This window comes from Corvus cornix, chromosome Z (genome assembly GCF_000738735.6).
Source record: "Corvus cornix cornix isolate S_Up_H32 chromosome Z, ASM73873v5, whole genome shotgun sequence".
NCBI lineage: Eukaryota > Metazoa > Chordata > Aves > Passeriformes > Corvidae > Corvus > Corvus cornix.
Genome location: NC_046357.1, coordinates 54,748,536 through 54,816,807, shown reverse-complemented (window position 1 = coordinate 54,816,807; position 68,272 = coordinate 54,748,536). Strand labels below are relative to the sequence as shown.

The following is a 68,272-nucleotide window of genomic DNA, read 5'->3' as shown; positions in this document are numbered from 1 at the left end:
TCCTACTTCTTCACTGACCTTGGTTTCTGCAGAGCTGTTCCTGTCACAGATTCTCATTCCTCTCCCTGGCTGCAGATGCTATTGCACTTTTTTCCTCCTTCTTAAATCCATTATCTCAGAGGCAGCAACATCGCCACTGACAGGCTTAGGCTTGACCTTGGCCAGTGGCAGGCCCATCTTGGAGCCAGGTGGCATTTAGGACCATGCCATAAGAAATGGCATGACCTCCATTCCTGACTCAGGCACATGGTCATGTGTAAAAATGTGGGGTGCTCACTGCCTTTTTAAAGGTTATAAGAAAATGCAGGATTATGAAATCAAAATGACCTAGGAGTCATTAAACTACAAAATAAAGTAGGCCACAAACTGTACTGGGAGCCTAGGAGCAAAATATGTTGCGCAGCTTTTCTGGTAAGATTTGACCATATAATGCCAGAGAAAGAAGGACTTGGCTTTTTGCTTGGGTCACAGTGGTACTAAGGACCATGCTCTCATTAATTTTGCTTTTGCATCCCCTCTTTTCCTGTTTATCTCCTCTTCTTACTACAGTTTGCAGAGAAATCTTGTGTTAGATGTGGCTGTACAAGCCCCCTTTTTTATGCAAAGTTTGTATTTTTGTCACAGGATCTTTCCAACATACCATGACGTTAGCTCAGTTGGTCAGAGCACGGTGCTAATAATGCCAAGGTAGTGAGTTTGATTTGTGTGGGCCATTAGCTTAAGAGTTGGAGTCAATTATCCTCCTGGGTCCCTTCCAACTCACACTATTCTGTGATTCTGTGATCCAGCAAAAACACTAGAAAGATGTTTAAAATATTTCAAATGGAGTTTTCTAAGAAAATGAAGAATTTTTTTCATGATACTTTCTTTTGGTTTATCAAAGGACACCTGTCAGCTCTATGTTTCAAAATGGTAAGATAGGTACTGTGATTTTATGTCCAGAAATAAGGTGTTATTCTTTTTGGTAAGCAAGGATTGTTGGAGAGCTGAGATCTTGCATTAGACTAATTTGTAGTCTGGACAAAGAACAGACTAGCATTCAGTACACCAGCTCTTCCTTAGCTTAGTTTCCAACCTTTATTACAGCAGTATTTTCAGAAATAAAGTGACTGTGAAGCAAGATCAGTTCTGTTTCAGGCCAGCTCTTTTACTTCATATTTCTGAGATAAACTAATAAGCACATCTAACCTGCCTTTATTAGTGAGATAAGCATTTCAGCAACAAGAGTGATGGTTATACTGATGGCATAGCCATGCTTCTTGCTTTGTTCCTGTCCCCTTAAACAAAGTGGAAGCAATTCCTATCTCCTTTTTGCTGGAGTGTGCTGTTAAAAAGTGAGGACCTGGGCTCTTTCTTTGCTCAGCAGCTGTGCGGGGGGTGGTTTACATGGTATGCAGAGATATGCAGGGTACTCACTACTTCAAGTCAGCCTTCATGCCCTGACCAAAACCAAAATGTCAGCAGGTGTGACAGCAGGTGTGAAGGTGCTCAAACACAAAAGGACAATGCAAGGTTGTCTACTTGTTTTAAGAAGTTTTGGTGTTAGATCCTCATCACACTCACAGGGAAGAACTCCTTCTTAATATCCAATCCAATCTGTCAATTTGAAGCCTATTGTCAAAACTCCCTCTTTTTCCTTATTCCACCTAATTAGAATTCAAATGTTGGGCATTTGTTGGCTACCAACCAACCCTATGGGGCACAACCTGAAAACATATCACAATTGTGACGTGATGACATTCTGTTCATATGACATGTATGTCCATGGGCACATGTGTCAGATTTGTTAGGGACAGTTTGCAAGGCAAGGCTACTCCTCTGCTGCATTCATAGCAAATGTCTGGCAGATGACAGCACTTCATCAGTGCTTTCCACACAGGAGGAAGCTCCTGGCAGTGCTGGGTACTCATGGGGTTCAGGCATCACTGTGCAGTGATGCACAGTATGGTCCCCAGAAGGGACTTTTGTATGCTGTTTCTGAAAGATCGTATGTCTGTAAGCTATTGTAATTGACATAATTGACATGTAATTGACATGTTTCCTCTCAGGTGTTCTGTTTTTAAAAAACGAGAGACCAATCTTTATAGTGCTTTCAGGGGTTTTAAAGGGTTGTTTGTTTTGGTTTTTGGGTATTTTTTGCATATGTATGGGATTCTTTTCATTTAAGGATCATATAACGACAAGAGGGAGTCTAGGCAGATAAGTAAAATTGTAACAAGTGTAATTTATGCAGCAGTATTTGTACTATTCCATTTGTGTGGTAAAATGTGTGTGCAATTCATCTTTTCTTGAAACCTGACATGCCAGAAAATCCCTTTTTTTTTTTAACCCATCTAAAATTTTCCCCTTTCCAAGCTGTGGATCCAAAGCAATCAGATTCATTTCCCTGCCACATCAACTCAGCAATTATGCAGCAGTGAGAAAAGGCTGCTCGCTCTCTTCAGGACTGTTTGTGGGCTACCACAGGTAGCTGGGGATGCGGAGTAACATTGCTTAGGAGTCTCATTCACAGATGCTTACTTCTCCATACATGCTGTGTTTGGACCTAGCAGAGGTGCCTGGATTCAATTATGGATCTAGGCATTTAAGAGAAACATGTAGTTAGAGTTTCTCTCTGCTTTTCCAGGAGGCACACCTCCAAATTGGTCAAATGGTATTTTTCTATACAGAAAGTACAGTAACAGAGATCTAATCACAGCATAAATGTATAAAAATGAATATTCCTTGGTATACTCTAATGCAGTTGGAATCTCAAAGCTCATCTAAAGGCATCCTTTCTGGACAGAAGATACACAGTCCTTTGACCCCATCACGAGCAGACAGAAGGGTTTTCCCCTGACTCTCTTGCCCCAAAGTCAGAATAATCACATATTTTAGGTGGGGTTTGGTGAATTTATAATTGATAAAGGAGTTAGAATAAACACATTTGTCCTCCTCTTCTGACCTTCACCAGAGAATCTTTGTGCACATCTGTATCTCCTTGGCTGACCAGATTTGTAACAAGGCATGTTATGCATGGTGAAGGGGAAGGGGGTGAGGCTAATGACTGGTACAGAGGCATTGTTAGGAAGACACAGGATGATCTGTGCAACACTGATGTGGATGAACTCATACACTGAAATTAGCAGCATTCTCTTTCACTTCCATTTTTGACTGTGATGGTGACATGTTTGCTAAGGAATAGAAGGTTCAGGCTTTTCTCTTATTCCAAGAGATTAAACTTTCTGGATACAGTAGTGAATGACTCACCGAAACCACCAACAGAATAGAATACAGAACATGGAGATTACAAAGAAGTGAAATAGTAGGTGATAAAACTTGTAATGGCATTCATATGTTCCAATTAATGTATATGATGCAGCTTAAGTCTGCTTTTTTTCCCTGAAGTTTCTGTACAAATGAATAACCTCATTTGACAGGCAAATTGGTAACATTTAAGTACCTCCCATGAGTTAATCTTGCACACTGTGAAGAATGTGAAGAGTCTGTTTCAGCAGCATGGCAAAATTGTATTGAGAAATATAATGTAGCTGAGCAGGTTTGAAGATGGTGCTCTGCTGAGACTGTTAGTTGCTGTTTCATTGGACTGCTGGAGGTATTTAAAATCACAAATACACTGAAGAGAGAAACTAACACACCTCTCATTTAAAACTAAAAAAGAAGAAAGAAGACCATCATGTGCACCTTAGTGTTATGCTATGTTTCTCTTGCCTGCATGGCTAAATTTGAATAGCACGTGTGCTACCTACTGCCTTTTCACCTAACATGGGTAAGGGTTAAAAATTGCAATTTATAAGAGGAAAAGAGATGTTGCATTTTAATGACCCATGTTACTTGCTAGCCAAGAGAAATTCCTTGCACTCTGGCAAAGAGACATGCAGACATATTTCTTGGATTGATTGTGGCTGGTTCACAGAAGGAGTTCCAAAAGATGTAATGCTTCACTGATAGAGGGTGTTGATTTATCCTTCAACAACAACTTAGAAATTGCTGCAACTTCTCTACTTAAATAAATCAGTCAAGGAAGGATCTTGCTACTGTATAACATATGGAGTTGTCAGTAGTTTTTATCTTTGAAACTGCTATTAATATCTCTTGGGAAAGAGGCACACAAAGAAGGCAGCAGAGCAGTAACTAACATTAGGGAGGGATAGAGTAAGGGAATAGTATGGGCCTTATTAAGGGTTATATTAAGCAGCTAAATTATGGAAAACATGATGAATGTTGCTGACATATGTTTTCATTCATTAGGGCCAAGCAACTCTCAGATCTTCAAGCCAAAGCTCCTTGCCAGGGTTTGTCAGTGAGCCTCAGGTGGCTTAAGTAAAGTAGTTTTTAAAATTAATTGATGCTGCGACCTCAGAAGTGATCCTCAGGAAGAGTTGGAAAGGGAGAAATTCCTGTTTCCTGCTGAGGAAACAGAGGAAAAAAAAATCCCAAATCACCCAACAGTTTCATGTCTCCAACTGTTAGAGTTGACAGGAGGCTTTTAGCATTTTTTCTGTATTTCCCTTCTTTTTACTTTTTTTTTTTAATTGGAAAAGGAGTAAAGCCCCTTAGCATTCTACAGTTACATGAGTACATGAAGCATTAGCTGAGCAGGAGTAGTCAAAAATAATGAAAAATTAGAAAAGTGGACAAACTTGATTAATGTAATACACAGTTTCAGCATAATGCCCTTCCCAGCCATCAACAGATTGTTATGAAACTAACCCTGACTGATAAATTGCTTAAGAAATTTTTTTTTTTGTAGAGTTGCTGAAGAACAAGAAGTCCCAGGGCAAGGTCTTTGGCAAAAGTCATGTACGTCATGTCCCAACTACAAGCTATTTATTCTCATTCACCACAACTGCTTTGTTTGTTCATATATAAAATTTTGGTTTATACATGATTGTGTGTAGTTCTATATGAAATAAAAGCATAGCTAGCAATTGTGGCTTAATTGAGTGAGTCTGAGAAAATTCTAGAGTTTTTTATCTACCAGCATAGGAATTTTTTTGTAGATGGGTTTTTTCCCTGTTTTAAGTCTGAAGGAAAATTCTTATGTACATGACAATATATCCACAAAGAATAGATTCTACATTATGTACCTGAGTAAAACCATTAAGTAACCAAGCTGAAATATGTTTGATTTTATCACAAGTAATAGGGAGAAAAAACAACTGTCTTTAAAGAGAAAAAACATGTTCATATGTTGTTTGACTATATATTAAAATAATGACATTCTTGTTATTAAAGGAGACCAGTTAAAACAGATGACAGTATTCCTGTAGGTCACAATGCAAGCACTTACACTGGTAGCACCTGAATTTACAAAATAGTGGAAAAAGAAATATGTAAATTGGTCTCAGCTCACAGTGATTAATGTTATTAATTTGATTACACTTCAGCAAATATTTAGAGGGGAACAAAAGAAGAACATGAATGAGGATATGGTGAAAACTGGGGACACTGTGAAAAGCTTTTTTGGCAATTCATAGGAGCTATGCTAACACTTATCATTTCCAGGCCATATTAATCTATGGTATGCTATATTGAACCACTGTTTCACCGAGCTCATTCATATTGAGGCAATCTGGTAATATTGCTGAAACTGCCAGTTTTCATTTCAGGTATTTATGAATTTTGAATAGCCCTTGAGTTATGTGAGTGAATTTTTTTTTCACATGTCCACTGGCTGTAAGAAAGGAAGGCAACAATTAAGTGACTTTGAACATTGCATGAACCCACAGTTCTGCTCATTACTTGGGGTTTATTGCCATCTGGTGGCTATCATGTATATTTCAGACAGTGAAGATTTGTTCTCATTTTGTGTACTACTACTCATATAAATTCAAGAAGGAAGCATAAAATCAGCAGCTGTAAAAAAAATATTGAGTACGTTTAAAAAAATATTCTAATATTATCTATCTAATATGGTATATATAAAATATCCTCTATTTACACATAGGATTTTGGTGCTATGAGATAAGGACACACATAAACAAATGCAGCCTAAAAGTCCTGTTGGCCTACATAGCCATCAAAATACAAAGCGCATCTTTGGGTATTTACAATTCTCTAGAATTGTAGCATAATAGCCAAAAGTAATTTGCAGTGATCATAAAATGAAAGAAAGTAATTGAGATCTTGAGGTGCTCTTTGAATTAATTCTTTTTTATATGAGGATATTGGATTTGGTTAATGGCTGTACTTGATGATCTTTGAGGTCTTTTACAACCTTAACAAATCTATGATTCTATAAGGTACATGATGCCTAAAATTCAACTGGCATTTCTATTTCAGCATGTTTGTTTGCTATCCTGCCTTCTACACTTAAGTGCTAATAAGAGATGCTATTTGTTAATCTCATTTGTATATTTGTGTGTTTCACTTTACCATTTAGTTTTATATATGGTGGTACTTTTATCAGAAATGTAAGTTTCAGTGTAACTATAGGTGTCACCTTGAGATTTCGGTTTCATTCTTCATACGCAGAAAAAAGTAACTCTTACATAAGGTTTGTGATTTTTTTCATGGTTTGCTAAAAGCAATCATTAACAGCTTCTTTGTAATCCATCTTATTTATTCCATGTGTTTGTAAGAGAAAGACCTTCAGGAAAATGTTTAGATCAGCATTGTGATAAGGTTTTATGCAAGTGTATTTTAGACAAGGAGAGAAAAAGAAGCCTATTTCAGTGCAAACTCAGAAAAAAATTGCACCCATTTCTATTGACAAAAACTTTTGGATGAAAATTTAACATGATCCTTGATTCAACAAAAAAAGTAAAGATCCTAACAGTAGGAAGATAACAAAAGGGGAAGACCTTTCTCAAGGCGACAATTCTAAGTGTATGTTTACAAATTTATATGTTTTTTTCAATTCCCTATGCCTGCCCCATGACATGTACCTGTGTTTGGACAGCAGGAAATAAACAGAAAGTAATTTCCTCTTCAGTTATAGTGCTGATGCTATGTCTGCCATCCTTGCTGTGCTCTTGCTTTGGCTTCTGATAGCTTTTTTATTTGGTTATTATCTCCCAGCTCTGACACTGAGGTTATTGTCTGCCAGGTTTTCCTTCATGTAAACTTCCATCTTTTTTTCTGCTCCTCTCTGAACTCTTTGGTACTTTGAGCCTCATTAGTTACAGCCTTGTTTTTGTCTTCTTGACTGTCATCCATGTTTTTCAGTCTATACTGGAATAAAAGCAATCTGCTATATCTGATGCTGTTTTTCAATCAAAACCTTTAAAAATACATAGCTTGCTGTTTTCTAATAATTTATTACCAGAACAATGAAACATTTGAAATATTTTGAAGCAGGCCTCTTCCTGCTATTTTTTTAAGCATATTTCTTCCTATCACACAGCACTGCCAGCAAACATGCTGTCCCCTTCTCTACTATGAATTTCCTTTTATGCCTCTCATTCTGGTCATAAAGATGGTGTTAAAGAGGGTGTCTGCATTTCTCTAAATGTAGTGAAAAATCACTGTTTTAAAGCCCACACTTTCTCTCCTGCATATTTTACAGAAGGGTCAGTATCTTGTAACCTTCCAGAGCAACAGCTTCAAGGCAGCCAGCTCATCTCAGCTGGGGAATTTGGTGGCAGCAAGATGTGGGACCATTGCTAGGACTGCCCCTCCCAGCTGGATTCCACTCAACTCTGCCTGCCTCCCTCACCATGACAGCGAGGTTGATTTGCACCTCAGGACTTATCTGGGTAGCTCATTGTGGACCTTGTTCGCCCTTATACAAGTTCTCCTTTTATTGCCTGATGAAACACTTCTGGGCTCCTATTGTTTTTAATTTTAGGGATAGCAGCAGGGTTGTTGATAATTACGGTCCTTTCATATTTATACAAGGGATGGTCCCTTTTTCTATTAAAAACACAGAAATGTGCAAAATGCCCTTGTATTTCAGTTCTTACCTGGAATGTGTCCTAACCAAAGCCAGGAGCAGAACTGAGTACCTGCTATGTCAGAGAGAATTAGGCTTTACATTTCTGTGTCCAGGTCCTGCCCATGAGAGGAATGAGTCGCTGTAGTAACTAGTGGGGGAGGGAATAAAAAAGAGTAGTATGAGATAAAAAATTGTCAGAGTAGATAGCCCAAAGTACAGTTTATGTGACATGTTATATACATCATTGAACTGATCCTGGAAGTGACATATTAAGTTAATTAGTCCATCACTGGGTATGGCAGTATATGTAATTCATTAAATGTTAAAGTATTAATTAATGTGTTGGAACTAAATAAGTGAGTAGTTGTGTACCTTCCAGCTTGATACTGTAGGTCTATGGTAGTGCTTTTTACCAGCACACTGGGGGCTAAATCAGTACCCTCTTTCATCATGGTGAAGAGCAAGACTTTCATGCTGCTGTAGCCTTTCATGCCTAGAGGTCATGCTTCTGCTCAGCAGAGGAGCTGGCTCACTCACCATCAGTCAGCTGGTAGAGTATTTGTAGGAGCATTAATGCCAGCAGACACACTTTGAACAAAATATATTAAGACCTTGCTTGCCATTTGAAAGTGAGCTTCTTGGGAGTTTCAGGCGAACAAAGATGGGTATATGGACTAATTCATAATTTATTATGAATTAATAATAAATTGATTTGGGGGTTTTTAATTCCTGGAGACTAGAGATACACTAGAATATATAGGAGAGATAAATAGATAGGTAGATAGGTAGATAGATAGATAGATAGATAGATAGATAGATAGAATAACACTCTTTAGGATAATTAGGGTAACACTAGAGAGTGTTACCTAAGCAAGGATGACAGAAGCTGTGGTTTCTAAAGAGATTGCAAAAGAGCAGCATGGGGAGATCCAGAGGCCTGCTTCACTCTGAGGGCCAGAAGCAGCTTCCTGATTCCACCATTCATTCAGGGATTAAAAAACATGGATGTGTACCAAAAACTCAAAGAATTGTAGTGAATTTGGCTGCCCAAGGAAGCATTGCTGTTCTTGGAGGAATGGGTGATAGTGTGAAGTTAAGCGGAAAGAGGGATTTTGCATATGAGTTCATGTAAACCCCTTAATTTATAGTGCTTATAGCCTGAGATTGAAGAAAAAACCACAAGTCCTTGGGTAACAGGAGTTGTTATGAAAGACTTTTCCAGTGCCAGTCCTGTTAAAGGAACAGTTTTATTAAGAAAATGCTTTTACTCTATGTGCAGAGCCAATTAAATTTTGTTATGCCCTCAACAATGGTTGTCAGAGGGATGTGGAAGAGGGGTGCACATGTGCCACATGCAGGAGGCAGCCAGAAGAAGCCTTGTTCTGGGGGGACTTGGCCTGGCAACACCTCCCATGAGGCACTCAGTAGGAGACACTGTGGAGGGGCTTCTCCAATCTAGTCGCGAAAAGGTCTCCACCAGTGGATGGCAAAGAAAGGCTGGCCTGTACCAATGGTTCCCTGTTGTTGGGCGGCCTTTGGGAGGGGCTGGGGGAGGGGCTGGGGCGGGTATAAAACCCAACTGCGTTGGTGTTTCTTTTGGGGGTCTCGCTGCTGTTCGCTGCTCTTGGTCGGTCCCTCCGTCCTTTGCCCTGGCCCCGGCCCCAGCCTGCCTTCTGGCTCTCCTGCCCTCTCTGGTTCACCCTCACACCTGTCCTGCCTTCCTGTGCCTCTGACCAGCGCCTTGCCACTTCGCCCTGCGTTTCTGCCTGGGCTGCCAGCTTCCTTCTCTGCCGCCCCGATCCAGCCGGTCACCGTGACCCTTTCCAGGCTCCTGGTCGTCCCGTCCGAACGCCCATTCACCGCGTGTCCGGTGCCATCACAGCGGGAGCCGCGCCCTTCCGGGCGCCGTGCAGGCTTGGTCAGACCCAGCCCGTCCGCAGGCAGGCAGCGTGCACACCTCCCACCTGGACACCGACAGCACTGCCCTGACTCGCTGCTGGTAATGCCCTCTTTTTCTCTCTCCTCTCCCCCAGTCCTTTTCTGTTTTCCTTTCTTCTTTTCTGTCTCCGCTAGCTGTCTTTTACTCGGGCAACTCCTTTCCCTTCTCCTTTTGTTATCAATAAACGGTTCTCAGAGACGGTGTTTGCCTTGTTTGGCTTAATTTCGTTCCTGACCATCCATTTTTAAAAGAACTCTCCACAGTTCCCCACAGTGGAATGCGACACTTCTGGCAAGGATCCATTGTCTCTGTCACTCCAGTTTTGATTGTGGAATATAGCAGATACGTACTCCTCAAGCCTTCTCTTTTTCAGTATGCTGGTTTAAAAGTAAACCAGCAGCAGAACCCCACTCAACTACCTCAAGAGAGATTACAGGTCTGAGTTACAATTTACATGAGATATTACAGTAAACGCCATGATACAGAGAAAGCTGGTTCTAATCCACAAAGTCTGACACCCTCTTGGTCAGAGTAATGGTCGCAGTCTTGCAAAAGCAGTGGTCACAGCGTTGTGGAAGTGGTGGTCACAGTCTTATTGCAGTTCTGGTCCTCCCTGGATCTGTCGAGTGATGGTGCCTGAAGTCCCCAAACCAAAGATTGTATATGCTCAGGTTCAGGTGGGAATGCTCAGTACCTCCCTCTGGGCAGGGTGTTTCACAGTTGATGATGTAATAATTCTGGGAGTCATGGGATATTTTTGGGAGTCTTTGTTGGTCTAGGTCATTGCAGCTGCCTATCATGCTAGTGCCATTAAATCCATTATTGCCCATTAGCAGAGATGAGCCCTCAGGCTGGGTGTGAATGTGCTGGTGCTTCCAGAGGAGAGTTATCACGGTGGAGTCATTAGTGTGAAGAAAAAAGAAACACACCCTGCCTCGAACAATTGCCTCTTTTTCCCTTATCTCACACCCAGCTTGTAGCCTGAGGTGTCAGGTGTACATTGGGCAGGTCATCAGAAATTATGTGGCGGGGGAGGGGGGGGGTGGGGGAAGAGTGTGGCTGAGGTAGAATACACACCTTGGTTACACCCACAGAGGGCTAAACTTGCACCGTACTCCTGTAACCAGGACATTCAGGTAAACTATTCCAGCTCCTTTAGCCTTTAGTCATGGTCACGCTACTCCAGCCGCCTGTCTTAGTGGCCCCCTCTCCTCCAGAATTCTCCAAAGTGTGGGTCTCTGTCTTGTACTTGGAAGTGCAAAAGAAGACACAATGTTTCATATGCATCCATCTGAATGGATAGGAGTGGATGAAATCCTCCCTCCACCTCAGAAACGCATAGAATCATTAAAGATTTTAGGCTGGAAGATAACCTGTAAAGTAATTGAGTCCAGCTAACACTGCCAAACCCACCACTTAACTATGTTCCCAAGTGCCACATCGACATGTCTCCTAAATCCCTCCAGAGACGGTGACTCCACCATTGCTCTGGCCAGCCTGCTCCAATGATTGACGACCTCTGTTATGTGTGGTGTTGTTTGCTACAACAGTAGATTGATGGCTTGGTTCATCTTGTTCACTCGGTCATTAAGTTCTTCTTAAATAATTTTGCTTTGTGGCTAGCAGTTCAAAATTTCCATTACTTAAAAAATTTAGAATGAGTTCCTTGAACTTGTTAAAGTGAAGTTCTTTAATCACAATCACTCTAGTTTCTAGCATTGTGTATTTAAAATCAGCTCAGAGGACATTTATTTTGACATGACTTGTCATAAAAGTGGCATTGTAAAATAAAAGATGCAGACATGTAGTAATGAGGTATGGAAGCAAGGTTTGTGAGACTTCCAGGGTCTTCTGTATAGGTATTGCAGGTATTATAGATAGCTTTGCTGGTTGGTTGTATTTTGACAATATGGATCAGGTAAAACATGCTTTTTTCATAACATAAAATCTGTGTTAGGTAACTTCTGCAAGTATTTACTTTTTCAATGCAGACAAGCAGTATCTGAAAAAGTACTGATTATAATGCCCACTGGTTGCAAAAAATATACAGAGTTGTGCAAGAGACAACTTTACCAGACTTAAGAAAGAATTTGGGGCCACAACCAGAACAAGAGCTTGTAGGATGGCAATGAACAACATTATAGCTTTTGATCAGCACCTGCAAAGGATGCTACTACATCCTATGAAGGACCAGGTGTAAGATTCACAGGATCTCGTTATTATATCAAGTTGGAAGGACACATAAGGATTGAGTCCAGCTCCCTGCTCTTTGCAGGACTACCTAAAACTAAATGACGTGACTAAGAGCATCAACTAGATGCTCCTTGAAGGTTCAATGGTGTTACTGAAAAGATAGGAAGTGACAGTCAAAATAATATCCCTTTACTGGGCTTTGGATAGCAGAGCTCTGAAAATTTCTCACTGCTTATTTCCTTAATGCTCTTTAATCCTGTGCCTGATCAAGGGCTTGTTGTCTTGCAGCATGGGAGCAGAACAGATTTGGACTTGTCATGAGTAGAAATTTCCATTTGGAGTACAGCATGGATTTAGCCTTAGACTACTCACATCTTCAAGCAGAAATTTTGCAAATACAGCCTGTTACATAACGGGTATGTGTATTCTAAATAAATAATACCTGCTTTCTGAAAGTTGAGTTGGTTTGCCTCCACCATGGAAGCACGTGATTGTGCTTTAGATTAACTTCAAATCAGTGAACCAACTATATATCAGGTGATTAAAAGCTAGAATTCTTGACTTACCTTCACGATTTATGGAGAAAGGCATATTTTCCTTCTAGCTTATATTCAGGAGCTGCAGTGCATCACTTCCTGCTGGTACTCCTCTCTCATCACTGATGGTGTTGGGTGCCTATAGCAGCCAGCTTTGGCTGCATAATTATTGTTCAGGTGACTGAAGCTGGGTGCATTTGAGTCCCACTCCAAGGTAATGTCTGCTCTCCAAAAGACTGGGCAAGACAGGTATGCTGAAGTCCCTTGATCAGGAAGTTCATTGGAGGAGGGGGAGAGGTTGGCCCACAAGCATGAGAAAGGTATTAAAAGGCCAAGATGCAATAATATGAAGAGGTCCAAGCAGATAGATGATTGTTCCCCAGACCAGATTCTCTGTTTTCCAATCAGCTCCATTTAGCGAGACAAAATTAGTCTCCTTGACTATATGCAACAACCATGTAGTGAGCATGACTGAGGACTCTCATTCCACCTACACTTCAGCTCTTTGCAAGGGTAAACTCACTCAAAAATAATTTTTATAGTTGTATTAGTTTGCAGAACTGCAGTTTTCTGGATGCAGAATTGTCTGGGTACGTGTCACTCCTCTCAGTGCCTCTTTCCTCACATTTTCCCCATAAATTTTTTACATATGGTAGGTGGAATTAACTAGAACATTGTCTGAGGGTGTTTCTCTTGCTGTTCCTGGGTATTTCACATCTTAAGTCCTTGATGTATCATTTAAAACATACACTGATTGCTTTGGGTAAACTCCTGGGTTTAGCAGTAAATTACAGTAAATCAAAAATAATTGGTATTCAGCACTCAAATAGCAATTTCATACTCTGACTTATCACTGTGACACTTCTCCCTAAGGGTCTCGAGTACCTCAGAATATTTATCCCATCAAGCGAATGCAAACTATTTAAAATTACTGCATTTGTAGCTATTATTAAATGTTGTGACATGCTATGATTTTCCTCTGTAGGTTTTTTCTTTTTTTTAATTTCCCATGGGAACTAAACAGTCAGACGTCCCTTTGAGCCTAAGAAAGGGTAGGTTTTAATGAACTGCCCAGAGAATGGCTGTTTGTGCTCAAGTGGAGTTAATATGTTTCAACAGCAACCCCACTATGGCTTGAAACAATGAGGTGTTTGAGCCTAAATGGATTTTACAGTATTGTACATGAATTTGATTTAAAAATTCATATAAAAGCTTTTCCATATCATGTTCATGCATATTTCATGCATATTTTAGTATCATATCTTTTACTTCTGTATGCTGTTTCTGACAGAGCTGAAACACTTGCTGGAGCTGTAGATAGTGTTGATTACTACTGGCATAGTAATAAAAAAGATGAAGATACATAAGATACATGATTTTAGTGCGTGGCCTTCCTAAGCACTATGATGTTGAAGGAGAGTGTGTGTTGGCAGGCACTGTAATTTTTGGGTTTGACTGGGTTTTGGAGGGTTTTTTTTAAGAGTTTATTTCATCCATATATGAAACACATCAGCACACATTTGTCTTCTGGGAAGATAAATGTAGTGAACGTCTCCCCATATTCACCAGCATACCTGTTTGCTGCCAACCTCACCCATCCCCAAATCTGAGCTTTACCTTATCTCAACAGTACTTTTTTTTTTTTTTTTTTTAATAAACTCACAGTTATTTTGGTTCATTTGGAGAACAAAGTCTTAATGCTATGAATCTGCTGAGATTTCTAGAGGCTGGTACATCTTCCATGTTTTCCTTCCATGTTTTTTGTTTTTCTGGCACATTGACTAGCACAAGGTTGAAAGGGCAGAACATCTAAAAAGCTAGCACGCTGTTACTAATACAATTTTTATGCAACTTGCTTCCATTTTCTGATCAATTCATATTACCTATGAGTTTGCTTATCTGAAAATTTATTATACATACTAGTCCTTTACCTGTATTAGACAATAGTAAATTGCTTCTTCATTCAGCATAGCTCTCTAAATGCGTCATGTTTTACATCTCTTCATTTTTCTATCACTTATGGTAAATGTCTCGGAACTAAGCAGATGGCGGCATAGTCTGTGAGCTTTCACTGCAGAGTTATTTTGCATGGGCTAAATTCACTCTTTAAGTGGATGACTTATAAAAAAGCAAGTTACCGTCTTGTTACTTCTCTTCCCTGTATTTCTTTCCCATCTAAGTCATCCTCACTCTTGATAAACAAAGTAGGGATCACTGTAGTGAAGACTCTCCACAAACAGCCATGCTTTCTGACAGTCCTAAGGACGAAAGGTCCCCACTGGCACTTACTGTAGCTGTGCTTGATTGAATCCTGCAATTGTTTCCCTTTGCTGTTTGGCAGGACAGTGGTGTCTACCTCACGTCTCCAGCCTGCATTACTAGGGAGCTCTGGCATCTTTGCAGCATCTTCAGCATTTGTATAATGTTCCACAGCAGGAGTTAGTCTTTTATCTACAGCTCAGGCAATTTTTATTGCAACCCTACCAGATTATCTCCTACCACTGGTGACAGACTTTGAACCTCTTCTCAGATTAAAGTCTGTAAAGGGATTTGTTTTGAAATGTTGCTGCCTCTTTCGTTGTAGTAACTCTCATGCTTTTTAGAAGCAGGAGAAATGGGTTGAGAAACAGGTTGCAAAATCTCTGGTGGCCATCCCTGCTGGTTGAGAGTACATATTTTCATGTTTGATTCATATTTTGATTCCTGAAATCCTCACCAATGATGTAGACAAAACCTGTCTGCAAAAAATGTAAGCTGCTTCCAGTGACCTGGGAATATCTTGGGTTTCCATTTTTTTCAGGTGCTTTTTCATAGCCACATGTGGGAAGGATGTCACTGAGCACTGATACCTTGGCCATGCCTTTTGGAGCTTCATTTTGACTATCACCATGTGACACATTTCAACCTAGTCAGTGTGCATATAGTGCACCTTTTTTGTTCCATAGAAAATAAGAAACTTAAAAACCAACTAGATCAATTTGTTAAATCCCATAGTACTTGTTTAGAAGAAATGTGATGTTTTCCAAACTGTGACCTAAAAGAGCTTTTCTTCTCTGAGTTATACTAAATAGTGATAGAATTTGACTAGTTATTTTCTATTTGTGTTTAAATTTTATTTCTCAGGTTTACATGAATGTTTTTAAATATTTGTGTTCTCAATCAACTGGCAGAGGTTTTCCCAGAGAAGATGTGGCTGCTCCGTCCCTGGAAGTGTTGGAAATTGGATTGGGTTTTGAGTAACCTGGTCTAGTGGAAAGTGTCCCTGCCTATGGCAGGGGAGGTTGGAACTAACCAAATGATCTCTAAGGTGCCTTTCAACCCAAACCATACTATGAATCTATGAACATAATTCTTCAAAGACTGAAAAGAAAAACTATTTTATATTCTAAGGAGATTTTTACTCATAGATTACTAGTTCATCTTTAATTTATGCCATTAAAATTAGGAATACTATAGAAGAAAACAAAATATAGCCATGTGTAGAAAATTTTAAAAACCCAACTGACAACTTTCAACCTCATGTAAGGATTTGGACTTGCTAGCAAGAACTTAAAAAATAAAATCTATTTTTAAAAGCTGTTATCCATTTGGACTGGTTTTTCCTCAAAAAGTGTCATTCTTTCAAGTTTCAAAGGGAAGCTTCTGGTAGTAGTTTCAGTAAGAGAATTTTGCACTGCTACTAAGTAAGTAGAGTAAAAAGAAAAACTTTCTTCATATTTATCTCTATGTTTCAAGTTTTGCTAACACAAGAGTATTCATATGGATAGGAATGTAAGTAAATCAGGCCCTCAGTTTATTTGTTACTGTTTGCATATCAAACAAAAAAAAAAAACGTATTTAAGCTCTGCTGCTTGTAGTAGTACTTTAACATCTGTGTTTATGTCTACTTAATTTATTACAGTAAATGTGAACTTCTGTTATCTCAGGCAAACTACCAGATGTTTGTATTCTTTGAAAATTGGGCTGTGCCAAGACAAGTTGCTTCACATTCCACTGGAAGCTTTCTTCCAGTGAAGTGGTTAAAAGTCTTAAGAGCGGGCTTCATTTCTGCACGCACAACTAGGAACATCATTGTATGTCTGTTTTACTCAGCAATAAAGTGCTCTTATTTTTACTGTTGCAAAAGACAACTTCTAGCTGAGATGAGCTTTGCACAACTCCTGACTCAGTTTGGTGGGACCCAACCTGTGAAATCACATGGAAAACTTGCTACTAAAGCACCACAAAGCTCCTGCGTTGAATTTGTGTGACAGAGTATAACCAGGCATGGACACAGAGTCAGACATGTGAGTCGTGGAAATTCAGCCATCAGCAGCCAGTTCCATTCCTGCATTCAACTAGTGGATGCAACAATGATCTCAGTAGTCACAGTTATGCAAGTTTATTTTGCAAAATGTTTTTTTAGTTGCTTAGGGATGTGTAAGTGTTCGTTATCTCTTCTTGACTCTTAATTCATAAAAGTCTTTCAGAAGATCAGACCTACAAAGCAACTTGTAGTTTCTTCTTGAATTTGATTGTATTATAGTTTGAGATCAATGGTGCAATCTTGTTTTGAACTCATATGGTAAATAAACATGAAAAAAAATCTCACTGTAATTAAACTTTCCCCTCACCCACAGCATTGTCTGTAGGATTAAGGCTCAATCTAGCAATTTATTGGGTACTTATGCAAGTTGCTGAGCACTCTGAGCTCCTACAGATGTCAATGGATTTGAATACTGATGACTGAATTAAGTGCCACAAGAATATTAAATGTAGGGTCTATAAATCGCTCTTTTCTCTTATTATTGATAGTGGTTATTGCCACTTATCATACTGAGTATTTCTTTCTTTAACCTGAAATTTTCACTAAACGCACAGATAGATTTTGATCTGACATTGTGTTAATAAAAATCAGTTATCTTATGAAAAGCCCTGTAAACCACCCATACTGCTATCAGATGGAAGAAAAAATGAATTCAGTAACCTATTCCTTAATTTTAAAATAAAAATGTTCTCTCTCAAAATTGATGGAGAGGATATTTCAGTAAATTGTTGTGAGAATCACAAGGAAAGCTTATTTTTTGTCTTTTCCTTTTAATGTTAGGTAGGAATTAAATAAGTGTTAATGGTAAAAAATGTTACCTATACTTGATAATAGATTATACATATATTTATGAGCATATATTATTTCATTTTAGGGAGAAAAAGCAGCAATTCCGCAATACCATAGAGATTCAGATATGTTTTTGTGTGAATTGAAACATATGCAGGTAACCAAGACGGCCAAAATCCACAGCTGAAGGATGAAGAGTATATTTATTCAATCACCATGCTGGCAAAATGGGGGCGCATACACTGCCAAGCTTGTTCCATTTTAGCAGGGGCAAAAAGCACTCAGGCAGTTCCCGGCCTCACATATCAAAAAGGCCTGGTGCGGGCACAATCCTTCATAAGGCTGTGTTTTACAATCTCCAAGCTTCTTATCTCTCTCCACCCCTAGAAGGAGACCCAAGCCTATGGGAAAAATGCTTTTAAGTCTTTAACAACATCCTGTTATCTTCTTTTACAGAATTCCATTTCTTTCAGCAGACAGAAAACAACCCAAAGCAAACACAAATACATGAAATTTCCACACTGAGTATTTTTAGTATCTCCCAGGTGCAAAGTTGGTCTTTGAGCAAAAACAATTCTAAAAATCTTATTTTCTTTCTCCTCATCAATCTTCCATTTTTAATGTTTTCTTCCAGACAACTCATTTTGTTAAAAAAAAAATTATTTAAAAATTTCCATTGTTTAAGGCATCCTAATTATATTCATAAGAGATATATGAATTTTGAACCTGCATTGTAAAGTGAGTATATATAAATACGTAATGTCATGTTTGACAGGTTACTTTTAAGTGGTGACTGTGGATAGAATATTTTGGGGATTGTCCAATTGCTCAGACAGGAAAGGAGCAAAATGATGAGCGAAAGGAGCAAAAGGAAGAGCAAAAGGAGAGTCTTTTCATTGCAATGTATTTTGTTGAAACTTAAAATGTGAGACTTCAGCAGTATTTTATTAGTTTCAATAGTAAGCAAGTTCTGACAGAGCTGAGTTAGAAGAAACCACATGGGTTAAACAAGAGAGAAAATAAATAGTCTCAAACGTTGATATTGCAGAATATCAGCATGAGCTGAATTTCCCAGGAGTCCAGGAAAGCATCCCCTCCCTCCCCACCCACTTCCAGTTGACAGCACTTTCTTATTCATGAATTATGAGATGAAACACATTGGACTGTCCCTCTAGCAGATGGAAGTTATCAGAGTGTCATGGAGGTTCATCACACTAGGACCATTCTTAGAATCTGGCTTTCTGTCTGTTTGCTTCCTTTGTAACTGGACTTCAGTGATTAATGCAAAAAAGAAAAAAAAACACTAACAGCTCCATGAAATAACAAAAACCCCAACACTCCTACAAAAACCTGCCCCCTCATATTCCAAACAAATATGTAAATATTAAAACATTCCCTACTCCACTTTATACTTTCTCAGCAGATGCTGTGAGACTTATTGGAAAGAGAATCAGAAGGGCAAGTATCAGTCAAGCTCATCCTTGCACATAACCCATTGGGAAAGGGCTTGTTTATACAGGGAAAATTTGAAGCAACTCCATAACCAGTTGAAGCTCAACAGAAATGCTTGCAAAGCGTGATACATATTGATATGAGATTAATCTACAGAACACTAATTAAAAAGAGTAAATATGAATAATGAACATAACTGAGGGGATTTGGTTGATACTGCAACCATTCTTCTTCTTCCTCTTCTTCTTCTTGAATTGATTAAATTCTTTCCTTTAACTTTTGCAATTGGCAAAATTTACTTCTCACTGGAAGTGATGCAATATCTGCACACAATGTAATGTTGCATGCAAAGAGCCGTGATCAATGTCTCATTGTTCATGTGGAGACCAGTGACAAGCAGTGTCTTTCAGGGGTTGGTACTCGAGTATCAACTGATACCGTTCGTCGTCTTTGTTGGTGACAAGGACAGTGACACTGAGACCACCCTCAGCAAGTTTGCTGGTGTGACACCAAGCTGTGTGTTGCAGTTGACACGCTGCAGGGAAGCGATGCCATCCACAGGGACCTTGACACGCTTGAGACGTGGGCCTGTGCAAACCTCATGGAGTTCAACAAAGCAAAGTGCAAGGTACACTTGGGTCATGGCAATCCCAAACACACCTGCAGGTTGGGCAGAGAAGTGACTGAGAGCAGCCCTGAGGAGAAAGACTTGGTGGTGATGGTTGATGAAAAACTCAACGTGAGCCGGCAGCGTGCGCTTGCAGCCCAGCGAGCGCTTGCAGCCCAGCGAGCCAAACGTGTTCTGGGCTGCACTCAAAGGAGCGTGGCCAGCAGGGCAAAGGAGGTGCTTTTGCCCCTCTGCTCTGCTCTTGTGGGGCCCCATCTGGAGTGCTGTGTACAGTTCTGGTGTCCCAACATGGAACTGTTGGAGCAAGTCCAGAGGACGGCCCAGAAGTTGATAAGAGGACGGGAGCATCTCCCCTGTGAAGACAGGTTGAGAAGGCTGGGGCTGTTCAGCCTGGAGAAGGAAAGGTTATACAGAAACCTCGTAGCAACTTTCCAGTAACTGAGGGGGGTCTACAGGAAAGCTGGAGAGGGACTCATCATCAGGAACTGTAGGGATAGGACAAGGATTAATGGGTACAAACTGAAAGAGGGGAAATTTAGTTAGATTTTAGGAAGAAATCTTTTACTGTGGAGGAAGAAATCTTTTACTGTGGGGGAGACAAGACGCTGGAACGGGTTGCTCAGGGAGGTTGTGGATGCCCCATCCCTGGTGTTATTCAAAGCTGGGTTGGTTTGGGCTCTGAAAAACCTGGTCTAGTGGGAGATGTCCCTGTTAACGGCAGCTGGGGTTGGAACTAGATGATCTGTAATGTCCATTCCAACCCCTTAACATTGTATAATTCAACCTGTGGGAAGGCATGCGAAGATACTGACTGATTTTAATGAACACTGTGCTTACAGATCCTCTGACTAACACAGTATATGTAAAAACTAGCTGTACAAGTTGGAAATTTTACAGTTTGAGAATAATAATCCATTATAACCCTTTTGACTTGCAACTTGAAAAGCAACCTTTGGCTTTATAGTAACTTTAGACCCTAGGTCACTAATTAAACTAAAAAGGCTTGTTTTAGGACACTAAAGGAAACATTGAATCCATGTAACTCAATTTACCAGCTGACTTTTGAGTACGCAGCATTTTCTGATAGCTAATTGAAAAACACCTGTGGACACAGAACTGGCAAAATGACTGTTGCTGCCTTCTGTGCCTTGATTTTAGGGTTGGCAGAGTGCTTGTAACAATTGAAGGTTACCCCTACATTAACTGTTGCTTCAACAGATTCTGCTGACAGAGTGTAAGTTAATATTCTCACTGACAGTGATTCATAAATACGCTTTTCAGCAGAGATAATAATCTTATTAACTTTTGCACAAGATGATCATCACTGCAACAAGTAATTAATGAATCTTGTGAGAATGTTGGATTTCTAGCTGTCTTGGGAGCTGCAGACTGCATGCACTTGGTAATGCATGCATCACCACATGATGACTAATGAGGTAAGATAAAGAAATTGAAATTTTTTTCATTCCCTCAATATGTAGTTGGTGTGGGATGCCAGATATGAAATCATTGATGTATTTGCCAAGTATCCAGGATCTGTCATGATTTATTCAGACTTAGACAATCAGGATTAGGTCAATATTTTGAAAATGGCCAGATCCAAGGAGACCGGTTAATAGATAAGTAGAAGTATTGCTTGTAAATAAAACAATGAATATATATTAAAAATGAAATTATTATTTACAGCTTGAATTTCAGGTCACAGTTGTTCTCCTCTGAAGAAATAACTAATGACTACAGTTGAAAATCCCCAGATTCTATCAGAATGACTTTATAATGAGACACATAAATTCATAAGACCAATAATTGGAAAACAAACCTATGGCTGAAAGAATACAAATTCAAATACAAAATACAAATGTGTGGTATTTTATATGAAACAACTGTTTGAATATTTGTGAATCTTCCCTGTGTTCTGCATATAATGCAATCAAATGGACCTATGTAAAGAAATATCTGAGAAAGACAATGAGGTAGCATGTCAAAACATAAAGTTATATTTAGATAATTAAAATGAGTCTGGTAATATGACTTTCCATCTTGATACACAGAAATAAGCATTTAGAATTATTTGGGTTATTATTATAATGTATCAAGTAAACTTCACATTTGCTGTCTGTGCATTAAATTTCTTCTCACAAGATATATAAATTTTCTATTAAGTATATTTTTTAAAAAATGTCTTCCATAAAAAGGCTTGATTTTTTATGACTGTGGCTTTTGAAGGCCCAGTACTCGCATGATGACATTTTTGTACCCTGTGTACAAGCACTTGACTTATTGAAACAAAAGCAGAAGAACTATCTATCACAGACTTTGCCACCACAGGATCTTCTGAGTTGGGAGGGACTCATAAAGATCATTGAGTCCTACAGTGAATGGCCTGTGGGTCTAACCCACAACCCTGGCATTCTTAGCACTGTACTCTAACCAGCTGTGCTAATCTCAAGGTTGATACTGCTCTCATAGTCTCCTCCTGGACAAAATATCAGCTCAATAACCATGTTAAGTGACGGGTAAGCAACTGGCTTACAGGTTGGGTGCAAAGGATTATAGTGAATGGTGCGGCATCAGACTGGAAACTTGTCATTAATGGGGCTCCAAAAGGGCTCCATCCTCACCCCTGTGCTCTTCAGCATCTTTAGCAATTTGGACAGAGGACTCAAAGGAATAATAAGTTTGCCAATGTCACTGAACTGGGACTAGCACAACCCTGGTTGTGTGTTTAGACTGGAGAATGAGACTGGAAAGCAGTGCCATGAAAAGGGACCTGGGGGTCCTGGTCAATGGCAAGTTGAACACGAGTCAGCAGTGCCCTGGCAGGCAGGAGGGCCAAGTGTGTCCTGGAAGCATCAGGCCCAGCATCACCAGCTGGGTAAGGGAGGGGATTGTCCTGCTCTGCTCTGAGCTGGGGCAGCCTCACCTTGAACATCGTATGCAGTTTTGAGTTCCACAATGTAACAAAGAAATTAAGCTATTAGTGTCCGAAGGAGGGTCGTGAGGATGGTGAAGGGCCTTGAGGGGAGGGTGTATGAGGAGCAGCTGAGGTCACTTGATCTGTTCAGACTGGAGAAGAGGAGACTGAGCAGAGACCTCATCATGTCTTCAACATCTTCAGTAGGGAAAGTGCATCCTGGAAGGTATGCTAAGGCACATAGAAATAAGGAGGTGATTGATGACCACCAACATGGCTTCACTAAGGGCACATCGTACCTGACAAAATTGCTGACAAATTCTGGGATGGCATCTAAGCAGTGGTGGATGAGAGAAGAGTGACTGATGTCATCTCCCTGGACTTGTGCAAAATATTTGACACTATTCCGCACAACATCCTTGTCTCTAAAATAGAAAACTATATATTGGAGAGATGGATCAGTGGGAGAGGAATTGGCTGGATGGTCACACTCAAAGCATTGTAGTCAACAGCTTGATGTCCAAGTAGCGACCAGTGACAAGTGTTTGTCCTCAGGGGTTGTTATTGGGACTAGTCCTGTTTAACATCTTTGTTGGTGACCTGGACAGACTTGACTCAGCAAGTTTACTGACAAAACCAAGCTATGTTGCAGTAACATGCTGGACGCAAGGGATGCCATCCAGAGGGACCTGGACATGCTTGAGAGGTGGGTTTGTGAAAACCTCATGGAGTTCAAAAAGGCCAAATGCAAAGTCCTTTGTCAGGGCAATCCCCAAACATAAGAATAGGCTGGGCAGAGAATGGATTGAGAGCAGCTCTGAGGAAAAGAATTTGGGTGCTTTGGTGAATGAGGAGGTCAACATGAGCTGGCAGTGTGTGCTCAGAAAGTCTTCTGTGTCCCAAGCTGCACCAAAAACATCATGGCCAATAGGTGCAGGGAGGTCATTCTGCCCCACTGCTCTACTCTGGTGAGACCACACCTGGAGATCTTGGAACTCTGGGACCTCCAACATGGGAAGGATGTAGACCTGTTGGTGCAGCTCCAGAGGAGAGCCACAAAGATGATCACAGGGCTAGAGCACAACTGCTCTGGAGACAATCTGAGAGGCCCGGAGCTGTTCAGCTTGGAGAAGAGGAAGCTCTGGGGGACCTTAGAGCCCCTTCCAATATATAAAAGGGCTCCAAGAGAGCTGGAGAGGGAATTTTGGAAAGGGAATCCTTATGGAGTGATAGAGAAGGGATAATGGCTTAAAACTGAAAGGGGACAGGTTTAGATTGGATATTAGGAAGAAATTTTTTACTGTGAAGGTGCTGAGGCACTGGAAGAGGTTGTGCAGAGAAGTTGTGGATGCTCCATCTGTGGAACTGTCAAGGCCTGGTCTGAGACACCTAGTCTAGTAAAAGACCTGCCATGTCCCTGCCCATGGCAAGGGAGTTGAAACTGGGTGATCTTTAAGGTCCCTTCCAACTCAGAAGAGAGCAGTTCAATTCAGGTGGAAGGGACTTAAAATGATCTTCTAGTCCTACTGTCTATGATATATATGATGTATATATCATACCTATAGTCAAGAATGGTTAGCTCTGCAACCAGATAGCCACTATTTACTTCTAATAAACTCTTGATCTGTTCTCTTTGTCATTATGGAGTCCTTTCGTGGACTCATGGTAAGGTTTTGGCGTTTCACAAAATTCAATAATCATGGTCATTCACTAGTAATAGAAATACCTGCTACATTTATGTGGAATTTTCCCTGACTGTCTGTGACTGTGTGGAAGATTTTATAGCATAAAACATATTTGTGCATAGCCGGTGAAAACTAGAAGAGCATTTTGTTTGAACTCTTTTGCTGTTGCAGGAATGTTCAATTAACCTTTGCAATTAATGTCAATGTTTTTTTTACATTCTTCAGCTCCCCATGGAGCCTAGTGAAAATTCTTGATTTCTTTTGCTAGAGAGGCAGTGAATGATGAATAAGGCTGACCTGTAGAGTTTCTTCCTGCCCAGTGGTAGACAAGCAGGCCCCAATTTTCACTCTTTTTGAGAATAGTACAGTCAATGACAGACTTGAATTGCTCTCTTCTGATTTTGTTTAACTGTCTGACCCATTCCTCATGGAAAAACTGTTTTCCCCATACTGTCTGACACTCTGTCTGATGAAGACTGTTCCACTCACAAAAGGCACATTTTTAGATCTCTAATTCAGGAAGAATTAGGAAAACCATTGTGGGGAAAGATAAGATAGAACTGAGTTGCGGGCTGTGAGATGTGCCTGCAGAGGCACATGGCAGCAAAAAGGAGCACATGGTGGCACGTAGAGAGGCTTGTCTCCACCAGACCCTGGGGGGAGGAGGTGTCACACCGCAGAGCCCTACAGAGAGGAACCTGCCGGGAGCGGACGGATGGCTGAACAGCGAGTGATCATCCCATAGAAGGACATTTGGAAAGTGTGTTGCTAATGTGGCAACATGGGATATATCACATAGTGAGAATTGCCATATAAGGAAATACTGTGCTTTGGAAAAGTGTATAAAACCAGCTCATTTCTTTGAATAAACGATTCAGATTCCCTTCCAGTCTGGGTCCATGCCTCAATCACCAACAAATGGTGTCCCGTGTGAGGAGCTTATTATACACCTAACTGCGCGTCCGTTGGTGAGCTCCATGGGACTTGAAGTGCTGCTGAAAGAAGCAGGAAAGCTGGCTAGCAATTAATCCCTGCAAGTTGTAGGTGAGCCACAGGGGACAAAGGGGCTGAAAAGAAGCCCAGGAACAGAAAGGAAGCTCGGGAGCTGAAAGGAAGCTTGTGGTACCCATTTACCTTTCCACAGGATGGAAGGTAGTAGCCGAGAATGATGGGGGATGGTGTATCCCAGGAACAGAACGTCGCAGAGACGTTGGAATGGATTTTAAAGAAACACGGAAGGAAAGTTGAGTCTACAGATTTGAATACTCTTATTCTGGGCAAAGAACTGTGATTCAACTTTAGACCAAGTTGTGCAAGGTGACGCAGCGCTGACAAAGCTTTTGTGTCCATAGAGGACTGCGTGCAAGGCACCCAATGCACACGTGGCACCCAGAGACCAGACAAAGACAGGAGCTTGTGCCACTATGGCAGCTGTGCCGAGCCCTTCTGTGCCACCAGCAAGGGACCGTAAGTCTGTTGGGGCTGTGAGAGGAGAACTAGAAGATGGTCCCTTGTCTCCCAACCCGTTTGACCCTGGAGGGGAACCGGACGGCGCTGTAGAAAACCTCGCACTGCCTCGTGCCATCAGCTGGAGCCGGGTCGCAGCGAGTGGCTGGAGCCGGGGGGCTCTTCCTGGTAGCATGTTCCCTCTCCATTTGCCTTCTGCGAGAGTGCTGCCGTGGCGGCAGATGCAGCAGTCAGGGAGCATGTGAGGCTATTGGGGGCGTGGCACCAGCAAGTGTGTGGCACCAGCGAACACACACTGGCAAGCACATGGTGGCAAGCACATGGCAGAGCTGGGAAGTGGCAGCGAACACCGCTCTGGCAACACAGCAGGTCTGGCGAGGTGAGCGTGGCTCTCTGCATGTGGGAAGTGAGGAGACGGGCCAGCGGGACCTGCACGGCCGCCCGACCTGTGCCGCTACAGCAAGGGCTCCCGTCTCTTGCAGACCCTCGGGAGCTGATATTGTGCTGGAGGAAAGGACTGAGTGAACCAATGGCCCCTTCCTCGGGGGCAGGGGGGCTGCAGCATTTGCACCAGCAGAGGTGGCCGTGGGCTGGGCATGTCATTCCTGCAACTGGTCCACAGAACTCTTTTGTTTTCATTATTTAAAATGTTGCCACAATCCTGGACCCTATCTCAAAGATTGCTTTTTTACCACACCACCATGTGACACCCCTCATTGTTCTAATTGCTTTCTGTTAGGGATGCTCCTGTAATAATCATAATTTATAAGCTATCTTTTCAAGCAGAAATTAACTGGTATATTTTTTCAAAGTGCTCTTTTCCTACTTGAAGAAACTTGTTGCTACTTCCCTGATGTGGAAAAGGTTACCACTGGAATAAAAGACTATAACCCTCTCATCCTGCAGCAACTTCTGACTTGGGGCTTTTTACCTTTTGAAACCACTTAGAGAGTTAATGTTAACTGTAATGTACGAATCCTCAATTTGTATACATTCTGTGAAATAGTGAAGTATTTAAGCAGTTGAAGATAACTACCTTGCTTATTTTTCTCAGTGCGCACTTGTTTTATTGGATGTACTGTTTTACTGTTCATAGTAAGAGAACTACATGCTATGTTACACATTTTCCTGAATTTGGTAAATACGTTCTTGTTACAATTGATACCCTTTCCACATATATTTTTGCTTCCACCCATACAAGGGAAAGTGCAGAACAGGCCCCTAGTGCTCTCAAGTCCATGTTGTTAAAGCAAAAAAGGGGGGGGTGCAGGGATGGCATATACCCCCACACGAAAGACTGCAAAGAGGTTTATATGTTCTTAATTTTTCAATTGCATTCAGAATCACAGGCTCACTTAAAAAAGCTAAAATACTTGTTAGGAATCTTAAAAGTGGAAAATGGGAAGGCCCCTTTCCGTTGATAACCTGGGGGCGAGGATATGCCTGTGTTTCCACAGATTCCAGTCCAGGATGGGTACCTGGAAGAGTAGTCCAACCACACTTGGATACACTAGCTCCATAGTCAGCTTGTGGGGAAGACAAAGTCTTCTGAAGTCATGTTCCTAACTGATTGTGTTGGGTTGACCCTGAGTTGATGGACAGTCTTTAAGACCAATTACGCTTCTCACAATTTACATATTTAAACCGCACAGAAAGGCGGGACTTCCCCTTTGGTCGGAGCTCGCCTGCTGGAAGGTGGGGGGGCTCCGAGCCTCCCGGCCCCGCCGGGCCGGGGCCACTGCCCCTTTCCCCCTTTCCCAACGCTGCGGCACAGACCCTGGGTCGCTGGGGGGGACTGTCCCAGAGCCGCAGGCAGCTAAAACCAGCCATGGACTGCTCACAGCTAAACCCATCCAGCGCGGCTTCTGGGGACAGGCGGGTCCTTCTCCTCTCCATGCGGAGCCGGCGGAGTCAACGGGAGCCGGCAGAGCCTCCTGTCTGCAGCCAGCACACTTCATGCTGAACTGAAGAAGACACCATGCAGCCAGCAGCACAGAGGGAGCGAGGCTTTCCCCACCGTAAAGCCCGAACAAGAACACTCTTCAACATGGCGGCTTCAGAGTCAGAGAGAAAGAGAAGTGAGTCCTGTGGGATGGAGCTGAGCATGGCGACGGGAGAAAAGAGGGCGGTGCCGCGATTCTGGCGCGCAGCTTAAAAAACCTTCTTGCATGCCGTGGTAAGAAACTGTAATACCACAAACTGTTTGTCTCTTTAATCCATTTGAAGAACATGGGGGGATGGAGTATCTTCATGTGCCTGTGAAGTTTATGAAGAGTGCCTATGCCAGGCTATATAGAAGTAGTAAGAGGCTGTTAGAGACTTGTGGCGAAGAAAAGCCTCTGTGTGCAGGCCAAAATAACTTACCCTTAAAAAGATGAATAACCCCATGTGATGGCCCATGTTTTGTAGTGTGAAAGAACTATGAAATTCTTCATGGGAGAGATGTTCTACACACAGCAGACTGTTTGTTTCCGGGCGGGTCTGCTATTGGTGGCAGTTTGGGAACCACGTGCAACTGAAGGAAAACCCTTTTTTCCTTAAGCATAAGAGAGAGACTTTTCAAGAACTGCAACACTGACTAACATCCCATGTTCTGTTATCCCTTGTGTGAGCTGGGTAAAGGAGAGAAGTGCTGGAAGGAGGGGCGGGGGGGGGGGGAATTTACTTTAATTTTGTTTTGTTGTTTTCTCTTTACTTTTAATTCTGTTAGTAATAAAGCTCTTTCATTGTACTGCAACTGTTTAAGGTTTGTGCCTGCTTTGCTTTTCTCCTAATTCTTATCTCACAGAAGGAAAATAAGTAAATAATGAATATTTTGAATCAAAACCACTACACTGATATTAATGAAGTTTTTAGGCAATCTTGTAAGTATTTTAGGGAAACTCTTAGTCAAGGCTTGAGGCTCTGTCCAAGCCCTAGCCCTGGCTGACTGGGGATTATACCACCAAACCCAGGTGTTTCTGCCCTAAAAGTGTAACCAAGTCACTTTGACTTGCTGATTTGATCTTCTAAAAGCTAGACCCTCTTTCGAGGTAAACTTGGAAGCCTTGCCCAAGAAAGATAATCTCCAAGTCTTCACTGTGAAACAGGACCTTCCAGCAATTGCAGACTCTGGGTGATGGTAAAAGTTTTAGACAATTTTACATTGTTTCTCAAAGTTCTATCTGTTTAATCACTGTCTTCATACATAGGACTAATTACTGGGTGTTTTCATCTATCCCCCTGTTCATAAGAAAGATACTGCTTTTGTGAAGAACGGAGCTTATTTGGTTTGGGCAGTGGGCCAAACATGTTCTAATGTTGGAAGTGTTTTTTTTCATTATTCTTGTTTGCATAAAACAAAAAAGAGGGAATTGTAAGGAGAGATAAGATAGAATTGACTTGTGATGTGCCTGCAGAGGCACATGGCAGCAAAAAGGAGCACATGGCAGCCCACAGAGGCTTGTCTCCAACAGACTCTGGGGGAAGGAGGTGTCACACGGCAGAGCCCTACAGAGAGGAACCTGCCGGGAGCTGACGGATGGCTGAACACCAAGTGATCATCCTATAGAAGGACATTTGGAAAGTGTGTTGCTAATGTGGCAACATGGGATATATCACATAGTGAGAATTGCCATATAAGGAAATACTGTGCTTTGGAAAAGTGTATAAAACCAGCTCATTTCTTTGAATAAACGACTCAGATTTCCTGCCGGTCTGGGTCCATGCTTCAATCACCGACAAATCATCAGTTAAAGATCTGAAGTAAAGTAAATTGAAAGACTGCCTTCAGCTTTTACATCAGATCAGTTCCCTTCTCTCTTCCTTTCTCTATGCACACCATATTTTTGCCAAAACTTGTCTTCGGGCTTTTTTGTAATTCCGTAATTTTGTAGGAGCAGAGGTCCCTGTTTTATTAAAGAAAAAAGTATATGTGTTTTCTGCCTACAGAGAAGACCCAACTTGAATAGTAAAGATAGGCTCAATAGTTAAAATAGGCTGAATAGTTAAAAAGAAGAGGACAGATACATGACTATGTAGACTTCTAGTCTGATAGTATTTCAAGCTACTGTTTCAAGACCTACTCTTTAAGGTCAGTATTCAAAATTAATAACTAAAAAGCTATTCTCATAGCTTTCTTAATTTCTTCCTTAGATTGGTATGCCAAGGGTTCATGCACAGTATACAGCCCAATATTTACACAACAGAGATACATATTCACATAAAAATGCAACACGAAGGTTTCATACTTGCTTGAACGTTAACCTTTATTCACTAAGCTGAGTTTATATGATTTCTAAATACTCACCACAGAGCATAATGAATTACAGGTGAGTTTCATATGGCATGATGCCAGTAATTTATAATGAGACACTAAAGGACCCTTTTAATTGAATGAATCTTTGTAATTTTTCAAAAGTTTGGCATTAAAGAGATAAATGTCCCTTACCACTGAAGGGAAAAACAAACAAACAACAAAACCACTAAGTCCCGAAAAATAAACAAAACCCCCAAAACCCACCCAAACCAACCCTGGCTATTTCCCCCTCCTGTAGTATAGCCCTGAAAGAGAAATCAGTGATGTCTAATCAAGTCTAATCAAGTCTAGGGTTACATGTATATTGTAACGGTAATCTGCATTGTTTAAACAACATATGTAATGTTGAGTGTTTAAATTGCTTGCTAATTAAATTCTGTTTTTTAGATGGCTAAGCAAAATGTATTTCAACATACTGCTATTAGTTGATATCTTAAATGCTTACAAGCACAGGTAAGAATAGTATGACAAATGTTGCTGCAGAGTACATTGTAAATGTCTAAATAGTAATCAATATTACGAAATTAGGTATTGACTAAAATACTTTTATAATAACTAAGTATTGGTTTGCTCTTTTGAATTAGACATTTTCACTGTGGGAATAAAGAGTAAATACATGGTCATGAAATTAGACTGTGACCTTTTCATACATTTCTTCTTTTTATGAAAACGGTGGGTTTAAATTTGGTTGCATAAGTGTATTGTACGCTAAACATCAATTTTTAATTATTGGTAGGTTACGACTGTAACATATGTGATTAGAACAATCCTTTGGCACACTGTTTTTGTTACAGAACCTTCAGCTTTCTCAGCTTACACTTCCCATACTGCTGACTTGCACAACATGGTGTCATTTTTGGCCAGCATTTCCCAGAGTATTCAATAGTTATCCAAATACCCTTTTTCCAGTATCTTTAGTAAAACTTCTACAGACTTTAGAAGGAACTGTTTCTAGTCAGCAATGAGTACTGCTAAAGATTGCTGCCAGAAATTGCCGTTGCCTCTTTGGCTATTTTGCCCACAGTTCACTATTAGTCCAGGCTGACAGCATTACAGCTGTTACAGCTTGGAAGCTTGCAGCATACAAGCTTAGATTATTTTCTGTTTTCATGTTGCCAAATTTTTAGTTGTGTGAACATTTTGACTATGAAAAAGCAGAGTCCAATCCTTTTTTATATTAAACTAATAGATGTTTTACACCCCCCCCCCCCAAATGCATGAGTATGAGGATGTACTTTGAATATTTGTTGCTTTTCAATGGTTTGTCAGTGGTAAGAGTTTCTCATATCACAAGATGTTTCATGCACATTGTCAGAAAAGCAAAATATTGTGTCTTATAGCTAGCATTTCAGAAAAAGTCCTCAAATGCACTCCTTGATCATGTATTTCTATCAAGTGGCAGATCACTAGCTCATCTGGAAAGGAGAAAGGGGCTGACCATAGTCTGTGGCAACAGGTAGGCTGCACCTTTAGATTTTATCAGATACTCAGGTGATATGGAAAATACTGTGGCATTGTTTTCAATACAAAGATTCAAATATGCTTTTAACAGAAACATGCTTTTTCAAGCCCTACAATATAATCAAAATGAACAGTTTTGACAAGAAGTAAGTTAAAAAAGATAATTATTTTAAAACTTTTCTTTCCTTATTGTGTCAGCACAGTGTATAACTTTGGGAGCTGTGCTGAGTTCTTGTAGGACCCACTTATTGCCCTGAATGCAATATGTCTGTCACTTTCACGCCATCGTCTGGGGATCTTGTTGGAGATACGGGACCCATGAGGTGCATTAGACAGCTGGGAAAGGCAGGGTTGGTTACAGTAGAAGAGGTGGCAAGAGGAGCTGATTCCTCTAGTAGCAGCTTTATACTTTTTCAAGAAGGATCAAGGGAATGTGATAATTTCCTTAAAAGTTTGCAACATAGTATGAGCGTTAAGCTAAAGAATTTATTGGTTTTACTGTTTCAAACACAAAGTACTTTTTAGACTTTAGAGTGGTTACAGTGTATAGATTGAGGTCAACTTCCTTATATCTATGTTTTTCCACCATGTTTCTTAGTCCCTGATGAGAATACCTTAGCACGGGTTGACTCTAAACATGCATTTTCCATTATCTAATATTGAAATTAATGTGACTTTATTGTCCCCTACCTAATTAAAGCACTTATGATTTTGTTTTGGATAAACCTCAATATTTCAAATTCCTGACTTCTCATATTAATGTTGGTGGTGCCTCCTGCCAAACATGAGTAGCTCAGGGAAGGTACTATATACTGACTATGTTGTATTCATAAGTTATGTGAAAATACTTGAATTCACAGTTCTTGCTTGAATGTCGTAGCTTACCATCAGAAGGAGATAACCACACTAAAGTTAACCTTTGATACCTCTAATGGCTTGCACCAGAATTAATTCTTTATCTCTTGCAGTGAGTATTTCTGTACCCATTTTTAACAAATTTGAGCAAATATGTAAGATTGGTTTCACGTAATCACAGGCAAAATTATAATGGAAAATGTCAATGTAATTCTTTGAAATTTTCCTGTGAATTTTTGACAACTGAGTTAATGTTTTTTTTTTGTTTTTTTTTTTTTTCAAGAGAGGACCTAGTTCCATTATTTACAGGATAAAATTAATGGGAGGATGTCTTGGTTTTTCAGCATCTATGTCAAGCATAAGTTGAGCAAACTGATGCAGTGTATTCACGGTGTGCCCCAGACAAACCAAGCCTCACTTTTTTCTCCCTACTTTCTATTGACACCTAAATAAAACCTGAAAGCAAATTGCTATCTGTTCGGTGCCCAGCTTTTTAAAGCTTTTTGAAATGTCTTGTATTTACTTCTGTGTGCCTGACCAATGTTTTCTGAAGTGGTTTGTAGCAAGGAAATAAAGTATTTCATAAAGACTTGTGATTTGCATACTTTTATACTGTATCTATCTTGCCACTTTGCTTCAAAATATATTCTGAATGAGTTACAAATGTTTAAAAAAACCAATCAAGTAATTAGGTAGTAATAGCTTGATTTTATACTTAAGGAGGTGCTTTCTGCTGGAGTGATGTCTGTTAGTGAGTTCAGTGTTTCATTTGTGCCTCTGTGCTGTTTTGAGATGAGCACAGGCAGAAGAGCATCTACACTGTAATTCAATACGAAACTCCTAATTTGCTAAAGGCAATATACTTAGAAGAAAATTATGGATGTGATACTATGGAAACAGTACTGTGGCATATGTACAAACCAGTGTCCACTGCTTAATTTTGTTTAGCGTAAGCAAAGAAAAAGTATTTTCAGTGTAAGATACTGTAAGATACTCTACTCTGTTTACAGAAAGACAGCCTGAGGGACAGCTATAGTTGCCTGCACTATATCCACCAGCCTTCTATTATTTTAGATATCTGCAGAGTTTATGTGATGCTTTATTAGCTGTCAATTCTGAGTTTGTTTTCACATTTTTTAAGAATAAAAGGCATATGAGAATGTTTTGTTTCTGCACTTCTGATAAGATTACTTATGATTTAATTTGGTGGAATTCATGTCTTTTTAGAGACATGGATAGCTAAGTCATGTAACATGTGAGGCTGTGGCTTTATCCCCTTTTGGAAATGTCTTCTAGCCTGTGTACTCTTGAAGAAATATTATTGTTATGTTGTCTAAATAAATGGGAGTTGCATGTGCTGGATATGGGTTATGAACTTGCATATTCTGTGTGCTTTAAAGCTGAGCTATAAACTTCAGCTTTTTCATTTTTTTTTTATTTCTGAAAGGGTATTCTTCTAAGGATCACCTTCTGTGTTCTTCATGGGTATGAATAGGGGTATTTTTATTTCTATCAAAATTCATCCTGTTCAAACTGCTTCTGAATTAGAATAATCTGATTAAAGTATTTTGGCTGTTGCTTTAACTGTCTGTTTATCATAAACAAGTCCCAAACCTGAAACTGTGATGTGTGCATAGAAGATGAAATTTCTGAATATTTAGGTCCGAAGGACACTGGCCTGATACTGACTGTGAATTTTTTTTTTTTTTTTTTTTTTTTTTAAATTCAATCTGAGTATGGTTATAACTGTCAACACAAGTCTAATGGACCAGACCCATAATTGGTCTTTCTATTCAGGCCTGAAACCTTTTCACTAGAAAGAAAGAAAGAGATTAAACTTTATTTGTTCATAGTAGGTGACTTTCTGGTGGCTATGAAGGAAACTGGTAGAAGGAAATAATGACCTTAGCAACTATACTGAATGTAATCCACTATAAGGGAAACTGTTTCTAGCAGTTCAATTTTATCAGGGAAGAATGCATTGAAAACCAATATCAGCCTGTCATGGTTATCAACCTGATCTTGGCTAAGCAGACAAAACCCTTTCTGTGTCACTTGATTTGTGTGAGCTGAAATGCTTTGCATGGAGAATTGTTTTCTGTTAGCAGTAATTTTTACTTGCAGATTTGCTGAGCCCTAGACATTTAACGACTTTTCTGCCCTGTAGAATGTTATTAAAGAAAGTAGTGTTGCATACTCATCTAAATTTTTCCAGATTAATCCTGAAGCTATCACCTGATCTGCAGAAGTTGTATGACAGCTGGAGCAAGGGGTTTAGAGAAAAAAATTCTGGTTTTTTATTTTTTTCCCTATCACTGGACTGTTAAATGACCTTCACTGTTTATTTGCAGGAATTTAAATCTGCTCTTGATTTGGAGGATCTGAAAAAAGCCAGAAACTCAAAACACTATTCAGCAAAATATTTTCAAGAACAATGGGCTACAATATTAATCTTCCAAGGGACAGTGCTCCTTCACCTCCAAACTGATACTCTGGAAAGAGAGTTATATGACTACCCTAATTTTATTTTAAGAACAGTGACAGAATTTTTGGTTTAGTTACTATAGTTCTGTCTTTTAATTCTTAAAATGGCATCATGGACTTCAGACAGTGAGAGGGAAACTGTGCCTGCCACAGATAACACAGAATGCAATCTGGTTTTTTTATGCGTGAAAGAAATTGATCTAGCAAGTTCTTTAAAAATCCTATTTTCCACTGACATGAGTATGAGAGCTTGTGAATGTGTTGTCAGCTGTGTCTAGCCCTAACACTTTTAATTATATTAGTGATTTTTAAGTACCTTTGTTATGTACTGTGTAAGAAAAACCCTTGGATCAAAGAATTAGAGAAAAAAGGTAGAGAGAATAAGCTTATTTGAGCTCTTCATAAGAGCAAAGAGCCAAAGGCTTATTAAAATGAAATTCAAATCTAAGGCTTTCCTTTTTTTTTCTTTAGTGTAACAAAATCCACTTGCTGAGAAAATAATCTGCTATATTTTTCCGAACATGTATTTTTTTGTTTCAAGGAGTTACGCCTGCACAAGGCTCTGCAAGGTGTGTACAAATTAGGCCAAACTTCTTTTCCAAAGCAAGTACTTCTAGAGGAAAGTACACGAAGAGTAACAGCCTAAAAAATGAAGAGAATAACAATGTGATAATAACAAGGAAGAACAGTGTTAAATTATCACAACAAACTTCAGAGTTGAAACCATGCCTTGCATAAAGGTAGTGAAAGCTTGGATATGACATATAGTGTCTTCTCCTCTTTAAACAGAAAGTATTTTGGAAATTGTGATGTGGGAGTGTGTCCTCTACAGACTGATAGTATTGTACTGAATTGCAGTGGGCGTATTTAGATCTGAGTGCTACAGACTAATTGCAATGTATTGAGCTGTGGGGTAGGTGTTTTCAGAAGCTACTTTGGTTCTGAAATGTTTTAATTAAAATTTTGCAGTAGACCTCTTTCTTGAGAGAATGGTGAGTGTTACGACAGTAGATTTATCCTTAGGGTCAAGGGAGAAGTGACTGGCTTCTGCATTCCCAAGTCAGGTCTAGTAATTATGTCTGAGGTATGGCAACGTGCTGTTTATGATAGGAATTCCTGTACCAGATCAGATTTCTATCACAACTGTGACTATGGGTGGGCTAAAGACTTTGGAGAAAGATAAGGAAGTCTACTGCAGAAGAGTAGAGAATAACCCAATCATATAAAAATATCCCTCTTAAGTTGACTCTGCTTTATCAATTTCTGTGTGATGGGTAGCTAAAAGTATAGACTGTGTATGAAGTAAAGTGGTTCCTACAGTGAAATACTCTCATTTGAAAAGGACAAGAAAAACCAAGAATTATTGAAGGAGTTACTTCACAGGCTTATGTTATAGCTTGTATTTTTTTTTCCTAATCTGTTTTTCTGTAGGTGATTAGACAAGGTATATCAGTATCAAATAGCAATATCTGGTGACTGGGAAGGGTAAGAATGTGCTGGACGTCAGGCTGTTCTTCACAGGAATACTCTACACTCAGAGGCATGCAGGTACAAGTCGTACCTGTATGCAGCAGCTATGAATTATGGCTTGACTGAATGCTTGACTAGAAGGAAAAAACCAAAATATGACTTCTCAACATTTGCAGTTAAATTCACTGAATTTCCCATTATTTTCTTAGAATTTCCTATTATTGTCTTCCTATTTGTCTTTTCATTCCATTAACTCCCACATCTCCCAAAGCTCCAACAGCTAAGCCATTTTGCATCTGAATATTGTTGGGGTCCCTCCCCTGCCATGTAGCCCTGGGAGAGGGGCCCTGAGGGCACAGACACGGGGTTTCCCTGTCCCTGCTCAGCCTCGTTCCCATGGGTTGGTTTGTGTTCCCTGCGCGGGCAGAAGGACCCTTGGTCCCGTGACTGGAACAGTTCCTGGGCAGAGCTCCGGCCATGCGGCTGGAGAAATAAACATCTCTGAAACATCTAGCAAGAATCTGTCTGTCCATATATATTTCCTTTCCACGGGACTCCTGGTTTGATATATGCATGTTGCAGTATCCCCACTGCAACAGAATATGACTTCCTTCCCCTTCTTGAGACTTTGTTGCAAGAGTGTAAAATGCATAAGGAAAAGGGGAAGTTGTATTTATGAGAGTTTAATCAAGGTTCTTGCAGTTCTTTTTCTGTGTTGCTTATGTCCAGTGTGTAAGAACTAAGTCTGTGGTACCAGAAGGCCACTGTGATACCACAGATGAGTTTCTTTCCACTACTGCCTTTGCAGAGAACTTGGAAACTGAAGGAAAAAAAACTAGATGGTTATTCCTGAGGACCAGAGAAAGAACTTAGACAGATGGAAGACATTTCATTGATATGGAGTATTTTAAGTGTGGTAAAATAAGAAAGGCAAAACATGATGGTATTTAATGCATGATGAACGTCTCTTCATGATGGAAGACAAGAGACGTTTTCCCAAAAGAAAGGTGGAGTAAGACCTAAAATGTTCTCAGTACATTTTTCCTGCACTTGGGAAAATGATCTTGGTAATTTGTAACTTGTTTTTGTCCCATTGGTTGTGATTTCTGATAAAGAGAATAATTAAAAATAAAAAGGTAGGGATTATGAAGGAATTCAGTTGTCTCTGAATACTGTAAAAGTAGAGATTTACTGTAAAAGTAAATCAAATTTCAACATTGCCTAGAAAGACGTAGCTGGGGCTTTACTGGCAGATCTCACTATATTTTTTATTATTGTTCTAAAAAGGTGCAATGTCCTAAACTGAGTAACTTATATTTTATGTTTAGAAGAAAGAATAATTTATGAAACAAGTAAATGTACACTTATTGTGAAAAAAATGAGCTTTACGGTACAAAAATATTCCTAAATATTTTTGCTCTTTCACAGGAAAATAAATGATTTCTTTGATCTTCAGTAGAATATGGAGAATTTACCCATTTATAAACTGATGAAAGAGCCTTCATGTCTTCTCAGTTAGCTGCATGATCTGTGATGGAACTTAAATGTCATTTTTCCCCGTGAACACTATTTGTCTCACCATTTGTCTTACCTTTGTTTCTTTATCTGTCACTAAGAGAGGGCTAATTGGTTCTGAAGAATGAAAAGTGCTATATTTATTGAGCTTAAAGTGATTTTGCCACTTGAAATTTTACATCTTATACGTTGTCAAACATTAACTGACTGAGGACTCTTAAAAGGAGGTTGTTATCCTGAAATATAACAATTTCCACCCATTCCTTTGTTGCCTGAACATGTGTATTTTTCCATGCATGAGTGTATAGTCTTCGCAATATTCTGCAATAGAATGTAAAAGCAAAATTTTCCTGTTAAACTTGTTGCTTTAGTATTCTTTGACAGCTCTAAACATCTGTGCTTTGCTACAGCCTAATGTAAAGACATGTTCAAATGTAGGTGGGTTATTCCAGTCATATATTTGGTAGTGTTTGAGAGCGCTTTACAAGAAAAAATTGTTTTTCTTGAAATTGTCTAAGAAATAAATGCAGTAGTCTTCTGTGAATAATAAATAAAAAGACTATACAATATGCAGAAAAACATAATGGAAAGAGCTCCTTTCCTCAAAGAAACCTTCTGCACATTGCAGAGTGTTTTAAAAGCAAACCATGGAGCAATCACTTTGTCCAGTTGGGGATGCTTGTGTCCATTTCGGTACAGTGATAACAAAAAACTGCTCCTGCTCATGTTGTACTGTTTAGTTCTTTTATTTCACAGCATTTACCTGTCTTTCTTTTCCCCAAACATATTTAGCTTGTCATAAAAATAATTTCATATCTTCCAGTTGATTTCCACAATTAGTTCTTAAGTAGAACCTGAAAAAATTCTTGTTTTCTAATTCCAGTGGTGTCTGAAGAAGGCAAGAATGGCCTTCTGAGCTGTTAGACTCTGAAATGAAATAGTAAATCAGCTGCTGATAAGACATATATATCATATTAAATACAAGGAATCCACCAGAAAATCATTACACTAAAAAGCGACAATGTTGATTGATTAAAATGGTATGGGCTGGCTAGTGTTAAATCATGGTGAGTGATGTGACATTATGATTTTACATATCATATTTCTGTCAAGACAATGAAGGTAAAAGGCATTGTCATCAGATGATAACAGACAATAAGAAGAATCCTGATGTTAGATTTATTACTTGGTTTAGATTTAGAAAGAAGCAATTCTTGTCTTGTGCCACTTATAAAATGACTGTAAATTTGGTGATGATGTAAAATTCAAAGGCAGAACCACTTATAGTTTTGACAAAGTGCCAGCTATAAAGTATTTACTGTTCTCAGTGGTTCTGCCTTGTGCACTTAAATATTTATCAGAAACATGAACTCTTCTGATAAATGTTTCTAATCTTTGTGAATTTTTAAAAATATTTAGATTTTTCATCAGAAGTTAACCACCCATATTTCGTAACAGCAACAAACTTTTGCTCTTTTTTAAATTAAAAGGATGAAAATACACTATTTTTCATAGAGTACATTCTCAGCATATTTATTCCTTAGATTATGAAATGCATAGTATTTACAAGATCACATTCCTTCTGATGTTGATGATCATTTATGGACATAATTTATGTCATGAATGCTAAGGACAGTCATAACTTATGTGCTTTATGAAGCAGCAGTCACAGAGTCTCATCACTGTTCATGTGCTCTATTTCCTACCACTGATAGATTAAACTTTTTCTCATATTGTGAATGTATTTACCATCTATATTTGTGACTGGAAGACTTGCATTTGTCACATGTCTCATTTCTCCAGATGGAGTTCGAGGAGGCCATGAGGATGGTTAGAGGGCTGGAGTACCTTAGCTATGGAGTCAGCCTGAGAGAGTTGTTAAGCCTGGAGAAAAGAAGGCTTCAGGAAGATCACAGAGCCCCTTCCAGTACCTAAAGGTGCTTCAAGAGAGCTGGAAAGGGAATTTTGAAAAGGGCATGTAGTGATAGGATGAGGGTGATTGTTTCAAACTGACTGACAGCAGGTTTAGGTCAGATGTCAGGAAGAAGTTCTTCACTGTGAGGGTGGTACTCATACGGGTTGCCCAGAGAAACTGTGGATGCCCCACCCCTGAAGGTGTTCAAAGCCAGGTTGGATGGGGCAACTGGTCTAGTGAAAGATGACCCTGCTCTTGGCAGGCAGGTTGATGATCTTTAAGGTCCCTTCCAACCCAAACCATTCTGTGGTTCTATAATTCTCCCATCCCTGAGCCCTCTGCCCCAAGGAGCTTGTAAAGCAAGAAGAGACTTCTTAAACAAGTGTTGGTTGTGTGTGTCTGATGGAGACCCTTGAGACTTCACTTTCTTTTAATGTTATTATGACAAAATTTGGGGAGTGAGACCAGATGAAAAGAGCCCAAATATTAAGTATTGCTGCAGAACTCCAGTCAGTAGTGGAAATGCATAAAAAGAGGCAAGGGCAAAAGCTCTGCAGATGTCACTGAAAACATCTGCCATCACACCTGACTTCTCAAGGTCTGCTTGCATCCTGTGCTACTGGGAATAACGCTGTGCATTCAATTATGCTAACTCCCAAATTGCTTCAGAGTAGTAAAGCAATGGCCTAATTTTGGCTTCACTGTTGCAGTGAAACTCCTGCCTCCTCCACCCCCCCACCTCCTCTTTCAAGATTTCATTACTAGTTTAGCGTAGGATATAAGTGACAGACCATTGCCTTTTATACCAAATGACTACAAAGGTATTTAGCTGCAGAGGATTAATTTTTTCACATTCATGGTCAGGGAATGTGAGACTGACTTACATTAAATTTCCCATGCCATTTGGCTTTCTGAGGCCTGTGCAGTGAAAATGAAAAAGTTTCCATGGCCTGGATGAATTTCTGATGAATGGATAAGGCTGTGTGCAGAGCAGAGATCTGTGACCCTCTGCAGCTTGCAGTCAGACACTCCACAGCTTCTTTGACATCAAAGGTTGCAGATTGTTCTGAATGAATAGAGTCCTTGCAAATCGCATCTGCTAATCACAGAAGAGCTGGGTAGCCGTCATCTTTAAAAAACTAAGAATCTGTGAATTGTGGCAGATTATTTAGGCCTTCTTTAGGGTACCTCATCAGCCTAAATCCATGGAAACTCTAGCTGAAAGTTAGCTTGTCTCTTACAGGCTTATTTCCTTCCTCAGTATCCAGTAGATGCACACAGATACACACTGCATAAAAAGGGAAAAAATTAAGAGCACACTATAATCAAAACTACTGGGCTATGCAGTACCAGAGAAATATTCAAATTTCTAATAGGAGCCATAAAAGTTTAAAATGACAACCACACCTCCAGAAATTTTATTTTTGCAAGTAGTTTTTAGCAAGAGGGCTAGCATTTTCTGTAGGAAGAATGGGAGGCTAGAAAGCTGTCTTGTTTCATACAAGTTTTCTTTTTCTCCTATACAGTTTGATTATTCTAAAAGATTGCTTGTCATAAACTTTCTTCTAGGTTGTTACAGGCCTATTTTTGGAAGGCTGTAATAGAGGTCTTTGTGATCCTGTAGCAAGAATAAAGGGGTTTTGAGCAATCTGGTGATCTGCCTGTACTTTGCTTTTTCTGACCAGAGAATTTTGGATTTATACAGCACATTCACCACCTGACCCCTGCAAAAAAGAAATTTCTGAATTAAAAAAAGAAAAAAGAAAGAGATGATGAAAAAAAAAGTATATATTTTTGTAATGGACTGTCATGAGGCTATTTCTTCAATTCTCCTTTTCCCAATGATTTTATGATTTTATTCCCTGCACTTGGTGTGATGCTCTTTAAAGTCCCTTCCAACACAAATGTATGAGTCTATGATTCTGTGGTTTTATGTAGAATCATAAAAAAAAAAAAAAGGAAAAAAGGAAGAAAGGAAGAAAGATTCTGAAATTTTCATGAAAATCAGTGTCACCTATTCCAAAGCTTTAAAAGAAAACGAAAAAAAAAAGGAAGAAGTCTTTTGCTTATGAATTTACAGTCGATAAATTTTGCCCTTTTTTTGATTAGTTACTGAAAGGAATTTCTCTTTGTTCTTCTGATGCTATTGCATAAATTTCTTTTTACCTCTGGTGCACAATCTAAGCCAGTTTTATATAAAGTTTTATCCCGAACGTCGCTGGCACCCTGTTGTACCTTAATCCAAGGAGAAAAATGACGCTGGCTGTATCCGACGATGGGGCTCGATAAGGACGGCAGCGAGGAGGAGCAGGGGCTGCTCGCGATCCAGCCGTGCCGAGCCTGGACGCTGGATGTCACTGCAGGACCGGGTACGCGGCGGAGCGGAGCAAGCAGGGAACATCGTCCTGAGGGTCCCCCGCCTCCGGAGCTAGACGCAGCCGGAACGGGGTCTGAGATGCCGGCGCTGCATGCAAGTAACGTGGAAGTGCAATGTATCTTTCTCTCTTGGAAATGATGAATACCAGGACATGGAAAACGCAACAAAACCAGCCTTGCTATAGAAAGAATCTCTGCGATTACAATTGTAAGATACTGGGTTTTTAGGTCTCGAAGCCTTTTACAGAGCTTGCTCAGGTAAAGTCAAAACTGCAGATTATGGGATACTCATGTGATTATTTACTATTGTGTTTAATACAGTCAAATAGAAGACTTGGGGCTTTGCTAATTTTTAAATTTAATCTACATTTTTTTCCTGAAAGTAAAACAAGCTGATCTCAGCCTGTTTATTTAATTCATATTTTTATATATATTCTCTGCCTTTCACTTTCCATGCCTTCACATACCTTTCCTCTATATGCTTCCCATCATCCAAACTCACTTTCATTCACTGTTTATGCACATTTGCAATGTTTTTGTAAAAAAACTCTTCACTTTTTTCTACTTTTCTTCCTAACAATTTACTTTTTTTCCTCCATGTTTTGTTTCTACATACGAGCTTTATACTTTGTTTTTTTCAGCCATATTGTCTTTTCTGTCATGTTCCTCTTCACTCCATTATGTTAAACATTTTACTCTGCCCACCTTTTTTGCATGGTTCTTCCAACTACTATCACCTTTCTCTTCCTCCCACTTCACTTTTCCTTTCCTGTGATGTTCCTGTTATGTGTTCCCTTTGAATGTCATCTTTTCTCATTATTTTTCCTTATCTGTTTTATTCCTTTCTTCTTCTGTCTTGATCAGCTGAATTCTCCCTATCTGTGAAAAAGTGCACTTTTTGGCTCTTTTTCTCATCAATTCAGGGAAAAGGGACAGGTAAAGGACGAACAATGACAGACTGCTTCCTGGCCAACGTTTCTGCCACTGCAGTCGGATTTGACTTTGTCTGCAGAATTGTGGTTTCTAGTAAAATAATGTCTTACAACCCAGACTGTGAATTCAGTCTCCCTCACTTATTAGCTTGCTTTATAAGTCAATTCCATTTTTCTCTCAAAAACTTAATTATTCTTAATTTATAACCATGGAGTCTATACAGGAACATATATCACATATGCACAAATATTTCATTCACTTTAAGTGGTTGAAACGGAAAAAATAATAGTCATTAGAATGAACATATGAAACACAGATGGATGATAAGGGCAGAGACACCCAGTTATAAGTGAAAAAAACTTCTTCAAAATGTTTCATATTACTCATCCAGAACTGATTGCTCAGTTCTGACCCTCATTTAAGACATGTAAAGTATCTTCAAAAGACCTAAGCTTTGGAGCATGAAATGTCAAACTCAAATGGAAATTAACTATGTGAGTAAATAAAAAGCTTGAGTTTAGAGACGATTACATATACAATGAACTTTTCCCTTGCTAACATCTTTTTATGCTGGGAGGGTTAACTAGTTTTCTTTCAAGCCGAGTAACTAATGTTATAAACAATAGTCTAAATTAATAAAAAATATTTCTAACATCTACACAGCATGGATTTTACTGTTTCTATCTGATAGAGACAGTTTAAGCCTTAAAAATTTCCTGTTGTTTCTAGCTGCACCAAATAATTTGGCCAAATTCCCCTACAACCTATGTTATCTTCTATTTAAACTATCATTGCTACAATACCACAAATATTTACTTATTTGTAACTTCACATAATATTTGGACATAAAAATATATATTTATTGATATTAAATATTGTTCATATTTTATGACTATGGGCTCTTTTAATGAAATTTTAATGTTAGCTATTTTTTCCTTATTAATTGGGATTGCTGATTAGCCTGTAGCACAAGGCATGGGTTTTGCCCATCCCCAGACAACCGATCAGACAATGAAAGATAATGCATACACATAATTCAGCTGTGCTCTTAGAGTGAATGAGTGAGTTGCAACACATAATGATAGAGCTCCATTCCCATCCTGTTTGAAGACTTAATGGATGCCATACCTCTTGATAAAAAGCATTGCAGCTATTCAGCTACTTGTTATTCATGTAAATGTTTTTATCTCAAAGGAGGAGTGGTTTTTGGCATTGCCAGAGTGGGTCAGAGGAGCCTTTGTTAGGTGGAGATACCGGACCAACCAGAAACTAGAATCAGCTGTATCAGGGTACAAGCTGCAGTAGGGAATACAATGCCCTCTCAGGCCGAAATAGTGTTAAGCTCATGTCCTGAAACCCAAGTTTTTCTCTATCCAGCACTCAGTCCCTTGATGTTTATTACAGTAGCTCTTGATATTCTTATAAACCATTTAAATGTCAACTTTTTTAGACCATTGAAATATTAACTTTCTGAATCCTGGTAACATCTTGTGTCACTATTCAAGCAGCTGGAGCTTCTGGATGGGTTGTTCTTGAAGTTCAGTGATACAGCTCTGACAGGCAGTCTACCATTGAACTATGTTTTTGGGCAGTGTAGCAACAACCCCATGTTAAGCTCTCCTGCATCGCAAATAATACATGTGCTCAGCTGAATGAAAAATGACATTGAGATTCCATATTTAAAACTGTTTCTGATTAGCGTGGTGTTGTATCCCAAAGACCCCCAAAGGCAGAAGTAAATCACCAGTGAAGTAAATCTATCTTAATGAATATATTGCAAGTAGACCACTGGTAAGTTTGGATTGCTCTGAATGCATAGTATTTGATGTACTAGATCATAAAATTCTTTGGGACTGTGCAGGGGGTGGTGTATTTCCACTTGCTGCTCTCTCTTCTCAGCAGTCTGCTAGCCACCCGTAATTAAGGCAAATAAACTCTACTTTCCCTGGAGTTGTTTTGAGCATGTTTGTTGTTGCTAAAGTAGCACAGTATGGTTTGGTAGGACTCAACAGAGAAACCAGTTCAGGCATGGCAAGACATAAGCTGACCCTTAGTACAGGACACATTGCTGGGCAACTACAAGGTAAATTCAGAAAAGAGGTTAAAAGAATTTGCCAATACCACCCTAGCTGAAAATCATTCCCTTTTCCAATTTTTCCTCCTCTTTTCCTTTCTCTCTTTCTCCTTCTCCCTTCCTCTCTCACTCTTTCTCCAGCTTCCCGCCCCAGCCTGCAGCTGGTAATAGTTTACAGGGCACGTTGCTGTGTTAATACCTTGTTAAGGCTGTTTCAGCTGCTGGGTCTCTGAGAGGTCAGTGTCAGGACTATTTTACTGTGAACCCTTGATATGCAAGGTAAAGCCGGGGACAGGTAGAGCTTCCCCTTTCTCACACCGCAGGGAGCTGAGCTGCTGCAGGCACCCCCTCCCACAGTGTTGCACTGCTGGCAGTGTGGGCAATAAAAAATAATCTGTTTCTGATCAAAAGTAATTAGGGTTTATAGAAGCATGTGTATTAATGGACTAGACATCACATCACAGACATTGCCTGGTATTTCTCAATTCAGCTTGGTAAAGCTGCAGGTGTTAAAGAGCTGTTGAATGCTGTTGTCTGTGCAATATGGGCAAGTAGCAAAAATAATTCTGCAGCTCATAAAGTTGAAAATAGGAGTAGATGATTAAAAATATAAAATGTTAGTATAACTGAACTTCTGGCACTGGTGTCTGAGTCTGCTGGGCTTCTAGCACAGCAGAGAGTATTGCATGAAAGGCAACGTCTGGATTTAAAAAGGCAGGATTACAGTGTCATTTCTCAGTTTAAGAAAATATTGTATATTTTCTCACAGAATTTGTTGGAAAAAAATATATTATGTAGACAATGGGAAAGAGAAAGAAAAGTAAAATCCATTTTAGAGATCAAGCACAAAAGGAAAAAATCCACTTTGTATTTGTAGTATTTCTAGCACAGAGGGGGATAAAAAGGTTACCCAAAACACAGAATTTTTCTTTCTTTCCTTTTCTGGTTAGTTTTAAGATGCAGGTTGAGTGGTCAATTTTTGCACTCGGTTACAAGGTTAATCACAGGCCAAGCATATTTATGGTTTTGTAATACCAGCTTTATTTACTGGCTCTGCCTACATTTTTAAAGATGTGTTTGTTTTATAATACATAATTAATGAAAATTACTTCTCATTAGTTAGTTATTAATTTGGAATGCATGAGACCCAGTGTAACATTTGTATAGTGTATACATGCATATCCTGACAGCTAGGAATGCAATGAATACTCAAAATTAAGGAATAGGATCCCTGAAAGTCTTCTACTGGGTGTGTTTTAGATTGTCATATAAATTAGTATTTCTCTTTCAGAAATGGAAATGGGAATATAGCTCAGATACAGTCACACATTTTACAAATTTTTATTTATCTTTTGTTTTTCTGACTTCATGTTCATTTATGGAAGCCACATTAATTTATCACTTAAGTATCGCTGCTGCACATATTATCTGTTCATGAGAAATTAAAGGCGTCATTAATTTCCTTTAATATGAACCTATGTAGTCCTTCCCTTTCTGCAAAATACATGTGAGATAGAAGTTAAAATTGGCAGTAAATGTACAATGCTGACCTAGACCCTGTGAGGAAAAGGCAAATTCTGAGAGATAAGGCTGGCAGTGCCCTCTGAACCCAGCAGACACTGGCTCACATGCTATATAGTCAAAATGTATTTTTCTTCTAGGGGTAGACAAACAAAATATGGAAATTTGCTGAACAGCATGAGCATCCTCTGTACTGGGAGATCTCAGTCAGAAAGTGTTCAGTTACTGGAAATCTGCAAAGCATACATGCCAAAACAAGGTTACTGGGGATTTTCAAGTCTTACAAATCTCATCAAAAATTAACAGGGGAAAGGTCATTATTTTTGTGGTACCAAAAGGCCAGAAATGACAGTAAATTCTGGTGCTTCCTATGAGACTCTGGAGATAAAAATGGGAGGATTAGGCAGAGAGAGCCTGCTAGTTTTTCTCATTGTTGATTGAACTGTTAGCACAGAAAGAAAGGAAGACAAATATATATACCTCAGGAGTGTATATTTGACAGGTTACAATAAAAATTGATGCTTTAATTCTTTGAAAGTCCATTCAAGCTATAGAGTTGGTGCTGAACCTAGTTTTCTGTAAATGTAAACATTTCATACGTCTTTATTTTAAAGGAAAGCATAAAACAAATCTGTGAAAAAGGCTTGCATTACATTTGCAGTGGATTAAATACCTGCTGCAGGTGAATGTGCAAATGATGTTCATTCAGAAGCTTTTTTAGTTATTTGGCTATTTACTCATACCTTTGTATGATTGGTAGGTGCAAACTTGGCTCATAACTGTACAATTTCATTTTTGCAAAACTGTCTTTTTTCTCTCCCTCTTCTGTGGTTTAGAAGTTATTGATTGATGTTATTGTTAGTTACAGTTCAAAAATACAGGTTTTCCTCTTATTCTGCTTCAGAAGGTATGTATCAGAGCAGTGACAAAATACTTCCTTGCACTCTTAGGTTCATTCTAGTGGGTTTTTGTCTATCCCCAGCAATCTTCCACATCCTTTCCTTGTCAATTCCTCTTCTTCTATTGCTTCTATTGCATGAACGTGACCTCATCCAGAGCTGTTTTGAACACTGTGTGGTCCCTCCCTTGCCTATTTTCTCTATACCCATGGTAATACTGGATGGGATGAGTGGGAGTAGCTTAAACAGAGAAGGATAGAAAAAACCAGCAAAGCACCATGGCATTTTTTAAGACTGGATATTTAGATGGAAAAAAATGGGCAAAGTGATGTTCATAATGATCCTTTTATATTTTTAAAGAAAAATGTAAGCCAGCAGCAGCTAGAAACATAATGCGGAAAGAATACGACGAGAAATAAAGCAGATTAAGGCCTGAATAAACAAAACCAAAAGTTCCTCCTGCCTAAAACGTCTCATCCTTCCAAAGTATCCCATTCCATGAGCAGAGAAGACAGAACTACAGATAACCTCGGTAATAACATCTGTTCAGGATAGATGTCAAAGAATATTAACTGGAGAAGCTGTGAATGCTAAAATAGCTGAGTTCTGCTGGAGATATGCCAACAAATGATAATGTGGCAGTCTTTTCAAGAATTAATATTCTTCAGGCACTAAGCTGCCCTTGTCTTTTATATCAGGTCTAAGTGTCTAAGATGCTGTATCTCCCAAGACAAGACTGCATCAAGCAGATCACATGTATGTGGCTAGAGAGATCAGTCACTTTCTATGCCTTCTCGTCAGCTCGCTTTCACCCCTTGAATCTGCCAATTAAATAACTTTGCATCTCAGAAACGACCATTTTTATGTTAATTTACTCAGTTAAACAGGCAGATTTTAACACAGTTTGAGCAGAGTGTTTTGGTTACACGCTGGAATGATGACATGGATGCAGTGCATTTTCTAATCATGAGTAGATGAAATGGGTGATGTTTTACTTTTTTTAGTATCCTGAAATTTTTGGATTGGAATAATTTTGAAGTGCTACTAGGATTTTCTTCCTCAGGAACTCATACAGTTGTGCTAACAAAGTTATGGTGATCTCAGGCAATGTTATGAAAGTTTTGAAAAATTATTCTGCACACAAAGTGTGAGGGCTGGAACTACTTTTTTAAGCATAAAACTGGGAATTGCATACTTGATTTCTGATTCACTTTCTTGTTTAAAAAAATCTTCAAAACATTAGACAAAAAGTTATCAAGCCTAGATTCCTGTAGAAAGGCGAATGTGTACTGACAATAGTTAAACAGACACCATAATTCCTGTCCTGTGGAAATTAAAAGTAGTACCATTCAGAACTGCAACAAAAATGACATTTTGAAATTTTCCATGTAATGAAAATTCTGACATTTTGCTTAGAGAAGGTCAGAGTGACATTTCATTGTGAAGTACTGAGATGCTTTCTGGGGCTTCTTGGGTCATCTCTAATTGCCTGCCAGGTAGAAACCCAAGGATTTGGGGGTCCTGGAGTGCTGGGGGGCAAACAGCTTGGAGGCATGGTCTCTGCGGCAGCCTGCCTAATGGGTGGCCTCTAGACCAGATGAACAGGGTGGCAGAGTGCCAGGCAGAACATTCTGACTTTTATTAAGATTTAATAATAACCAAAATATTCTTACCCAACATTTTAGTAAATTAGGAGTTTAGAAAGTCAGGGAAAAAACCTAGACCTAACTGCTTATGTTTGTAAGGTGCTTTGTACTGTGTGACTAAACAATCTTTCTCATTTCCTGAACATTTTAAACTTATTAAAACATGACTACTTCTTCAACACAGGGAAATATGGGCTTTATATTTTTACTTTTTTTACTTTAAACTTTGGGATGTGCCATGGGTTAGCAAAACATAGTCCTGAAAGTGATGTTCTTGTAAAGGGGTGCTTACAGCTTCCTCTGTGACCTGACAGAACCTATCAGCTGACCAGTTTGAATATGGACAATTCTTTAAGCCACTTAGAGTTGTGACTGCCTCTGTGATCCACATTTAAGAATAGACAAACCCCAGGCAGAGCTCTCTCTTGTTTCCAGCACTGGGACAGGTGGCTGTGAGCCCCGTGTGGGGGCCAGCGGGCCCAGCCCAGGCCCTGCTCGGGCCAGGCCAGGCCGGGCCACGGCCATCCTGGAGCTGATGGGCCCTGTTCCACCTGTGGAACCCCCCCCCTCAGCAGGGCTGTGGGCAGCCGGAGGGGCTCGGCTCCCCCTCTCCAATGCAGCCAAGATTCAGCTGAAGCTGCCCTGCTGTCTGGCAAAAGATCATGTGACCAACAGTGATAAGTGACATTCCAGCTGCAAGGCCGAGGTGAGATTAACCCTTTTAGTGCTGTGAAGAGCTGAAAACCTGAGGGAGAAGAAAGAGGAGATGTTTAAAGCTGAAATTCTGTTGTAAAGCTATGATATATCAGAGCATCCCGTTGTAATTTCATGAAGGCGGGGGGGTGGAGCATTCAACTTGTACTTGTGAGCAAGAGCACCTGCACTGAGATAGGCAGATGCTGAAGTGGCTGTAATTTAATGAGAAGTTTGAACAGGGAGAGATGGAAGCGGTGAGGACTTTTGCTCCAAATGGAAAAAGAGAAGACCTCAGTTCCTAGAGATGCTCCCAGAGATAGTCCTAGAGATGAAGATGAGGAGGAGCCTTTGCTCCCAGGGAAGGAGAAGGGCCTCTGTTCTTAGAGATGAAATGCTCCCAGAGATGGGTGAAGAGAACTTTTGTTTCTGAACAGCTCAACCTTAAAATTGCACCCCGGTAGCCCAAGATTGGACCCTCGAAAGCAGTTGTGGGAAAAGCTGCAAGTTGGGGGAAGGGACTCACATGGGAGCAGAGAACCAACCCGGGCGGCTGGCTCATTGTGATAATGTTTTCATAGCAGGGGCAAGAGAGACTCCTTTCCCTAAATGGACTGAACAAGGTTATTATGGAAGTGATAAACAGACTGAACATCTCAAGGGTTGTCTTTTTACATTGTCAGTGGGAGAAGGGAGAAAGGTGGGGGGAGGAGAAGTGTTCTGAAGGTGTGGTATGATTTTTTTTCCTTCTTTTAGGTCTGTTAATAAACTTCTTTATATTCTTTCAAATTTGGTGCCTGCTCTGTTTTTCTTCTAATTCTTATCTCACAGAAAGTAAACAGTCATGAGTATTTTGGACCAAACCACTACAGGATGGTTTTACATTCTGTGGCTAAATTCATTTCTGTTGGGCCCTCTGTGGATATTGCCAGATAAATTTTTAGGGGTTTTGGTGGTTTGGTTGTTTGTTTGTTTGACTTTTTGGTTGTTGGTTTTTTTTTTTTTTTTTTTTTTTTTTTTTTTTTTTTTTTTTTTTCTGGAGGTGTGACAGTATTTTTGGGATAATTCCAGAGGTTTAAGAGCCTCTCTTCCCATCTGCTTTCTTGAAGCTGTGCAATCTGAATTAGTTCTGCCATCTGGATAGGAATAAGATCTTCTGATGGAATGGAATAATTTTATGTAAACTATGATTAATGAATTATATGAATGGGAGACAGAGTTTTCAATGAAAATCCAGTCATACCCTTTGATCCAGAAATCTTTCCCTGGCTAGAGCAACTAGACCTTTTTCCCATGCACGTTGTTAGACAATAAATCAAGCTCTTCCAGTGAGCTGTACTTTTACTCAGAATGCTGGAAAACACAAAATGGAAGTTATAAGGATACAAGTACTGCAAACATCATCTATTTATACTGGACCTATACAAGCAACATCTCAGAAAAAATGTGAGAGTTCCATGCTCCAGTGTGGGAGGGTGTTCCATCCTCTCCAGTTCCCTGATGTCAAATCCGTGATGCTGATTTACAGTAAGATTCAGTTGTGATTTAAGGCAGAGGTATTCTGCCTTTTCTTTTTTTGTAGCCTTGTCCTACCTTTTTGTAAGTTGCAGTGGAGAAGACTAGCAGAATACCCATGTTCTGCCCTCATCAGCAGTACCAGGGAACTTCATGCCTACATTTTTTGGGTTGTGTTCTTACCTTTCCTTCCGGCCAGGTAAGGAACTATGGATATATGGGACATATTTGACACCAAGAATTCTTGATCCCAAGGGTACTTGATTCTATTCTTCCTAATGCAGAAATATGCCTAACATTTTCAAGAACATTTTCAAGTTACATTTTAGCCCATGAGTGAAGGTGAAATTTACAGAAATAAATGTTGTTCTTGGTTCAGCCCTTTGGTAGCCCATGAGACTGATTTCAGTGTACCTGATTTAAACTATTATAAAACAGTTAAGCTCCACCTGGACGACCAGATATCTTTGCTAATAAAATGAATACTTACTTCCATTCTTCAGCTTGCACAATTTGTGGGGGTGAAATTAATACTAATAGATGTCTTCTGAATTGTTTTGCTAAGTAATATACAGTCTAATATTGTCTCTTTTTCATTGTCTTACTTAACAGTTTCAAAATTCTGTTAACATATCAACACATACTGTGTAAAATTAGGTTTATTGATGAGGAGAATATGGTCAATACTTTAGTTTAATTACCCTTGTTTGGAATCTCATAATCTCTACTGGCCAAGGTTTACAAAATGACCCAAATTATCTCATTTATGTATTTCTTTTGCTTCTAGGGATATGTTACTCAATGGAGGTCTGCAGTAATTTTGCAGATTGAGACTTTGCTGTTTTCCAAGGATAACTTCAGGAGATTCTGAATCCAATAAACTTCAGGAGATTCTGAATCAAAGTGGCACAGAAACTTTAAGGAATTTCAAAAAGTCGTGTCATAAAAAATTTTGCTTTCTTACAGTAAACAACCCTCCTTATTTATATTAATTAAAGAACAAGAATTGAAAATAAATCAGGGAGTAAGAGTTAACTAAAACATTAAGAGTGGAAAATGAGGGAGATACCAACCTCCATCACCTCTAATTATGTCAAAATAATTATTTGTACTGGTCTTTTATATTCTCACAATGAAATTAATAGCACTTACCCAGAGAATTCCAGGAGAGCTCAGCTCATTACCAAAAGCCAAAATGATTTTGCATGTATTTGTACATTACTTCCTACTTGAGAGAAATGTAGGAGTGCTTCTGGAGATGCAATATGGCAATTTTGTTTTCTGCTACCCCACCTACATATTCTCAGGCTTTTCCAGAACAAAAAATAAGTCAAGCAAACAAATGAGAAAAAACCCATTGCCTTTTTCGGAGGAGCATCATTGATTAGTTTAAGGTATCTCTGAAGCAAGGTGATCACGCACGAATGGTGCCTGGTCATGCCTTTGGGCTGGCTATTCAAATAGAATAATGTGAAACAATAAACCAAAACAGTTTTCAGTATAAGAATTGACTTCTGGAACTGCATGCATGTATTCCCTTGTGCTTGCCAGGGAAATGCTGGGGAGTTTCCTCAGGTAGCTCAAGGACCTGTGCACAGGCTGCTTTGGTAGCACTGCTGACTTCAGTGAATTGGATCCAAAGGACCCTACGCTCCTTTTCAAGTTCCTTGAGCTGCAGAGACCTGTTGGGTAGCTCTGATGGAGCACATTTGCTCTATGATATATGCTATAGCTATTTAGAGCTACAGGGGAAATTACAGCTGGTGACTAGGAGAGGTTTGAAGGAAAAAGTGTCTGTTATTCAGATATATAATTATTTCTGCCATTCTTGCACAGGGGGTGACTTTCTGACCAGGAACGGAAGCAGCTGTTCCCAGTCCACTGACAGCAGGAGAAGCACAGCCTTGTGAGGATACCCAGTCTGCTTGGAGAGTGTCTTCAGAACTGGCTGGCTTTGAGCTGAGCATCTGCCCCAAGAGTCCTGAAAGTTGGAAGCTGTAGTCTGCTTCTCACTTAGAAATTCAACTAATCCTTCATCAGCCTTTAGTCAAGCAGCATTGTTATATTTCACAGCATTCAAATAAAAATTCAGCCTCCAAGTCATGTGACAGCGTTGATGGAAGAAGGGGGAAGGGAATGCTGCTGTTGCTCCCTGCAATTGTCATAATGTAAAGATAGTATGGAATATGTTAATAATTTCAAAGTGGAATATGTTAATAATTTCAAAGTTTAATAGGGTAAATTCTGCACATTTCAGGTTAATGGCTTTGAATGTGTGATACAATAGATGATGAACTGTGGAGGTGTGTGCTGTGTGGTCAGATATCTACCCAAAACCAGACAGTCTTGGCATCCATTATGGTACGTTGACAAAAAAAGTAAGAAAACCCAGGAATGGGTAAATGTGCAACAGAGCCCCTTCTGCTTGTAATAACACCTTAGAGGGATTAGGAGTTAAAAAATAAAGAGGATAGCCGCCTCAAATTTGTTTTCCTCTGAGTGTTTTCTGAAAATAATGGGTTTGTTTTACTCTCTTTGAAGAAATAACAATGTAAACAAGGTATTACCAAAGGTACTTGAAATTAGTCTGACCTTCTGGTGAAGGAGTTTCATATTTGAGGACTGACTGGCTGTACTTTAAGTGACTAGGGAGCTTGCATATGTTGCTGCTGCAGTTAGCTCAGTAGCTGTTACAAAAAGTTTTCATCTTGGCAAAGAACAACATAAGAATTTTTCACTTGGACAGTAATGAATACTAGAGCTGCCATTTTAGCCTCGATTATTATTCTCATGGCAAGAGTAGATGTATCTTCAGTGCTGAGACATCACTAGTTATGCAAAGGCTGCAAGCCTTTGAATCTCTCTCTATGCCAGACTAGAAAGGGTCAGATTTAGAAATAAGAAGTTCATGTAAATTCACAGAATATGCTGAGTTGGAAGCGAACTTAGTAGGAACTAAAAAAATGTGGAAGGGGGGAAACTTTTCGAGAACTTCCAATTTCTATCATTCTAATTATTTTGACAACAGCCTGACTGGGCAGAGGATATGTGAAAGAAAAAATTTCCTTTTATAGAGGAACTTGTTTCTTGCAGAGAATAGATTGCATGATTCTTGGAATATTTGAATTTCAGCATCAGACAAAGTATCTGAAGTTCTTTTAAATTTAGAATGATTTCTGCAGAAGAGCATAGAACTTAAAATGGTAAACCCCTGCTTTCTGTTTCCAAGATAAGAATGTTCATGAAAAGCTTATATTATATATTTATTAGTAGAGAGTTCACAGATGGGTTGCCTAGCTGTTCACTTTAGACACACATTGTTGGCTTCATGAGCTAATAGAAAGAAAACCCTTTTTCTGCATACCTAGTCGTCAGTGGTTAGATTTACTAGAGAATGATGCACACAATCCCCATATATAAACCAGTCAAGGGATATTTTCTACAGGCTTAAGTGCCTCCAGTAATTTATTTTTTCCCCAGCCTAAGTCTAGTAACTTCAGCTTGCATGATTACTGAGATTTGTGCTCTAGTTCTTGCCATCAATTCATTCCTGAACTTGTAAAATGCAAGGTCCTGGTATGTATTTTTCTTTCCAATTCTTCAGTGAATGAAGAATTCCTTACATTAGAAGCTATGATCTCTTCAAAGATATTCTTCACTGCATTGGGTGAAGTAAATACTGGAGTATATGATTTGATTTGTCATACATCTCTGTCTGTAAAAGAAAAAACTTCTATGCTGCATTTTAGGGCCAGACCATCAGTTAGAATAAATGAGCATAACTCTTGTGATTTCACATGATTTCAAATTACACAACTAGTAGTCTACAAAACAAAAAGAAACTGGTTTTTTTGCAAATCTGTTCTACCATCCTGAAATAAAATAGTAGCTGCAGAGGGTAATGTGTTGATGAGGAGACAAAGGAAAGGCCTCTAAGTTAGAATGGTTACCTTAGAAGATATCAAACACATCCGCAAACCCATTTTTTTTGAGTAGTATGAACTTTTCACTTTAATTGGCGCTATTATTTGCAGACAAATGTTGTGTTAATGGAGGAGGGAAAAAGATGTCATGCATAGTTTCAGAAGGACACAAGTATCTTGATAAAAGAAGGCATAGAAGGACAGAAGCATAATTAAGCTGGACTGACTGTGGAGGTCATGGTAGAATAACAAGTATCAAAGGATGCAAAAGCAGAGAAGCGTTGGCATGGAGACTGGGAGGCACTTTAGTATTAAATATAGTACATTTCAGATGGAAACATGGAATAGCAGCCTGATCACAAATACTTCTGGATTTTCAGTGATTCACATTACCCAGACCTAAATGAAAACCTTGGTCTTCTGCTGTACTGAATCAACATTTTGTTTCAACTAAATATAAGTTTTTTATATCTTCATAGGTTTTGAGGCTTGTAGTAAGTTCTGTTACATCTTTTATATCACAGAACATTGCTTTTCATCAGGTTGTTCTTACTGGTGTCCCTTACAGTCTTTTAAAAAGGAGATTCCTGTTTTCCCTTAAACCATCATAGTTGTGATTTTGTGGTGTTATTGTGCCAGGTTAGAAGATGCTGTGGTTCATCATCCGGCTGGGATGATGGGATATTTCAGAGATCTCTGAAGACCAGGTGTTATGACCTGCCCCAGAAAACGAGGGTAACTCAGGTTCTTGTTAACAGATCCCTTGGGGTGGGTTAGAGTGAAACAAAACTGATGGATGTTAATAAATATATTTATGTAGGGTTTATTTTAGAACAAAATGGTTGAAGTGGGAAGCAGGCATGTAGCCATTTTGGTTACCATTATCTATAGTAATACAGCAGCATGGAAGCATAAAAACGTTACAGGAAGGAAGGAACAAAGAAACAAAGGAAGGAGGAAAAACATATCACCACCCGTAGATCTCACAACAAGACTTTATTGTTGCAATTTAGATGTCTGTTGGCTGAAGTGATGCTCTTATTTCATTGGGGGTGATGGAAGAAGTCTGTGAAACACGAAGTCCATTGGGTTTATATTATGCTTAGGCCAGATGGAAACATCCTGGTACCACCCCTGGAGTGAAGAGTTTTACACTGGATGGTGTAACACTGGATGAGGAGACATTTCAGGAATCTTTGACACCTTCTAATACATTACAGCTGACTATTACATCAGCGCAGTTGAGTCAATTATAGCCTATTATGGGCCCATAATAGGGGAGTTATCACAGCTGAGTTCACCTGAGTAAGGACAAAGAAACAGTACCCTGTCTCTCAGGGTTTGCCTCTTTTCTTATCTTACTCAAAACCCGCTTTGTAGCCCAAGCAGGCACCTGTGCTCACTCTCTGCGCCTGGGCGGTTACTGTGCATGTAGGCATCTTGCCCCCTGATTGTTTGAGCCATCACCATTCCAGTCTCTCCCACATCCTTCTTCTTAGACCTGGGATAATTGGGCAATGGTACCACCTTTATTTGATCTCAAGTCTCCCACCAGGGAACAGTTATATAAAGAAACCTGTCTTTGCCTATACAAGGTTTATATGCTATGTTTTGTTGTTTCTTAACTGTATTTTGAAAATAGCTCTTTACAGCTCTGTTGGTTTTGAAAGCTTTGTTTTATTAAAGAACATACATGAAAGAATAGAGGCTTGTTTTTCCATCTGTGAGCCATAAAATACATATTGGCATATTGATCACATCTCTCACCTGGTATCTATTCTCAGTGGTCTTTACAAAGTTACTGAACATATGGTTGGGAGACAATACTTGTGATATGTTCTCTGCAACGAATTATTTTATTTCAATAATGTAATTGATTATTAAGTACAAATTTATGTAATTAAATTATTGAAATTTATAAACAATATAATATAAATAAATTTAATTAATAAATGATTAATGACTGCCAAATCAGTCAAGGTTAGGGCTCCATTTTAAGTGAGTAGATGCTCTAGTTCCCAGATGTCTACTGACTATTGTTAAAGTAGAGGTCACTACAAAAACTTACCTAGGCTGATTCTGAGTTCTCTGTAAATGTTCTTGATACTTAATGTAAATTTGTGTGCTGGTGAGTTAGACTTCATCTGACCTTAAGATGTTTTTAGTCCAGCCTCATGTTCAACGAAGGCCACCTTTGGCCTTTTTTTGAAAATGGCTGTGATGTCGCCTATTTGTCATTGTCAGGGATGTTCCCTGATCACCATCATCTTTCAAAGATGGTGGAAGGTGGCCTTGCAAGAACATCGGTCACTTTCCACTTTTTCTTGAATGCTTTTTGTCTAGACCTGTGGATTTCTATGGATAAAGTTGTCTCCAGTAATCTCTGTCTTGATGCTCATCCCCTGGTCTTAGTCTTTCTCCATGAATCTTGCCCCTAAGAATGGAGGCCTGGGAGATGTTGATGGGGATAACTGTGGCAAACAAGGTATGGAGTAACTTGTCCTCATCTGTGTCTGCTCTTGGAAATCACCCACATTCTTCAACAATGCCTCCCGTTTTTCACTGTTTAGCCTTTTATGGTTGATGTAAAGCAGAAGCTCTTCATTTTGCTTTTGAAACTCCTTGCAAGCAAGCAGTTAAGCTGGGGTTTTCCCTACAGCATCCTAATACCATGCCCAGACAATGCTTCCAAATTTTATTGTAGCCAGACCCTGTGTCATCCTCCCACCCTTGCTCTGGAGCTCTAAAATGAATTACCTGCCAAGGCAGACTGGTCTCCTTATTTTCCTACCTTTTTACAAAGTATTATGTTAGATTGTTCCTGTATGCAAAGGCTGCTGTCCTTAAAGGTCTACAGTTTCCTTGAGCTCTTCTTTCATGTTCCCAGGACTGACACATCCAGTAGCACTGCTGACATTTCTTGTCGCAGACTCACAGTGGGACTTGTGGTGTAACATATAGAACAACTGGCTTTTTCCAAGTTTACAACTGATTTCTTCTATTACTTGTTATGTGAATGTCAGGTTTTAAAATGTAATAATCACTTAACATCATTTGAACCTGAATATTCCCTGACTGAGAAGACACTGAAGCTATGAGCAAATAAAACCTGTTTGTGCTGCCTAATTCCAATCAGAATTGCGGCACTGTTCCATAGCATCTCTGCTGGATGAACCAGAACTGGCACATCCATTGATTTCTACCAGCTGTTTTCTGCCAATTCCAGTTCCTGACAGGGAGCAAGCTGTGTAGCTGGCAGCAAAGAATCGCAAACAGTTCAAATATGCCCCAGGGAGGGCAAATGCTTACCCAAAGCTCATCAAGGGATTGCTATTATGCTTCACAAGATACATATACATTCACCACATCTGTCTCCTATTATTTGTACTCAGAACTGACAAAGGACTGAGATAAACACATGCCTGTTTAATACAGTACAAGAACAAGGTGTTTGTAAGAGACAAATATTGTAGGCATTTTGGTGAATAATTTCCTAATGAAACTTCTTTTTTATGTTCTGTGATATGTTTCTGTAGATGATCTATACTTTAAGAGGCCAAGTTATCTATTTAAATACCAAGACAGCCTATTCAAGTACTTTAAATCTAAATTTGTTCATTTTCGTCTGGTGCTTTGACAGTCTCACAACATAGTACAAGAAGCCTTTAGCTGGGGACCTGCTGCCTTCTTCAGTTTCTTTTTGATTTTTCCGAGAGCTCTCTTCACAATGAACCAACCAGAGGATGCTGTAAAATGCTTTCTAAAATATTAATGGTTTTGCAGCAAGTCACAATGGTTTGACAAGCTCCCTTTCCCCACATGAACTACACGACTGACCACGTGCAGGCTTCTAGCTCATTTCAAATACAACAAGGTTTGCCTTTGCTTTTGCTTCTGCAATGAGTAAAAGCATCTATTAGTTGATGCAGGTCAGATGAAAAAGGTAAATTTTTAAGCCATGGAAACACATTTGGTTTTGATTCCCTGTTTTTCTCCATGTTATTTTATGTAAAAGCAGGGTAATAAAATTGAAAGAAGTTTGGTGCCCATAGATTCTTTAGAAGTGAACAGGAGATGAAAGATGAAGAATTTTAAAAAGTAAGCTTTATTAGGTAAAGCAAAGACATATTATGGCAGAAATATTAATATGTCTCTGTGGGAGAGCATATTTTGGTAATAGTCTTACAGGTCTCAAAACCTGTCCAGTGATTGCGTTTTTAAGATCTTGAATGGGTTAACAGCTACTAGTATAAATTCCTGTATCTCCTCCAACCAAAATTGCAGTACAAGTTCAGGGATCTGAAGGAGAAATATTCAGGGGCCTTCTATCTAGTAGATGGTACTGGATGTAGCAGGTATTACGGTATTATGCAGAAGAGAGACATTTGTGAAGCTGTCTGTTGGCTTCTTTTAGGAGCTGTTCATGTTCAGAGGCCCAGCATTTGTATGTATTGTGCAGGGGATTTTTTTGTATTTTTAGTTTTTTTTCTTCCTTGAGGGCTACGCAGAGAGTACAGATGCTCACTTTGTAACTGATTTGGAGTGACAGGGGTTTAGTGTAGCCCTGCAGTTACTGACCTGAAGCATTCATGATTCTGTGCCTTAAGCAAGAAGGAATAAATTATTCTACTACCTTTCACTGTCATTTTAAATCTGTAAGGGAGCTGTGCAGTATAAAAACTTTAAGACTGAGATTCTATTGTTAACATATGATTTCTTTAAGTGAGCTGTCAAAGATGGAAACACTTGCCCAGTGCAAGTGTTACTATTTTTTTCAATCAGAAACCAATAAAACATTTTATAAAGGGATTCTAAAGTGTACTTGTTAATTACAGTCATGATATAGTCTTTCAAATGCTAATGGTCTGACTCAAATTTCACTTTGTTTAGTTGTGTTAGAAGTTATGATTAAAGAATGGTATAGCTTTATAGTTGTTTTACTGCCATCTGTGTGCACCAGGCAATAACTCTGTACAGATGGTTGTGATTCAGAGACAGGTTGCCACATGCAAAAAAAGTATGTTTCAGTTATTTTAATAAGATTTATTGCAGCAGTCACAGTTAAATGCTTGAGCCTTAATGATAATTGCCACTAATCCTTCAAGAAAAATGATCAGAGTTCAGTAAACCACAAGAAGCAGATTTAGCTATAAGCTTCAGAAACATCTCACTGCAAAGGTATGCTTCCTTTTTGATTTCATGTTTTCTCCCCCTCCCCTTTCTTCCTTAAACATTTATTCCTATACCTTTGCTCTTGAAGCATTTGATATGAAAAGACAAGACATTATTCTCTCATCCTTTGTTTTCCTTCCCATGTACAGATGCTTATTTATGTTGGAACACCTGGAGACTCAGAAATTAATTTAAATAAGTGGTAACAAGTCTGATGGTAAAGGCAGGTACCTCATAGAATTCTCAATTCCTTTGCATTAGAGATTGGGCCACATTCAAACCATAAATGTGCCGTTTTGTGTCTGTGTCTGTGATGGAAGCAGTGATTTGTATTCTGCATTTGGGCTGACATCTTACATCTCTAATTGGCTTCTATAACCAATAGTCACTTCCAAAACATGATAGTCCAGGCCAAGAATTAGAGAACCTTTGTAGTTTCCTAAGGATTTTCAGGTTTATACTCTTTGTGAACTGACAGGTCCTGTGTGTGGCCTCACAAAGATACAGCTGGAATATCAGTTTGTACTAAGAGTTTTATTCAGCCTTTACACTTCAATGCCCCAAGAGGTCTGGTTCTTCCTCTTGAATTTTAGCTTAAATTATTCTTTACTTTCTATTGGATAGTGAATTTTTCAGCTACATGCCTCTACATGGGCACATACAAAAATGAGGTGTGTGTGTGCATGTGTGCAAGGGTGCATGCATACATATGTAGGAACATGTATACAAAGTGTATATTTATAATAAATCATCCTAATTAGAGATAGACTTAACCATTTGCTTTCAGATATTGTGCTTGAGGTTTTCTTTCAATATGGTTCTTCAGTTTTAATTCAGGTAGGTACCTTATTTTGTGGCTGGGTCAAATTCTGGCATACAGCTGATGGGGAGTATGTGAGAATCAGACAAGGTCCAGAGTCCAGGAAAGTTATACCAACTTATTTTTATGTGACTGTCATAATACAGTTTTGACTCGTGATGTTACAGAAATTTGGAATTATAGTGCACACATGTACAATAAAAAGATAGATGCTAGACATCTATCTTAAAGGTTTCAGAAAGAAATGTGGTCCTTGTGGCTTATTTTTCCTGCTTACTATTGGTGTTGGGCTTGTTCTGTAAACTCTTATCACCAGCTATACCTTGAACTGCTATAAGCAGTCATATAAGCAGTCATGGAGAAATCACAGCTGTCATGGCCCTATTATTTACTAGTGGCCACTATAGAATTAGTATTGAGAGATTCAGTATCAATTTATTTTACAAAGTAGTGGTTTTGTTAGCATCTAAACGCTAATATAATGAAAATTACAGGAGTAGCATGTAAAAAAAGAAGGTTTTCCTTTTCCTTCTTCTTGTGTTTGACCTCTTTCTTTTGTGAGACTCTCTTGCTTTGCAGATGAATTTCAGGACTAGAAACATTTAAAAAAAAAGAAAGGGCAGTGAAAAATGACCTTTTCTCTCATCTTTTTGTATCTTGTGAAATACAGTCTTGCAGTGCCCCAAGGTGAGAAAGGTTGTCACTTTTTGTCTGTCTGTATTATTATTCTCTGCCACCATGAGGTTGTATTTAAGGGGAAGGGTGCTAAATTCTATTTTCACTGAAGGCTGTGATGAAATGGTCTGAGAAGCTACCTCAGTTTCTGGATTGTTGACTCTTTGTTTTTGGTTTAATAACCCCAGTTTCTAAAGAGAAAATTCGCAACGCTGTTCGGCCAATATGTGAAAATAAAAGTTTACAGGTACTTTTGTCTCTAGAATAAGTCTTCTGAAGTCCTCAGTTGAATTCTGAAAATTAAAAATTTTATGATTCTCTTTCAGACTGAGAATATTTAAAGGGAAACATCTTAATGAAGGTTATTGAAACCACTTAGACAAGAATTTCCTATACATTTTAATATGTACACCATTTTTCTTAAAAATTATCCCTATGGGGAGGAAAGGGCTGAAAACCTGATGATTGGCAAGGAGAGAGAAAAATTTAGAATTGTTTTCTTTTAAAGACCAACACTGCACCTGGGAGATGTTAGAAAATGCTCAGTGTGAGAAAATTCACTACTTGTGTTTGTTTGAGTTGTTTTCCATGCGCTGAAAAAGAAATGGAATTTTCTCAGAGTGGATAACAGGATGCTGTTAAAGACTTAACGGCCTTTCCCACAGAGTGGGGCCTCATTGTAGGTGGGAAAGGGAGAGAAGAGAGTTCCGAGATTGTAGAACATAGCCTGGTGAAGATTTGTTCATGCTTCAGGCTCTTGGAAATGTAATGCAGTGCTCTGGGCTTGTCCTTTTTACCCCTGCTAAAATGAGCTTAGCAGTGCATGTGCCTCTGCTTGGTATTTTGGAATCCTCCAGCCAGTGAGATGATGGAATAAATCTACTCCTTGCACTTTGGCCATGGGTCATGGCTGTCTTCATGCTACCTGAATATATTTGCTTCACACAATCCCAGGGATAAAAACTTAATGCAGTTCCTTTCTGGCACCTGTGACTGGTTAAATTAAAAAGCAGCATTAGGAAAGTGTTTACACACTCTCTGAGCACTCTAGAGGTGCACCTGAAGAAGCTGGCAATTGAAGCAACTTCAGGTAAAGGCTAGCAGACTGCAGATCAGTCTTAGAGCTGCTTCATGGTCTTTGCCACCTGCCAACAGCAACCAAAGGCTCCTCCTGTTGTTATTGAGAAGTTTGGCTTTCCAGTCTGGAGAAGTGAGGAAGAGCATGGAGTGAAGGAAGAGAAGGATACTGAGGATACTGCCAGGATTGCCAAGTGCATAAGTATTAGGTTATTTTTATGGCTGTTTTGGACCACTGAGCTATGCGGAGAAGCTGGAACAAGCCACATAAATGGCCTTGAGCTCCATAAGTAGTAGATGCTGTTTCATGCTACTTCCCTGGCCTCCTCTGCTCAACTCGCTGCAGATCAGCAGATCTGCTGTTAACAGCACAGTGCTGTAGGCTATACTTTGCAGCAGGGTTAGCTGTGTGTCTTGGGGTGACTTTATGATGTGTATCCCATATTGCTGCCCTATGCCCAGAAATTAATTTTTGTGCCTTTCTATGCCTTTAAACTGAGCCTGAGAGGGGGGAGGAAAAACTGAGCAAAACTTTTTCAAAGCAGTTTGCAGCTTGTTCAAGGTCACACAGAGATAGAGATTTTTTTTTCCAACTGCGGCAGGAGAGTGAGAGGGAAGGGAAGCACCAGGTTTGCTTTTCTTTCCAGCCAGCTTTCAGCAGTTTTTTTTTCCTCACCTCCTTTTCCTCTGGAGAGTTGAACTTTTGTTTTCCTGTGACTTCGTTTTTTTCCTTTTCTCTCTGCTGGACTGTTTCAACATCAGAATACAACGGAGGAATTTCCACCAAGGCCTTGGCCCTGGAGGTGGGCCCACCACCCCGTCCCAGCTCCAAGGAGGGGGAGAGAGAGATCTACAGGTTTCTCTCAGCAGGGAGAGCGGTTTTGTTATTTAGCATTATTATCCTTTTCCTGTGTGTTTGTTAAATAAATAGTTTTTATCTCTTTCACTTTCTCGAGGAAAATTTATTTTTTCCCGAACCTGGTGGGGGGGGATGGTTGTGACCTGCCTTCTCTCAGAGGATGAATTTCTAAATTTGGCCAAACTGGAACATTGTACCATTAGGAGACAGCAGACCTGGTACTAGAAAGTTACAGAAAATTGACTGTCTGACTAGAACTGGAAATTTCCAGCCATACTGTAAATAAGCTTAAAGTCATACTGTAACCAACAGTATTTCAGCAGTTCTAAATGATCATGCAGGGACTCCAGAGAAGAACTGCATCCCTTTCTGTCCTAGCCTTACCTGCTGTGTGTCTGTCTCTATGTACAATAGTCTATAAATATGTGTGAGCATCTGTTACTATATTCCTTCCCATCTTCCCTCCACAAGCCAAGATTTCCATAGTCTGCTGCCACAGCACTTGTACATGACATTTTGAATGCATGAAGTGCAAAAGCATGACATTTTGAATTAGAAATTAATTTAACAAATGTGTCTGTTGGAAAAACGTTTAGATCCTCAAAATTTGTCAAATGATATTTTGAAAAGTTAAAAAGAAATTGCACAAAATGAGCTGAGGAAAGTTAAATGCAAAAGTTAAGGGGAAAAAAATGTTCATCACTTGAGAGGCATTATGAGCATAACAGAGAGGACATGAATATGATGAACGAGGCAAGTCACTGCTTAGTGCTGCTGTTTCATTTCTGTTCGTCCTTTCATGTTTAAACTTTTTTGGAACGAAGAACTCACAGTATGGAGTATCCAAAGGTGGCTCAGTCTTATTTGCAAAGTTGAATGCAGTAGACCCTGTGCACTAATGCAGTGTAAGTAGTAATTTTTTACCATTTCCGAGTCAGTGCAGCAAGTTAAAAATAAGCTAGTTGAGAATGGGCAATGTTGTCAAATTATGTAAGTACGCAGATGCAAATCATTTCCAAATTCAATTGGCTTGCAACACAAATAGATGCAAGCTAGTACATATATTTAGTTATAGCACATGTCACATAGAAGCTTCAGTCTAGTGACCTTGGATATTAGATTGGACTGCTCTAGATGGATTAAAAACCGAGACATCCCTGTATACTATTTTATGTGTTAATTTTTTGCACTTTTTGAAAATGAAATTTTGGAAGCGACTAAAATAAATGAACAAGTTCAAAGCTCCAAAGTGGGTGCCTCTCCTGTTTTTAGATTCACAAAAATTGAGGCTAATATTGTATTAAGGTCTAATTAAACCATCAAGCTTCCTGCTGCTTGCAGGATTGGGGCCAAATGATGGCACCAGCTAAGGAAAATAGATAAAGAGTTTACATGGCTATGTGGTACTGGAGGTCTTACTTCACATGTTGAAAATAGACAGTATTTCTCTTCCTGGTATCGTGAATGTGCCCGACTCTAAGAAGCTCCCTTACTACCCTGGAATAGCAGTGAATGGACAAGATTTGGCCTCTTCATTCTGAAAACATAGGGAAGCAGTTCTATGAGAGTCACAAAGCATTTCTTCTTCTCTTTCTATAAGAGGAGGAGATGAAGAAGAGTAAGTTCTATTGTGTAGATAATCTTTTGATCATTTTTCTTTCTGCAAGTTCAGATTTCACAATACCTTTTAGAATAAGCAGTTTGGATGGGATCATTTGGGTGATTTCACATCGAGCGACTTCTTCAGTGGAGGTCTTCCTGGCTTCTGCACATTGCTCTGCATTGCTAAGAATTGTTCTGTCACGCCATGATCTGACATTTGATGCATGTGTAACATCAGCATTCCTCATTATTGTACAATGTACAGTGGAGTTATATATTCATGTTTATTAATTTAAAATCCTGTTTGCTATGAGCAGTAATAACACTTAGCTACAGTCATTTTCCTCTTCATTTGATATCCTACTAATTTTAACTGCATGACACTATTTGCTAGTCTGATAGCTACATCTTATATCTTCTTTATATTTCTTTTAATTAAATTTTTTTGTTGAAGCACTGATGGAGTCATGTAAGATTTCAATATCTGACTCTTTTGAGGTCTCCTAACCTTAGTCCATACATTTGCTTTGCCTCTGTACACAGAATCTATGGACTTCACAAACTGTACACCTTCTGTGCAGGAGCTCTATTAGCACTTTTTTAGTTTTATTTGACATCTAAATTTCCTCTTTATTTCCTCAATCACAGAATCCCAGAGTGGCTGAGGTTGAATGGGACCAGTTGAGGTCATCTGGACAAAGTCCCCTGCTCAAGGAAGCCATCTAGAGATTATTGTTCAGGACGATGTTCAGGTGGCTTTTGAATCTTTCCATGAGTAGAGATTTCACAAGCTCTCCAAGAAACCTGCAAGGGTGTTTGGTCACTCTCACAGTGAGAAAGTGTATCTTGATAGCCACCTGGAGCCATATGTGTTTCAGTATTTGCCCATGGCCTCTGGGCTTGTCGCTGGGCACCACTGAACAGAGCCTGGCTGTATCTGCACCACACCCTCCTTTCCCTGAACTTTCTAACAGTCACTGTTTTCTCAACCTTTCCTCACAGGAGAAATGCTCCATTTCCTTACACATCTCAGTGGACATTTGTTGGACTCTGTCCAAAATTAACATTTCTTTCCCATACTGGGAACCCCAGAACTGGACCCAGCACTTTTGTCCAGCCACCAGTGTACCCCTGTTTCCTCTGTGTACCTACTTTCATTACCCTTCTTCTGTAGTTTATGTTGTTTCTGCTGTTTTTAAACTATTTTCTGTTATTTTTCAGCAAACCTTACTGTGAGATGGGAAAAGAGTCTGGAAGACTTCTAGAGCCTGTGGTGTTTTTGCTAGCAGTTGACATATGTGTGGGAAGCAGAAGAAAGGCCAAGAAAACCTACAGAGACAAAGAAATGCTTTGATTATAGGACAAGCAAGAGATTTTAATACATGAGAGGCTGAGAAAATATAAATGTCAATGCAAACTGTAAAATGTATACATGAATTAGCAAATTTTTCTTTTTTTTCTTTAGCTGAGCACATTCTTTTAATCTCTACTCCTCTACCCATCCTGCTCTTATCCCTTTGTTGTCAAGTAAAATTTATATTTGTACCACAGTTAAGTACTTTTGACACATTTTAAACTGTGGTATTTCAAGGTATCTAGTGGTTTTTGTTTCACCAACAACTTTACTAGAAGATCTGTTCCCTTTTAAAAACGGGGCTTCAGAGAAAAAGGGAAACTGTGTTGCCCAAAGGTAAAACAGTATGCCTATGACAAAGAGTTGCAAATAACCATATAGCTCTGAATTCTTATGAGCCAAGAAATTACATGATTCTTTTCCACTAAACTTACCAGAAGTAAGCATCCAGACTTCTTTTTTTTTAAGAAAAAAGTACTTAAGCAAGGTCATATGGAGGTCAAAAAACAAGCTCATTAAGTGCGGAAACCGGAGCAGTCTGCTCTGCATGTTCAGAATATATAAACATTCCAGAAAGTGGCAAATTCATACAGCATCTCTGTGTAACAGCTACCTAGAGAGTCCTGCTATTTCCTGTTTTCATTCTTCTCTTTCTCTTTTGTATTCACAAACAGGCTCAAGATCAAATTTAGTGTGCTAAAAATGAGTATCTACATAGATAAAATTACCCAGGCCTTTTTATTCCTAAGGATGACATCAATGACAATTTGCTACGGGTTTTTGTCAGTATTGGAGTTGAAAGGTTTCTGCTTTTTCCTGGGTGATTCCATTTGTATATCCACCTACCACTGCCATTGTGATCAAAACATTATTTGGGTACAGTAATTTTCTCCACAGGATACTCACCCCCCTTATTTATGTTCTCCACACTTTCTTCCACTTCAAGTCTATCCTTTTACTGACCTTTCCATATCATGACATCTTCATTATTCTTCTGACTATTAAGTGCACTTTTTAAAAGTCTCTGCACAGTTTTGCATGGACCTACCTGTCAGATGCCCCTGGTTAACTTCTATTTCTATGTTCCCTTAATTTTTCAAGTTATTCTTTGGTTCCATTGAAGTTTCTTTGGGTGTTGTGTGCCTCTCCCCCCTCCCCTTCCTGCCCCCCACCAAAGTATTCCATAGTTCTGTAAGACAAAGCCTCCTTCCTTCAGAAGACACAAATCCCTTCCAATCCAAGTTCTATCAGTCAATTTTTCTTTGCCACGTGACTGCATCAAACAGTAAATAAGAAAAGTATCCTGGCAAGAGAACCAAATAACATGTAGGTGAAATAAGAGGAAACA

At 39.3% G+C, this 68,272-nt stretch overlaps 1 long non-coding RNA gene across 1 annotated transcript; it reads left to right on the top strand.

Annotated features, from left to right (window-relative positions):
• Window positions 1–42,059: 42,059 nt before the first annotated feature.
• On the top strand, window positions 42,060–53,922 carry LOC109143654. The gene is made up of 2 exons (XR_002043961.3): window positions 42,060–42,419; window positions 53,279–53,922. It is a non-coding gene; the product is annotated as an uncharacterized LOC109143654 (long non-coding RNA).
• Window positions 53,923–68,272: the final 14,350 nt, after the last annotated feature.